Source organism: Strigops habroptila, chromosome 7 (genome assembly GCF_004027225.2).
Source record: "Strigops habroptila isolate Jane chromosome 7, bStrHab1.2.pri, whole genome shotgun sequence".
Taxonomy (NCBI): Eukaryota; Metazoa; Chordata; class Aves; order Psittaciformes; family Psittacidae; genus Strigops; species Strigops habroptila.
In genome coordinates this window covers 6,058,789-6,124,669 of record NC_044283.2, presented here as the reverse complement: position 1 = coordinate 6,124,669, position 65,881 = coordinate 6,058,789, and the positions used below count along the sequence as shown (strand labels likewise).

General features: G+C 45.3%; 3 protein-coding genes across 9 annotated transcripts; 1 reads left to right on the top strand and 2 right to left on the bottom strand.

Annotated features, from left to right (window-relative positions):
* The first annotated feature begins 5,309 nt into the window (after nucleotides 1–5,309).
* Nucleotides 5,310–33,229, top strand: RMND5A (required for meiotic nuclear division 5 homolog A). 7 transcript variants are annotated; one of them, XM_030491418.1, is made up of 10 exons: nucleotides 5,310–5,720; nucleotides 10,365–10,507; nucleotides 17,068–17,202; nucleotides 17,371–17,471; nucleotides 23,546–23,712; nucleotides 24,765–24,930; nucleotides 27,701–27,803; nucleotides 29,980–30,134; nucleotides 31,469–31,555; nucleotides 32,846–33,229. In XM_030491418.1, exons 1-9 carry the CDS (start codon nucleotides 5,579–5,581, stop codon nucleotides 31,530–31,532), a joined length of 1,176 nt encoding a protein of 391 aa, XP_030347278.1. In that variant the 5' UTR covers nucleotides 5,310–5,578; the 3' UTR covers nucleotides 31,533–31,555; nucleotides 32,846–33,229. The 7 variants fall into 7 exon arrangements, 5 of the variants coding, with proteins under 5 accessions (XP_030347278.1, XP_030347279.1, XP_030347277.1 ...); XM_030491419.1 differs by having other exon boundaries at nucleotides 31,469–31,578; XM_030491421.1 differs by adding an exon at nucleotides 7,095–7,157 and having other exon boundaries at nucleotides 5,656–5,720; nucleotides 31,469–33,229.
* A 7,678-nt stretch (nucleotides 33,230–40,907) lies between these two features.
* Nucleotides 40,908–47,819, bottom strand: CD8A (CD8a molecule). Its single transcript, XM_030492753.1, is given in 7 exon segments — nucleotides 40,908–40,962; nucleotides 43,344–43,374; nucleotides 45,474–45,590; nucleotides 46,139–46,228; nucleotides 46,708–47,064; nucleotides 47,596–47,698; nucleotides 47,700–47,819. Coding segments are annotated over 7 exon segments (816 nt in total). The 5' UTR covers nucleotides 47,763–47,819.
* Nucleotides 47,820–59,531: 11,712 nt separating this feature from the next.
* Nucleotides 59,532–65,306, bottom strand: CD8B (CD8b molecule). Its single transcript, XM_030492226.1, has 5 exons — nucleotides 65,210–65,306; nucleotides 62,240–62,590; nucleotides 60,326–60,421; nucleotides 59,821–59,910; nucleotides 59,532–59,709 (listed from the first exon to the last, which is right to left on the bottom strand). The coding sequence occupies exons 1-5, from the start codon at nucleotides 65,289–65,291 to the stop codon at nucleotides 59,669–59,671; spliced, it is 660 nt and encodes a 219-aa protein (XP_030348086.1). The 5' UTR covers nucleotides 65,292–65,306; the 3' UTR covers nucleotides 59,532–59,668.
* Nucleotides 65,307–65,881: the final 575 nt, after the last annotated feature.

Genomic DNA, 65,881 nt, shown 5'->3' with positions numbered 1-65,881 from the left:
GCTGCAACAATACAATTCAGTCTGCTGCAAAAAACACCCCCATGCGAAAATCAAGCTGCTGCTTTGAGACCCAGGCTCTCCTCGGAAGGAAACTCAACACTTCTTTTGTATGTTCAGTTATTTTAAGACTCCATCATTTGCATGAAAATTGCCAGCTCGTACAGAGGAGGACAGAAATAGCACAGCTTAATTCTAACAACACTGACAACCCCCAGAGCGTACACGCTGAACTCACTGTACTATTGCTTTGCAAAAAGGGCACATTAAGATTGACCCGCAGAAAGCATTTGAATGGTTGTGCTCCTCAGAGCCTCCAAAACACATTTCGGGGTTCTCAGGGTGCTGGAATGATTTAAAAAGGGGGAAACCCTCAAAACAACCCCAGGTTGAGCGTGTTTTGTCACACAGACGCCATGGCCTCCTCAAGAGGAAAGATCATGATGCTTTTCTTCAGCAAAGGGCTCTGTTTCTTGACAGGGGAAGAGTGGAGGGATGGCAGAAGTAGGTGCTCACAAACTGAGCCCTCACGGGCTGGTAAATGTTGTGTCTCACACTAGGAGTCAAGTAAAGCTTTATTCTTCAGCATTTTTACATGGAAGAGTGGAGACGTGAGCTGCAAAGCCTGTCTCTGCTGATGCAGCTTCATTGGGGGGGCGGCATGAGGAGGACGTGGAGCTGTTGGAGTGAGTCCAGAGGAGGCCACGGAGCTGCTGCGAGGGCTGGAGCAGCTCTGCTCTGGAGCCAGGCTGAGAGAGCTGGGCTGGGGCAGCCTGGAGAAGAGAAGGCGACTGAAGGGGAGACCTTAGAGCAGCTCCAGTGCCTAAAGGGGCTACAAGAAACCTGGAGAGAGGCTTTGGACAAGGACCTGTAGGGACAGGACAAGGGGAATGGCTTTAACCTGCCAGAGGGGAGATTGAGATGAGCTCTTGGGCAGAAGCTCTTCCCTGTGAGGGTGCTGAGGCGCTGGCACAGGGCGCCCAGAGAAGCTGTGGCTGCCCCATCCCTGGCAGTGTTCAAGGCCAGGTTGGACACAGGGGCTTGGAGCAACCTGCTCTAGTGGAAGGTGTCCCTGCCCGTGGCAGGGGGCTGGAGCTGGATGAGCTTTAAGCTCCCTTCCAACCCAAACCAGTCTGGGATTAAATGCAAAGGGATTTCAGCAGCTCAGGTGGGTTTGGGTGAGGGGTCCAGCTGGAACAGAACATACCAGAGGCACAGTCCAGTGAAGGAGCTCGCAGGAGCTGAAGTGCTGTTCCCTCCTTCAAAGCCGCTGCACTTGGGTAAACTCTTTGTTCACCAGAGCCAGGGCCCATCTCCCAAAGTGTTGATAAGATAAATCCTTTTTCCCATCAAAAGCACAAGAAGTTGTTTTGTTACTGCAGCTGCCAGAGCCAAGGGACTTCCACAACCCACACGGTTACCACCACCAGCCGTGAGGGCAGAGACAGGCTCTCCCAGCCCTCAAAGCACACACCAGGAACACAGTTAAAAATAACACAGTTATTTTCCAGCGGCTTTTTGAAGGCCCATTTCTTTTGTCAGAAATACAAGATTTCTCTACCTTTTGTTTCAAGTGGCAGCTTGAGTGTATGTGACGTGATGAGTGGGAGGAAGAGATGAGTGTTGGGCATTTGAAGAGGGACTTTGTGTATTTAACTTTGGTTTGAAAAGGTATTGTTGGGGTTGTTTCATGCTGGTTGGTTTGTTTTTCATGAGCACCGCAGAGCTCTCTGCCCCCGAGCACTGCGGTTCTCCTCTGTAGTTCTTTTCATAGAATCACAGAATGGTTTGGGTTGGAAAGGACCTTAAGATCATCCAGTTCCAACCCACGGGCAGGGGCACCTTCCACTAGAGCAGGTTGCTGCAAGCCCTGTTCAACCTGGCCTAAATTTGGGGGTGCCCTCGCTCCCTGCGGCAGGAAACACCCGCAACAATCACGAGTCTACGCTCAGAGCTAAACTATTTGTGACACCAGCTGCTGGGGAGGCTGTCACCAATATGTCATTTCCTAATGCTCCTGGGCTGAGTTAAATCAATTCTTCACATTCCCCAGTGGTAACTGATGATGAGTGCCCTGCAGGGATGGAGTTAATCAGCTGCCAAAACTCAAAACCCCACAGTCGTTTCCAGAAAGTAAAAATGATGCTTCAAACCAGGACTTGAAACCTGCCAGAAGAACCCAAAGCAAAGCAGCTGCCAATGCAGAAGCACCCGGGGAGCAAGGCAGAACAGGGGCAGGGCTGCAAATGAAGAGAGGGGATGGGTATGAGCAAGTGCTGGTGGTGAGGAGCTCACCAAAGGCTTGGCAGAGAGAACCCAAACTGATTTGGTTCTTCTTTGGCCCTCTCTGTCCTCCCCACCTTTACGTCCATGAGCTGATCCCACCAGAGAATGTTGTATGTTCTTTGTTGCTTTCCAGCTGCAACCCAGAACGTCCTTGACACGTCACCTGCAAACCATTTTTCAGGGGGTTTTAATTCTCTGGAAAATGAGGCTATCTTAACAGTGAATTACAATTCATTTGGGCTGAAGATAAAGATGACAAACGCTGGCATCTTTCAAGACCTCAGGGTTAACTCTGCCTAATGAACAACATTAACCAGTCATCACTCCCGTGCTCATAGAGCAAATATTACAAATGTGAAAAGAATGAAGAATATAAATTCCACCTGAAAGGAAAAACCCCTGAATCAGGGATTTGCTTTTGAACAATTTTGGCAGTAAGAATTTTTTACTCTGATTTATGAGAGAATGAAATCAAATCCTGAGGACTGGGACAGCATCTTCTCCTGTCAGGCAGCCAAATCTGAAGGCTCTGCTGCCTGTTGATAAATGGCAAGGATTCCCCCTCCTCCCCTGTCCTCTGTTAGGAGCAGTTCGGAATAGGGACAATAATCCAGTTCCCAGACTCCTAGGGGGAACATCCAGAAAGGTATTGTCACTTTGAACAGTGAAACCAAGGATTGAAAATCTCAATTCAATCCCTCCCCACATTCAAATATCATATCCTTCTTTTGGGACAGTTTATAGCACCGTATATCAACATCAATTTCAGGTTAAAGTACCTGAAACCTGGTTTTCCTAAAAGCCAGCCAGTGCAATTGATAGTTTATAGCATAGAGTCTCTTGATGTACTTCTTAAACAACAAGGGTGCATCTCAACACACTTGTGTGTGATATGAAACAGTGACATTAGCTGATATTACATAAACTTGTCATTATCTGCTATTACAGAAACCAACAAGCCTGTCTGAGAGTCTCCAAGCAAGCCAACAGCAGCCCAGATGCTGTTTTGTTGTATGCCAAGGAATTTTCAATCAGGACATGCTTCCTACTATCTACAAGTGGCCAAATGGAAGCAATTTAATACAGAGGTGTTCTTGTGCAATAGAATGACCAATATCTGACACCTCAGCTGAAGCTCCGGCTGTTGGGATGATCCAACAGTGATTCACTCGGCAGTTCAGGTTGGACAGGATCTCAGGAGGTTACGAATTCCAACCTCCTGCTTGACACAGGCTCAGCTGGGACACCAGAGCAGGTTGCTCAGGGCTTTCTGCAGTCTGCAGTGTTACCTGACAGTCAGCCCTTCCTCTCTTTCCTTGCCTACAAGCATGCAGTGGGCAAACAGCACAGAAACGTGCATCAGTCGAGGCCAAGCCAACCTACAGGAGCAGAATACATCAATTAAAGCTTGCAATATAACACACTTTTCCCCTAGGCACTTGGTATTTTCTTTTAAGAGTGACAAACTATTTGTTGTCCCCTGAAGAAGTAAGGCTCAGTTTAATGACTCCCAAAACTAAATACAGATGATGAGACCCTGCTTGAATGTGCCGAGATGACCAAAAAGCCCAATAGTGGTAAAGAATATAACAAGTTAAACCACTGTGCTAATGACCTAAGAAATGTGAAGGTTGTGCCCGTCTTTAAACATCATTTATGGTAACATAAAGAGCAAGAATACAAACAAAAGCAGCAGTTTGGGCCTGAATCTGACAGAAGAAAGGTGCCTTGTAACCACCTCCTGTGTTTTTACAATACAGATGCCTGGATTTTCTTGTCCTCTATGGGCACAGATGAAGCAGCATCGTCCCAGCCTCAGACCAAATGCTACTTTTCCAGACAGCTTTGTCCGGGTTTATGAGGAGCTTGGGTTGCACCATGCTACAGAAAACACAGAGTTGTATGTGCCTTGTGCTGCTGTTTCCATATACTGACACTGGAGTGTGTTAAACAAGTGGTGCTCGGGCTGAGACACTTCTTTTGAGCACAGTTTTACCAGACGCGTGTCAGATGCATGACTTCATTCTATAAGTCGACATAAAACTCAGGAGGAAGTTTAATGACCAAATTAACAACTTAATGACAGGCTGAACGGTGTTTCCGGCACGCCAGGCTTCTCAGTGCAGCCCTGACTGTCTGAAGCCGCTCTTCATGGAATCAGCTGGAAAAGACCTTTAAGATCATCAAGTCCAACATTACCCCAGCACTGCCAAGGCCACCACTAACCCATGGCACTGAGGGCTTTGTCTATATGGTGTGTGAACACTTGCAGGGCCAGTGACTCCAGCACTGCCCTGGGCAGCCTGTTCCAATGCCTGAGCAGCCTTTGGGGAAGAAATTGTTCCTCATCTCCATCTAAACCTCCCCTGGTGCAGCTTGAGGCCGCTTCCTCTTGCCCCATCCCTTGTTCCTTGGGAACAGAGACCAGCCCCCTCCTGGCTCCATCCTCCTGTCAGGCAGTTGTAGAGAGCGATAAGGTCCCCCCTGAGCCTTCTCTTCTCCAGACTAACCCCCCCCAGGTCCCTCAGCCGTTCCTCATCACACTTGTGCTCCAGGCCCTGCACCAGCTCCGGTGCCCTTCTCTGGCCCCGCTCCAGCACCTCAATGTCTCTCTTGCAGTGAGGGGCCCAGAACTAACACAGGATTCGAGGTGCAGCCTCACCAGTGCCCAGCACAGGGGGATGCTCGCTGCCCTGCCCCTGCTGCCATACCTGTTCCTCGCTATGTGCTTGTGACCGATCCCCCGCTGCCCCAGCGCCGCGCCATTTACCTCAGCGCCGCCCCTACCCCCTCAGGTCGCCATGGCAACAGCGCCCTCCCTCAGGACCCCGCTCTTAGCTGCCCGCCTTCCTGCCTACGCCGAGGCCCCTCAACGATCCCCTCTCTCCACCGCCTGCCCCATAGGCCACCGAACCGAAACAAACCCCAGCCCAGCCCCGCCTCGCTCCTCCCCGGTACCCGTAGCCCAGCCCCGGCTCGGTTCCGCTTCAAGGCGGAGCCCGCCCACCGCGGCCGTGACGGGGATATCGGTGAAGGTGTCCGCGGCGCTGCCTGAGCGGAGCGGCGCTGAGGTCCCCGCCTGCCCGCCGCGCTGCCTGCACACAACTGCCGCCGCCTGAGGAGACGGGGAAGTTGGGAGCGGGGTCGGGCCGAGCTGGGCCGCGCCGGCGGGACGGTGCTGGCGGAGGGCGGCGAGGGGGGCCCGGTGTCGGCGGCGGAGGAGGAAGGAGAAGAAGAGGAGGAGGAGGAAGAAGAAGCAGCAGCGGAGGAGCAGCGCGGCCCGGTGCCGGCCGCTATGGACCAGTGCGTGACGGTGGAGCGGGAGCTGGAGAAGGTGCTGCAGAAGTTCTCTGGTTACGGGCAGCTCTGCGAGCGCAGCCTGGAGGAGCTCATCCAGTACGCGGGAGGGCTGCGGCGGGAGATCCTCCAGACAGAGAGTACGTGGAGACAAACACCCCCCTTCCGTCCCCATCCCGTCCCCCCCTCCCTGCCCCTTCCCTTCCTGTGGGGTTCAGAGGCCCAAAACTTGGGGCCTGTGTGGGCTGGGACCCCCCCATCTCCTCCGGCGTTGGGGCTGAACAGCGCTCTCCCGCTCCTGGGGGGTTCCTGCCCCGGTTAGGGGGAGCGGGGAAGGTCTCTGTGCTTACGGGGGTGTCACCCCGCTGGAGTCGGAGCTGTGTGTGTCGTTCTGACAGGGAAGAGTTAAAGGCAGGAGCAGGTCTTGGCCCTCCCGGGCCTTCTGGGCTGAAGAGGAGGGTTTGTTCCTGATCAGCAGGTACGGCCTGAGCCAGGTCAGCCTGTTCGTACCCTTTGTGCCTTTAGGTTGAGTTACCAAGGTGTTAGTCACTCCCGAGGGAAACAGGCAGCAAGGCTGTCCTGCTTTCCTCTTTTCTCCTCTTAGTTAACTTATCTTTCCCTCTGAAGCCCCAGAGTTGTTTTGCTGTGGCTCGGGTTGGAAGTGTGTTGGGTAAAGCCACTGTTCAGCAGGAAGTAAACACGGCCTCCTGAGCCTCGTCTGTGTTTTACTGCTGATGTCGAGCACTTGCGCAGGCGGGCGAGGTGGCCAAAGTGCTCTCTGAACATGAGCCGTTTAAACCTTGCGAAAGCCCCGAGCTGGAGGTAGCGCGGTGTGTGTGTTGGTGGAGTGGGAGGGCACGCTGAGACAGCTGAAGAGATTGACCTAAAGCCGTGCAGGAAGCGAGGGATGGCTCAGGGATTAAAAATAGGAACTCCTGAGCCCAAGCTTGGGAGCAAACTGTGCTGTTTCACTGCTCTGGACAGTCTGCTTTTGTGTGGTTCAGGTGAAAATGTGTTTTCTGTGGTCCTGCACAAATACAGGTGCAAAGCTTGCTCACAAATGAGTGTATTCGGGAACACAAACATGAGTGTGTTAGCGCTGCTGTGTGTACACAGCAGTGTCCATAGAGAGCAACCACCAAGCTCCAGTTCTGAGGCATTTATTTGGGGTGAAATAATGTTTGATCGTTTTGGCATTGTTTTGAACTGTGTTTCCACAAATCATATTGTGCTGCTCACAGAGTCATTAGGGTTGGAAGGGACCTTTGGAGATCATCCACTCCAACCCTTTGAAGTGGTTTGGGCTTGTGAATTAAGGACAGTTGATAAAATGTGTGTTTTCACACACTGACACGCTGCGTGGTGTGACCCTCACACTGGTATTGACCTTTGTAGACTCTGACACTAAAGCTTTGTCTGTGGGAACAGATCCAGAGCTTTTACTCCCTTCGTAATAACATTAAAAGATTCCAGTGTGCAGTTGCCTCAGGGTCCTCTTTGAATTTTCCATCCAGGCTTGGATTAACAGTGTTTGGGTCTGTCCTGTGAGGGCCCTGGGTATACTTAGCACTTCCCAAACAAGTGGTGATGCTTCCCCAGCAGAACACATCCCAGATTGAGAGTTCTTTTAGTAAGTACTCCAGAATGAACCCAATATGTTATTAGTGCACCCTTGGACATCTGAGGACTCCGTTTAGTTTTGGCATCTGAGGGTAATCTGAATCATAGGTGGCAAAATTCTTAGTGTGTTTCTTTACCATGTCATTTATAGCTTTCTAATCAGAACAGGTATTTTTAGCTTTTATAGGCTGTATCCTGAATGTGTTTGAAACTTGATGGAAGTGGAAGCAGCCAGGCTGCTTAAAATGGAGCTCTGTAATTCAGGGCTGTGAACTGCACAAATATGCTTGTGTGTATCATTTTGAAGGAGGGGAAAAAAGGAAAAGAAAACCCTCAGTGCTGAAGAAGAAATTAATGCTGTAGGACAAGATGGGAGGGCAAAGATAGATGAACAGACCTGAAATAGGCAGTGGATATAAAAAGGAAGTGGGTGGAGAAAGAGAAACTTAGAAGCTGCTTCAACCTCTAAATTGATTTTTCTTTTCCCCGCTCGTGGAGTCTCTTAAATAAATGTCTTCAGTTGTGTTCATGTTAAAGGCCAAGCACAGAACAGCCCCGTGTGAAGGCCTGTGAATAGGAAGACAAAGTTTGCTTTTGTTCTCTCTTCCCTGAACAGATCTTGCCTCCTGGAGTAGCCAAGGCAGGAGTTGCATATTCCTGGATGGAATGAATGTGTCTGGCTGAGTAAACTTGGCTTTGGGCTTTACACTGTGCCTAGTGTCTGCTCACTAATATATATATACACACACTTTAATTCTGACTGTGTGTACACGATACAGGGGGATGCTCTCAGGCTGTAGTGTTCTGTGCACACTGAACTACCAGGGGGACACTGCAGGCTTTCTTCTGCTGATTTATTAGCAGTAGCTCGTGGTTTAGCTAAAGCTAAGATGGGTGCAGAGGGGAAACCTTTTCCTCTTCCAGCTCTGGTGGCTTTTCCTGTGTTGATATTTCCTTGCTTTACTGTGCTTGCTTCCTGCTATAATAAGTGTTGGGGCTCAGTAATTCACTTACTTGCTTGGAGTGAAAGCAGTTCTGCATGTCGGTTGTCTGGGTTTTTGCTCGATGGCTTTTCTTGCAGAAAGAAGGCTGTTAAGAGAGTGTATTTGAACCTCTCTGTTTACTGGGGAAGGAGTATTTCCATTTTGCTTGTTGTGTAATCTCTGACTGATCATTTTCTCTTGGCAGGAGTCAGGAGGCAGTTATTTAAGCTCCTTCACGTGGTTTGAAATGACTGTCATAAACATTAAACAACAACTGAGAAATAATGCTTATTCTTTAAATAATTTGAGGAGGTGAACTTGATGGGATGGTTGAGTGGATCTTGTGGGTTTAGTTCGGGATGCAGAGAGTCAAGTTGGTGAATGTGAAGAGAGCATTTCGGTGCTATTACTCCTCATTCATCCACTAGGAAGAATACAGAGCCCTATTAGCTGTTTGCTGGAAGGTGATCAGTAGCTTCATGGGACTGGATGGAGAAAAAGAGTTAAAACCTTTTATTTTGTAGTATTTCTTAAAAGCTCTGCCTGTTGCAAAGTGCTGTTAAAGCTTCCTCAGTCGTGGGGCTGAACAGGAGCTATTTGCTTTCCTAGCGAGGTTGTTTTGCTGTTGCTGTCAACAGGATTGAGAGTTGGGGTGCATAAAGGAAGATATATAGAATAAGTGGCTCATTAGTTATTACCTGCTCCCTGTGATTACAGCTTCTTTCTGGCTTTCCTCTGTTAAATGTAAGCTGTGTTTGTTTCTGTTCCTGGTTTCCCAGTCGTGCAGCAGCAATGGGATGCACCAGTGCTTTGCTTTCCACACAGTACCAGAAACCGGACTCTTAACATGCTGCTGAAACCAAAGGCATGTAAAATATAACATGAGATAAGAACAAACTTTATGGAGAACGTGGTTGCTTTTAAAGTCTTCCTTCTAAAGAGATATTTTGGGGATATTATTTTTTCACATGAAGGGTTTGGATCCGGAATGTTAGGGAAGTGTTTCTGGGCTGCTCTCCCACTTAAATGAGTCTTCCCGTGCAGTTGAAGGCTGCTAAGTCTGTGTCCCTAAAGGGAAAATTCTTCATGTAGAATGAACTTTTGAGGAAGGAGTGACCTTTATAGGTAAGACTGGAAAAGAGATTTTCCCTGTGTTTTGAAATCAAAAGCTGGAAGAAAGGACTCTGGAGTAAAGCACAGAAAAGTGTCTTTTATTCTCTGATTAAAACTATTGAGTGATGTTTAAATTGAGGCGTGAAGGATATAACCTGTTCAGTGTGGTGATGTGGTCAGGGGCGTTCAAACCTTTTGTATGGATTATTTTGGCTGCAGGATGAGTCATCCAGCATTGTCCCTTTTGGTTGGACAACAGCTTAAAAATGTCCCAGCTTCTGGAGAATAAATCTTGTAACAAGAATAGAGTGGGTCTGATGTTCACAGACAGGTCCTTTATGTGCTGCTTCTTATCCCTTGAGGGGAGTTGGAGGCTGGTTGGCTGTTCAGAGCTGTTTCCACAAGTCAGGAAGTGGAAGTTACAGAGCATCATGGAATGGTTTGGGTTGGAAGGGAGCCTAAAGCTCCTCCAGTTCCAACCCCCTGCCACAGGCAGGGACACCTTCCACTAGAGCAGGTTGCTCCAAGCCCCTGTGTCCAACCTGGCCTTGAACACTGCCAGGGATGGGGCAGCCACAGCTTCTCTGGCCACCCTGTGCCAGACAGAGTCTGATATAAGTGAGCAGTTTGCAGGGAAAGAAAGAACTAGGCCCTCATGGATCTGAATTTTGCTTCCACCTCAGGTTAAACAGGATGTATCTTGAGGGAACCATCTAAAAGGAAACAGATCCTGTAGTAGGTTCAGTAGCTTCTCGTTACATCCTGTGGGCTTGGTGGGTTATGGTGTTTCTTTGAGATGTGTTTATTAATCTACTGTGGCTGAGACACATGAGAACTTCACATTAATCTTTTAAGCTGTTGCTCTTGTTCAGTGTTATTGTGGCTGGGTTCCTAATTCCACAGGTATATCCTCCTTCATTTAAACCCATCTTGCATTGCAAATACTCCCTGGGTTACATTTCTTCATTTTAATACCATTTCTGGTCTTTATATGTTGTTGCTTATGAAGAGATTGAAAGTTATCATTTATTTGTAACAAAGTCACTAATTTTCTTCTCTTTTGTCTAGACCAAGATGGAGACTTGTCGGGGACAATTTCACTGGTTATGACACAGTGTTGTAAAAGAATAAAAGACACAGTTCAAAAACTGGCCTCTGATCATAAAGACATTCACAGCAGCGTATCCCGAGTTGGAAAAGCCATAGATAAGGTATTTATAGTGTGGTTTGGTTGTATTATTGCCTGTATTCTGTGCAAAATGTGGATTTATACTACAATGAGTCTTAATGAAATCTTCCTGCCAAGTGCTTGGGGCAGAGACAGGGCAGCGGGGGTACAGTACTTGCTTCCAGAACTCCTTGCATGCAGAGTATTCCTTCTGGGGCAGCTCAAATCTCTTGATTTCCAAGAGATCATTCCCTGTAGCTATTTGTAGACTTGGTATATGTTCTATCAGTTTAGCAAAATGTTTTCTTCAATATCTAAATCAGAAATACTGGGGGTGTTTTTGTATATGTGTATTATATTTCTAGTTACTTGTCAGTAGCAATAACTCAAACCTGGCCATTTGTTCCAGAAGGCAGTACAACAGCAGAGTTAAGACATTTCGTACCTATTTCAGGTGTGTTCTTAGGGCTTAATTTTCTAACACACAGTGTTCTTCATGTGAATAGTGTAGATTCAACTTCTCATGCTATCTGTGTCTGTGCCATAACAAACAAAAAGGTAGGGCAGCTTATCTTTGAAGCTTTGCATATGAAATACATGAATTCCAGGTTCAAGAATAACTGGAATCTGCATGTATTTACGGAGGTAGATATTAACAATTCTTTGAAATGATACTAAAACTTGGGGTTTTTTTTTTATGGTGGTAGATGTATGCTTTCAGGCTTTGCTTTTCTCCATCTGTGTGCAAGTTTTTCTTGTACTTATATGCAAGGAGTCTTGTACTTGCCTTTTTTGGGATAGTTTTATATCAGAACATGCTTATGTTGATAGGATCTAAACAGTTGGTTTGAGGTGCACCTTTTACTGAGGAAGACACTAGTACATGAGTCTCTTCATCCAGACAAAGATGCTTGCAGCATTACAGAATAGTCAGTTATCCTTTGAAACTCCCATTTAAACTCTGTTAGGAATGATAATCTGTTAAAGCATCATTTAATTGTGATGGTAAAACAAAGTGTGGTGTGCAGTGAAGACCCAAAGCACATCATGCTGCATTTTTGGGCAGAATGTCTGTGCAGCTGTTGGATTTTTGCTTGCATCTATGATTGACCATCATGGAGAGCTCCAACTTCCTCCTAACAGCTTTAATCCAAACGTCACTGTTAGCCAAAGCTTAAGGATGCATCTGTCTCTAATCCTTGCTGCTGTATCTAAACTAATTAACTAGAGTACAATTCCATCCTTATTATGGCTTCAGGCCTGAAAGAAATCTATGTAATCTTGTCCTAACTTTGAAATGTTCCTATTGTGCTCTAGCAAGTGGACTTTGTACAAATAAGCTTTCAGGTTTGGCTATACCTTTCTCATTTAAACACTCTGAAGTAGAACAGCCCTAGGTCATATAGAGGGGGTGAGAATATTCAATGGAAATGGGTGTTAATGTTTCTTAGAAGCCAAAGACAACTCTACTTGCAAGCTTAATAAAGTTTAGGCTTGAGTCTAATCTCCAAATAGCTATTTCACTTCTCATGTGCATAGTTTTTCCAGTGTTGTTTCTCTCCTGCTGTTTTACTTACTATTTCTATTTGGAAAAGGACAACTGTAAATAAAAGCATTGTTAAAATGTCAAGTGTGTGGCTTTGTAACACAGTAGGAAAGATACCAACAGTTTGCTTTCTGCCTGTTGAGTTCCAGGGAGGTGTTAAAAACCAAGCTCAGCTTGCTGTATTCCTTGTGCTCATTCCTCTGGATTTGCAGTCTTGCTTGGTGTCAGTGGTGTTCACGTGCAAAAACTGGGAAGCAGTGGGAACTTAATGCAAGTAATTTGAATTTTATTAGTTTTCCCTGACTGTAGCACCTTAAGGAAACTACTTTAAAACAGAGTCTTGGCTTGTTTGTCAGGTGAATGTGTGTAACGCTTAAATCCAGGCGGAATTTAATGCTTCCCTGGACAGGGACATCTTCCATATGTACTTCATGGGATTTCCCTGTGCTGCTGGAAAATGTGCTTGAAACCTGCCAGCAAAGTCTTTGTTGAAATCACCCTCCCCACATTCCTTCACCATAATGTACTTCAGCTTAAACCAACAGAAGTGGTTAAATGTAATTGATGTAGTGAGTTGATTCTCGACACGTTCTGGGCAAAATCCTGCTGCTTCCTGAATAAAGTGCTTGTTGGTGGTGCAGGAGATTGAATTCTCTCACATGTAAGTCCTCATTTATTTTATAGGCAGATTAACATCTCTAGAACACTGCTTATGGCCTTCCTGTGCTCAGGCACAGATAAATATCTCTCCTTACTTTACTGCCTGGTTGAGACTGGGAAACGTGGTGATATTGGTACCAACTTTATGTGATACATCCAAGTGACAGCCGTTGTTACATGTACAATCCACAAACTTCCTACATGACAAGCCTGGATTTCGAAAGAACTTGCTCTGTTATCTGCTCATGGCAAATTTCAGGTTAAATTCCCTTTTTGCAGGGGTGAGGCAGGGTTTATATAAAGTAAACTTTATTTTATATGTCTATATCTAAAGATATGTTTATATATGATATATAAAGTTTATTTTATATGTCTCAAGTTTATATATCTATATTTATATATCTATATCTAAAGTTTAGCCTGGTTGGTTTTTAACTTAGGTGGGACCTAGGTTTGTGTGCCTGCAGAGTTCAGTCTGAGAACACAAGCTTCTAAGTGTTTGAGAAATAAAGTTCAAATGTGGCATCAAATATGAACCATATTAAAGTCCGAAATGCCCAAACTTTGTTGCTTTTAAGTTATCAGTTCCTGGAAAACTCATCTAATAAACAAGACCTTTTGCTTTTACAGTAGTTGGATTCCATGCTTCTGCTCCGGGAAGGGTTACCCTTTCTTCCAAAGAGCATTTTGTCCTTTGAAAGGCAATGTTTGCATCCAGGTTTTTCTTTATTGTAGTAGCATTCCCTCTGCTTCCAGAACTCGGCATGTCACTGGTGTTCAGCAGGTTGCTAGCAGGTAGCTCACTCATCAGTCTCCCTGTAAATCACTCACTCTTCTGGAATAATTTGACTTTGTGTTTGATGGGGCTACTAAATGTTCTCCCTCTAGCAGCAATCTGACTAGTGCTTAAATGCTTTCATTCAGGAAAGCAAGTGGAGTAAATGGTAGTTCCTTGCACTTTTTATCCCTGAATTTTAAGTATTTTTAAAAGGCCACCGTTTTAATCCAGTTTTGTTTTGGGAAAACAAACCTTTACCTAAGTTAGCATTTGTTTCATGTAAAAACCTGTATACAAATAACTAAAAACCTTTACTGAACATCAGTTGTATGTTGCTGTGAAGAATGGTGTTAGTAAATACAGCTTTTGCAAGCTGAGCTGTATCTTAGGAACAAACAAATAGAACAGAGAAGGTAGACAAATGTATTTTAGTTGTATTTTGGGTCAGAATTCAGAAGAAGGGAGGAATGCACAAAATAATTGTGAAACTGAGGAATAAAACTGTCCTTAATCATCATCCTTCTTCATATTCTGTTAAGGAGGGTCATGAGAATGATCAGGGGCTGAAGCGCCTCCTGTATGGAGACAGGCTGAGAAAGTTGGGGCTGTTGAGTCTGAAGCAGAGAAGCTGCATGGAGACCTCAGAGCAGCTTCCAGTGTCTGAATGGATGCTGGAGAGGGACTCTTCATCAGGGACTGTAGCAATAGGACAAGGGGTGATGGGTTTAAACTTAAACAGGGGGAAGTTCAGGTTAGAGATAAGGAGGAAGTTCTTTACTGTGAGGGTGGTGAGGTACTGGAATGAGTTGCCCAAAGAACTGGTGAATGCTCCATCCCTGGCAGTGTTCAAGGCCAGGTTGGACAGAGCCTTGGGTGACATGGTCTAGTGTGAGGTGTCCCTGCCCATGGCAGGGGGTTGGAACTGGATGATCTTAAGGTCCTTTCCAAACCAAACCATTCTATGATTCTATGTTACTAATAACATGGAAGGTTGGATGTTGGTTAAAATGGTCCATCTTGTGTGTGTGCATCCTGAAGTCCTCCTCACATCCTAGCAATTATCTGGTAACGTACTTTCAATTGTATCAGTAGTGTAGTTAGCACATAATAGTCCACATTTTAGCCGTAGGCTCTTAGAGAAAGCTTTGTTTCTTGGGAATATCAACTGACGCTCTTCTAAGCTTAAAACCACACCAAAAAAAGGCACAAAATAACCTTTCTGGAGTTTGTAACTTAGGGAATTTATTTCAACTTGTGCAGTCTTATTAAACCTCACGTGCTGTCAGTTAGCATACTGTTAGCATTTAGAAAACAAAACTGAGAGCTGTGTAGTCACCAGCATATCGTGTGCGTGACAGTTATGAAATATGCAAGCTAAAGGCAAGCAGTAATTTGTTCTGACATGTGACAGTCACTGTAATATGAGCAGTCAGTTCTTGAAGCTTCCCAGGACCCAGAGGAGGGAGAGCTGTAGAATCTCGTATATTAAAGACCTTAGAAATGGTTAAAATCATAAGAAGTTACTGAAATGAGAACCTGGTCAAGGCTGGGTTGGTCAGAGAATGGCTGAGGGGGAGAATCAAAACTGAGGTCTTCAGGTTGTATGGTGTGACTTGAACCTACAGCACACCTGAGCTGATGTGGCTCACTGTTATCATCTGTTATGGGACTTAAAAGGTCTGATTTATGATGGGGTTTGGAAAAGGTTCTCAAAGCTCAGAGGTTTGTTTTTTCAGGACAGAATTTGGGGTTTGTGAAGGAACTGAGGTGAGTGGCTTTGCCACCTCTCCCCCTAAGCAATGAGAAGGATGTGAGGATGTTTCAGGTGTAGGTTCAGCTCTGATGGTTGGTAACTGCCCAGAAGAATGCAGTTTCTTCTTCTGGGATTATGTGTTAGTTAGGACTTGAAATTGCATGAAGAATAACTGAAAAGTCGATTATTTTCAGGTTACTGATGATCCTCACCCAGAACTGAAGTAATAAAAGCAACCTTGGGTGTTCTTAATACTGCCTCTGCTATTTCTTTCATGCATTGTCAGTGGATTTATGTTACCTGCTAGTGGTGTTTGGACAGTGATACCAGAATCAGCAATGGTGGCAAACCTTAAAGGCTTCAAAGGGTTAGCACAAATAACAACAGTGTTATTTAGTCTTCAGGGTGCTTAAGTTTCTTCAAGGTACAGCTTAAAGATGAGCAGCATGACAAGGAGCTTCCAGGTTAAGACCCCCAATTGAAGATGTTAAATGTGAGACCTGAGTCCATGGCAATAATTTAAATGCTCATCTTGCTCCACTATCTCCGAAGGACAGAAGACACTTTGCTAGCCTGAAGTAGATGTTTTACTGACAGTTTGGCTTGAAGGGGGTGGTGCTTTTGAAGCTACGTGTGCAGGATGATGCCCCTTTCTCATGATGCCACAGAGCAGCATCAAAGTGGATGTGAAGGTGGCTGATGAAGGAAATTAATAAGTGGCAAACAGAAGGCAGGTGCCATGTGAAGCTGAGGAGGAAGGTGGCTCATGCCAGCTTTGTGGTGTTTGCTCTGTGGGCTTTGGCAGGAGGAGGTGTTTGTGCTGGGTCAGTGTTCCTGCACTGGGCAGGACTGTCAGTTCTCACATTGCTGAAGCACTGCTGTTCTCACTGAACTTCTGATTTCTGAAGTTCCCTCTTGGAAGAGAGCCACAGTCGTCAGCTCAGGCAGCGAGTGACACGCTGACTTCTAGACAACATTTCTTTTACAAGAGATTTGGTTTAGGCAATGGGCGAAGATTTTCATTCCAATTAACCTGCTTGCCCTGATCATAAAACACGTTGGCAGCTTAACTCCTGGTTCATATCTTGCATTAGGGTAAGTGTTGCTCTCCTGCTGCCAAGAGGCACAGTGCCAAGCAGTGCCAAGTGTTACTGAAGAGTCACTGGGACAATATTTTTACCTATTCCTGGAATATGTCCATAGGCCACTGGCCTAAAAATACATGGCAGTAGGATCATCGGGGTTAGATCTGCTAAAGATCTCTCAGATCTTCAAAGCTCATCCTGTTGCCTGGATGCTGAGGTCTTCAGAGATTTGAATGTCGTTGTTGTTTGGGGGTGGGGAGAAGTGACATTTTCCTTTGCCAGCATTGTCTACCCCCCCAGCTGTGTAAAAGAATTCATGACTTAAAGCTTCTCCTTCTAATTTGGTGTGCTGTAGTGACAGTGATACACTGATAGTGCTATTTCCATTCTAGTGTAGGCGATTTTGTTTTCTGTTCCCTCTGCATTTTCAGTTTTCCCATATGGAAAAAGCCTTTTGCTGCAGATACTTCCTTCAAAAATGCATCACAGTCTGGAAACCCCGTTCTTAATTAACTACATTTCTAATTTGCTACACTTGTACTTTGTCAGTGTAATTCCTTATAGTGAATAAGATTCAGACTTGAAACGAGCAAAGCAAAGGATTTCTTCTTCTGTAAGCAGGAGATAATGAAGGAGCTGATAGGTTTCACTTGGAACAGGAGAGAATTGAGGGCTAACTGAGTAAAAGGCAGAGAAAGCACCAGGGTGGAGACATGTCCTGGATAATGAAATAATTCCCTGGGGTGTTTCAGCCCGTTAACTGTTGATTTGTGTGTTTCAGAACTTCGACTCCGACATCAGCAGCGTGGGGATAGATGGGTGCTGGCAGGCTGACAGCCAGCGGATCCTCAACGAGGTGATGGTGGAGCACTTCTTCAGGCAGGGCATGTTGGATGTAGCTGAGGAGCTTTGTCAGGTAACCAGCAGTGTGGATGTTGGATGTTATCAACGCTGGAAAATCATGCTTGGTGTGTTAGCGTCCTTATTTGAATGTTCCAGGTGGATATTTAAACTGTCAGGAAAAACAGCAGCTTAATCCCATTGGGTTCCGTGGTTTAACTAAAAACTGCCTCTGTTTTTGCAGGAATCCGGTCTATCAATAGATCAAAGCCAAAAAGAACCATTTGTGGAGTTAAATCGAATATTGGAAGCATTAAAAGTCAGAGTTTTGAGACCTGCACTAGAGTGAGTTTACTCAGATCTTTATTTTCTCCTTTTTTTTTTGAATGCTCTAACAAATCCTTAGTTTTTCACTTGAAACATTATCTTTTAGTATATTTTGGTGTGTCCCTGTTTGTCCTTGGAGAGTCTAGTTACTGAGTGAGCCCCTACCTTCATCCCCTCTGTGTCCCTCTCCATGGGCAGTGCTTAACTAAAGGCGTCTTTCTTAGGTGAAGGATTATCTTGAATCATTTACGATGCTGATTTAAGGCTTCAGGAGGACTCATGACTTGGAGGAACAGTTGTGTGCCATGATGGAACTTAGCTTATAGTGAATCATGAGTGAACCTTATATCAAAAGGTCCAATTATGAAGGATGTCAGGACTTGTTAAAGGTGTTGGGTACCACCGAGTCTTTGTGGCTTCACTTTGGGGTGAGCACAACTTGATTCGGGACCAAAGCTCTCACCTTTCCTCAAGTCACTCTCCCTTTCCAGATTAAGGGATCACAGGGTGGGAAGAGGGAATGAAAGGACAGGGGGGTGCTTTGCAGGCTGCTGTAGCCGGGTAGGTGCTGATGATGCTGGGTGAGATGAGAGCTGCTGCTGGGAGCCTGGGCTGATGGTGGGATCTGTTAATGAGATCTCTTCTGAACAAACCACTTCAGTTGATGCAAGTCAGTGGATAATGCTGAACCCTGAGATGAAAACCAAGTCTGGGAGTATCTGAGGTCTATCAGTCAGCCTTAGACCAGGATATTTTCTTGACCTTAGTAGACTTTACAACCATTAGACATGTAAGCTGGTGCTGAAAGTGACAGTGAGGAAGGAAAGGTGATGAAATGTCTCCTGGGCTACTGTTTGATGATTTATAGCAGTGGATACATAACTGTGCAGTATCATTCCAGAATTGCTTTTATTTTAAAAGGAAGAAAACCCCAAATAAACCCTCAGCTTGTTGTTTGTTTTCCATGTTGTGAGAGCTTTGGTAAGCTTGGGTTGGTCTTGTGAGTAAGGAAAAACCCAAAACCAACCCAAAAACCCAAAACAAAGAAAAAAACCCCCAAACCAAACCAGCTTTGAAGGGGCCTTTTAAAAACAGAAACCAAAATGTTTCATTCCAGAGCTTAACCTCATGTACTTAAGATCCCCCATTTCCATTATTCAGTTAAGCACATTTTCAGGTTAACATTTTCTTTTCCCTTTAACACGAACCAGCACAGGTATGTCAGTTCAGAGCTTATTGGCATCTAAACCAAGTGCAGAGATACTCTGATATTCAAACTGTGGTGTTCATAAACTAAATCCTGGATTATGCCTCTGGGTCATGCAAAGTTTGACCTAAATAGTCGGTCTTTGAATATAGTTACAAGCTCAGGTGGTTGATTGCTGTTGAATTAGCTGATTGAAGGGAAGCGGCACTGAAATGCCTCGTGTTACAGCTGAAACAGGCTTTACTGTCAGCTACACCATGTAGTTCTTGTGGTTTAAATAATAACATAGCTGTTGTGAAGGATCCTCTGAGGAACAGTAACTTGCTGTTATGGCCATTCACTTGAAGTCGCTAAATTCATTTAGCACCGGTTTGCCAGGCCTTATGCCTCACTTGTTGCTACTTAGTCGTGTCTTGTGGTTCCTGCAATGTGTTAAATGCTTTTCAAACAAAGCAGAAGGCATGGTCCTTCTTCAATGGAACTCTTGTGCCAAAGACAGCTGAATGGATAGAGAATAGGGTGTATTGTCAGCACAGTTTGTATGCTGGGCTCCTTCCCCCACCCCATCTCATTTCTGTTTCTAATGTTTATTGTGTTTTAAACTCCTCAGTGCTGAAGCTGCTTCTCTTTGCCTGCTGCTGGGCACAGAGGGTCCTTATCTATAGAATCATAGAGCATCATGGAATGGTTTGAGTTGGAAGGGAGCTTAAAGCTCATCCAGTTCCAACCCCCTGCCACGGGCAGGGACACCTTCCACTAGAGCAGGTTGCTCCAAGCCCCTGTGTCCAACCTGGCCTTGAACACTGCCAGGGATGGGGCAGCCACAGCTTCTCTGGGCATAGTGATGCTTATGTAAAATTGTGCAATTATGTAAAATTATAGTGATGCTTATGTAAAACCCATGGTTGTTAGTGAGGAGGACCAAAATGTGACAAAACTACGGTTTAGGTGGTAAGCAATGTTTTAAATGCCTGGTTATTCCACAGAACTGCTGATGCTCGTGAAGGTGTTTCTCTTACTGTTTCCCAGCAGACTGGGTGTTCAGGAGGAGGGATAGAAACTGCCCCTGGAGGGATGGCCTCTGGTATCGTGTTCTTAGGGCAAAAAGCTAATAAATGGCTAAAATTGTCATCGGTAAATACAGCTTCAGGAGTACATTAAAAGCAGTCCCAAAACGGCCTATTCTGGGGTAGCCTCGTGCCAGCGGTGGCGAAGCAGGAAGTGGTGTTACACAAGGATAATGAATGACAGGCTCATGAACCAGGAAGGGGAGTGTGGCAGGGTTCACCCATGCAGAAGGTTGGGATGAAAACAATAACCAGTCCCTCTGGCTCTGCCAGGGCTCAGCTTAACTCAGTGCTGGAAACCAAGCAAACATGGGTGGCTCCTGGTCACTGCCATCCAAAGGGAGGTGGCAGATTAATGGCTTTGTGAAAAGACTTTCAAAAGCCTCCCGTGGTGATAGAGAGAAGTTAGTATTCACTTGTATTCATATCTGACTTTGAGTTGCCCAGTCTGGCTCTGTACCCTAAGCTGAGTAATCTCTGTGCCTCTGCAGGATCCCATTAATTTCCAGTGGCTTTTCTCATTGTAATTTGGTGGTGGGGAGGGAAATCCATAGGTTCTTCCTGGGTGGATTCTGGCCCTTCTGAGCCCAAGTGGGTTTCCATGTGGAGGTCTGGTGGGAATGGCTTGCAGGTTCAAAGCTTTTGGCTGTATTCTCCTGAGGAAGAGATACTGTCTTCTCTTGTGTCTGGAAAGCAGCAAGGTGCACAGGTCCAGGAATTTTCTGGGACCTTTGGCATATGGTTTAAACTTAATTTAAGCTTTGCTAGACTTTGTGATTTTATTTTAACTAAATCCCACGTGGGAGCTAGAATCCCAGACTGGTTTGGGTTGAAGGGAGCTTAAAGCTCCTCCAGTTCCAACCCCCTGCCACGGGCAGGGACACCTTCCACTAGAGCAGGTTGCTCCAAGCCCCTGTGTCCAACCTGGCCTTGAACACTGCCAGGGATGGGGCAGCCACAGCTTCTCTGGGCACCCTGTGCCAGCGCCTCAGCACCCTCACAGGATACTGTAAACCTTAACAAATTCACATGTATTTGAGTCTCAGAAGTGAAACCACTCCGGGAGTGTTGGTTTGAGGGGAGGGAGGAAGATGGGGGTTGTGATTACCACTGATTTAATGGTGGTAGAGAGTACGTGGGTTGAATGTTTTAGACCTCACTTATTGGTTTTCTATCTTCCCATTGGCAACAGGAACAGCACATCCTAGACCCAACATCTCAGGCCTTGCTTCTGTGGCTGTTTGCTTCTGATACAAATCTGTGCTGCCACTCAAAGAGCTAAAAATGGAAATCCTGCCTAAAAGCTAATTTAGAAAAATAGACTTGATCTCAGCAAGATGAAGTGTCGTGTCATGTGGCTGCCAATATTGGCACAGAGAGGATGGATGCTGGTTTGATGCAATAGAGATTAATATCTCATTAATGGGGCTGTGGACTAGTCTTGCTGTTTAAAGATAATAGCTTTTTGTCTTTCAGCTCCTTATTGGTTTATGGGTTTTAACTCCAGTTCTCTGATGGGAACGAGCTTTATTGTCACTCTCTCCAGTTTAAACTGCAGACACTGATCACAACAACCAAGCCACCCGTGGTTAGTGAGTGTGTTCCTCCCTCCTGGTGGAGGTGACGGTGCTGGCAGGCTTCTGAGGCTGCTCATCTGAAACTCCTCGAGATGTAGGGCTTGTTCTTAGTTTAAAAGCTCCACTTTCCCCTCTTCCCTACTGAAAGGTAACTGCTGTCATGACAAAGCCTTTAATAGAGGCAGACTCCTGACCCTTTCACCACAACAAATTGAGTAGATACTTGCTCACTGACACTGCAGCTTAATGCACAATGCTAACTTACATTGAAAGGTTTCCCAGCACTCTTAAGAATGCTTAATTTTAGTGTTGGTTGAAAAGAACAGAAGCCTCCCATAGCCCTTCTCTTTCAGGAACAGAGATTACCTCACTTCCTTGCTGAAAAGTGAAAAGCTCTTTGCTTAATGGGGTCCCCACAGTGAAAATAGTAGAACTAATGAACACTAATGAGAAACAGATGTACTTGAAGAACATTGAAACTTAGTTCTTAAGAGAAAGATTGGATTGATTTAGGCCTGATTAAATTACATTAAGAAAACAACACAGAACAGCCCCCCCCTAAAAATAACACCCAAGAAAAGGATGGATAAAATCTAAATAATAACTTTTTGTGATATGCTTTGAAAATTCTGGCTCATTTTACTTGGTGTGTGCTTAAGAATTCTTCTGTGGTATTTGGGAGCCAAATAGTAGTGTTGTCATAGTGAATGAGACCCAGAAAGTGAGAAATAGTTTTATTGTCCAAGTTGAAAATAACACAGAAACCAAGTTTAAGTAGGGAAAAGTAGGATATTTAAACTGACTTTCTTTTCTTTGTGGCTCGGTTGATACGCTGGAGGGAGGGGATGCCACCCAGAGGGATCTTGACACGCTTGTGAGGTGGGCCGATGCCAACCTTATGGAGTTTAACCAAGCCAAGTGTAAGGTCCTGCACCTGGGTAGGGGCAATCCCAGGCACTGCTACAGGCTGGGCAGAGAAGAGATTCAGAGCAGCCCTGCAGAGAAGGACTTGGGGGTGTTGGTTGATGAGAAGCTTAACATGAGCCGGCTTCAGTGTGCGCTTGCAGCCCAGAAACCAACCGTATCCTGGGCTGCATCAAAAGGAGCGTGACCAGCAGGTCGAAGGAGGTGATCCTGCCCCTCTACTCTGCTCTTGTGAGACCTCACTTGGAGTACTGTGTATAGTTCTGGGGTCCTCAACATAAAAAGGACATGGAGCTGTTGGAGCGAGTCCAGAGGAGGGCCACAAAGATGATCAGGGGCTGGAGCACCTCCCGTATGGAGACAGGCTGAGAAAGTTGGGGCTGTTCAGCCTGGAGAAGAGAAGGCTGCGTGGAGACCTCAGAGCAGCTTCCAGTGTCTGAAGGGGGCTACAAGGATGCTGGGGAGGGACTCTTCATCAGGGACTGGAGTGACAGGACAAGGGGTGATGGGTTCAAACTTAAACAGGGGAAGTTCAGGTTAGATATAAGGAAGAAGTTCGTTACTGTGAGGGTGCTGAGGCGCTGGAATGGGTTGCCAAGGAGGTTGTGAATGCTCCATCCCTGGCAGTGTTCAAGGCCAGGTTGGACAGAGCCTTGGGTGACATGGTCTAGTGTGAGGTGTCCCTGCCCACGGCAGGGGGTTGGAACTAGATGATCTTAAGGTCCTTTCCAACCCAAACCATTCTATGATTCTTTTCCCCTCTCCAGGGCAACATATGCATGCATGGGAACATAGTGGCTTAGGTAAAGTGTTTGGTGAATGAGGAAGTTGGAAAAGGCTTGGTCAAGTTTCTTCAACATGCAGCTGAAGACTCTCTGTAAATATTTAGATTCAGAGTGGTTTGAATCCAAATACAGTAGATTCTAACTCTTTCTACTTGATATCATGCCTAATTCAGTCTTCCCTTCCAGCCAGTGAGTGTTGAATCCCAGACTGGTTTGGGTTGGAAGGGACATTAAAGCTCATCCAGTTCCAACTCCCTGCCACGGGCAGGGACACCTTCCACTAGAGCAGGTTGCTCCAAGCCCCTGTGTCCAACCTGGCCTTGAACACTGCCAGGGATGGGGCAGCCACAGCTTCTCTGGGCACCCTGTGCCAGCACCTCAGCACCCTCACAGGGAAGAGCTTCTGCCTAAGAGCTCATCTCAGTCTCCCCTCTGTCAGAAATAGATGGTTGCTAATTGTAATGATTTCATACCTTGTGGGCTGACAATTACTCCTGTGTCGTGTGTCATTGCACCTCTTCTTTTCTTTTAGGTGGGCCGTATCCAACAGAGAAATGCTCATGGCACAGAATAGTTCGTTGGAATTTAAACTACACAGATTGTATTTCATTAGTTTATTGATGGGTGGAACAGCAAATCAAAGAGAAGCCCTTCAGTATGCAAAAAACTTCCAGCCATTCGCCCTAAATCATCAGAAAGGTAAGGTTTTGCTCACATTAAGGGGATTTAAAGCACTTGGATCTGGCACCTCATAGGAAAATATAAGTCATGTTCCCAAAGTGTTTTACTCCATTTTGTATTTAACTTGTATAACTTGAATCCTTACAATTTTAATTAATTCCTCCTTTTTATTTTTTCCTTAAAAGAGGGCACAAAATTATATTTTCTGCACATTTGCTTGAATTTCAGGTTTGTGACTCTTTAAATAATACATACATTACATCCAGAATAGGCCTGCTGCCAGGGTGAAGTGTTAAAAATGCACAGAAATGTTCTTGGAATAGTCATCTGCTATTTTCTGCTGCGTGGGGTAATACAAAGAGAAATGAAACTTGAAAGATGGGGAATATGTAAGTGAAGTGAATCCTCTCCAGCTGAATCCAGTAAAGCTTAATTTTTTTGTGTACTGTGTGTGACAAAGCTTTACAATAAAGGTAAACCTGTTTGAAACAAGTAGTAGGCAGCACGTCGTGCTTGTGAGGGGAGACAGCTCCCCCCCAGTCTGTCCATAGTGGACTGGAGCTTTTGTAGCTGTGGACATCAGTCATTGTATTTTGTAGAGGTGAGGATGTTACTGATATTGAATCAGTTCTTGATTTGGTTTATATCATAGAATCATAGAATGGTTTGGGTTGGAAAGGACCTTAAGATCATCCAGTTCCAGCCCCCTGCCGTGGGCAGGGATGCCTCACCATGTCACACAAGGCTCTGTCCAACCTGCCCTTGAGCAATGCCACAGATAGAGCATTTACCACTCCTTTGAGCAACCCATTCCAGTGCCTCACCACCCTCACAGTAAAGAACTTCTTCCTTATATCCAACCTGAACTTCCCCTGTTTCAGTTTGAACCCATCACCCCTTGTCCTATTGCTACAGTCCCTAATGAAGAGCCCTCCCCAGCATCCTTGTAGCCCCCTTCAGATACTGAAAGGCTGCTTCCAATCTGCCTGGTTTCCATGTAACAGCTAAACCTGTAGCCACTTGCTTTTATTTGTAGTACAAACTAACTGAGTGTTCCTGGTCCCTGTTAGATATTCAGGTTTTGATGGGCAGCCTGGTGTACCTGCGGCAAGGAATAGAGAACTCTCCGTACGTTCATCTATTAGATGCCAACCAGTGGGCGGACATCTGTGACATCTTTACAAGAGATGCCTGTGCTCTTCTGGGTCTCTCAGTTGAATCACCTCTCAGTGTTAGGTATGCTGCTTTTCACTTGCTTTTAATATCGGGTACAAAGTGTTCTGGGGTTTATTTCTTGTTCAGGACAAAAGAAACGGCTTTTGAGGAGTAGTCTCATATTAAATCAAGTGTGTAGTTACATTTAGCTCTAGCAAGATCTGCAAAGATTAGAAATCAGATGTTCCCATGTGCTGGGCTTTATCCTGCACTGTCACAGCTCAAGAGGAAGCGTTCGTGGATGGAATTTGGCTTCTGTAGTTCAGACAGCAGTGTGAAAGATGAGGGTGGCAATCAGCCAGTTATTCCCACAGCAAATGTGTGAAAACTGTCCCTGCTGTTTAACTGCAAACCCCCCTAAAACTATGTCTGTGATTCTGTCAGCATTTGATCATCATGGTTTTAAATCCCCACATTCCCTTACCTGTTCTCCCTTTAGCAGAATGCTTAAGAGTTAGATTGTGATTTGAGCTGCTCAAATTCCCATATTGTTTGCTGGACCTCATTTGCAGAAAAGAAAGAGGCACTTCCAAGCTATGGAACTAATCTGACAAAATGCAGATCTCCAGGAGGCAGTTGGAAATGTGGAATAAACCCCCCAACCTAATCTCCTTCTCGCTTCTCTGAAAAGAAGAGATTAGCTGCTCTTTAGCCTTTGGATGTCAATTCCTGCAATACAGCAGCCTGATGCTCTCATTTTCATTTCAGACATTAAATAGAGAATAAATTACATGTATCTTTCTGGGCTGGATTTGGTATCAGCAGAAGCTTCACTACCTCTTCCTGGGGTTTTTGGGAGCTTTTGTTTTGGCTTTCTATGATTCTATATTAAATGTTTGCATCTTACTATTACTACTTATGTGCTTAGTTTAAAGCACTTAAATTGTCAGGCCTTCTGCTTCTTCTTTTTGCACCTCTGTCACGCAACAGAAGCGACAAAGGAAGCACTTTCAGGTTGTCTTTCCACAATAAACATTCCGAGTTTCAGTCTGAGGGTTTTATAGATACATAGAACTTCTGTCTCTGGCTTTTGGCTTTCATCTTTTTCCTGTTGCAGTCAAACTAACAGCGATGCTTTACATGTGAACTGCTCCTGCACTGATGCTGTAATGCAGTTTTCAGTGCAAATGGCCAAGAGAGTGTTGGTGAAGTGGAAAATCCCTGTTATTGATGTTGGGGTTGGTTGGACATTTGCTCTGGGTGTGAAATTGATTGCACTGAAATGTGTTTACTGCATAGGTGGTATCAATGCTCTCGTCATAAACAAGACTGCTCTAAATTGGTGTGACCTTTGAGTGCTGCAAACCCTTTAGAAATGAAACCAGCTTGAAGTGAAATCCCTCCTATAAAACATAAGAACATGAGTAGTGGTCACTTTTTCAAGGCTGATTGGTTTCTCCACTATTTATCCTAATCCTGCACAGGCCTCATGGGCTGATTTACTGTGTGGAGTCAGTGAGAAAACTCTTGTTACCCTAAGGTTCAGGGTCTTGATGGACTACAGGACACCAGTTGAATTTGCTTGAGTTGTTACACTCTTCAGGGGCTCTTTCAGAACCATTGCTCTGGACCCAGTGTTTCCCACAGAACCATTAAAGCAGTAACACTTCTATTTCTGCTATTTGGAAACAAATATCCCTACTCTGTAGCTATTTGGACAAATACTATTTGTCTAAGCTTTCCACAGGCTTAACACAACTTACACTCAGGGCTGAAATAACCACGAAGCAAAATGTAAGGATTAAAATGGGCAGTTGGAGGTGAGGGATGGGATCTTTACTATATTTTTAGCTTAGGCAAGACATCCATAGGTTTCAGGCACATCCCTCCCAAGTAAACTAGCAAGAATGTTCCTGCAGAAACATAAAGCCAAGTTTCTGGAGGGGCAGAGTGGAGGGGAAGGTCATGACTTCTGGAGACAATAAAACTTGCACAATAGGAAAAGAATCTGCCAAGGAAACGGAGCAGGCCAATACCAAGGACAAATCCTGTTTGTTACTTCTGATTTCCAGGCCTATAGTACTGTCATTAGGCTTAAATCCATCAAAACATGTGTTAATTTGTGGAAATTCAGTGTCACAGTGTCTTTTGTAACACAGTGAAGTATTTCAAAATCATGTGGTGAGGTCTGGTAATGGGTAAATCCCAGAGCAGCTGAACCATTGGGACACATGACTTTGGACACTTGTATACTGCCATTCCTGTCACAGACTGTGGTTTCCTTCCTTCACTTCCCTTCCTATATTTTTTCTAGATGTGCTTTCTTGGTTTAAGGGGAAGGTGGAAAGACACGTTTCTTTACATGGTAATTACATGTAATTAAAGGATTATGGGTTGTGTGTACGTGTGGGTACACATACTCTTCCTTAGTTGGGAGCAAGTATCTGCATAAACCAACATGATGTCTTCCTGTACAGCTCACAGTCAAAATAAGTGCCATAGAAAATCATAGGATCAACTGGGTTGGAAAAGACCTTCAAGATCATCAAGTCCAATCTTTACCTCAGGACTGTCAAATCCACCACTAAAATCAATTCATTATAAGTCTCAAAGCAGGGATTAACTCTTGTTTTCAGTCCAGAATGCTGACCCTAGTCCGAGAAGCAGGGTAACTGATAACCTGCCCCCAAAATCTTGCTGCTTGTACTTGAGAGGAGCTTAGAAGCACAGACAAGAACTGAACGTAGTAGTACAATAACACTCTTGTGTCTCAGTTGGCCTTTAAAGTAGAAATATAAAAAGTACTGGTTTCCTGGCAGGCTCCTTATGTTAACATCTCCTCTCTCTGCAGTTTTTCAGCAGGTTGTGTAGCATTACCAGCTCTAATTAATATCAAGGCAGTTATTGAACAAAGGCAGTGCACTGGTGTTTGGAATCAGAAGGATGAACTACCGGTGAGTTGATGCTGAGCTGTCCCAGCACAGGTTTCTAATGGCAAATGTTGTTTTCAGGGGGGTTTTCTTGTGCTGGGTATTAAGGGGTATTATACATGGTCACCACCTCCAGCAGCTCTGCATCCTGGGGCTTCATACTGTACAGAGACCTGGGCTCTGCATCCCAGGCTGATGGATGTACCTGCTGCCTTCCCCTTTGTAGCTGGAACCAGTATCTGAGCTGAGCCTGAATCGCAGACACGCACCCACACAGGACACTGATACAACCAGCTACACAGGCTGCCACAGACAAGGCACTGCCTTCAGCAGCACCCACATACAGGACTTGCATAAAACATAAGTATAGACAGCCAAGATCCCTTCCTCCCCTTTGGCTGCTAAAGATTGAAATTCACTGGTGAAAACACAAATGCACCACTCTAGATTCACAAGCAAATGCATGTTCATGGGCCCTCAAATACTGCCATGGCCCTTCTAGTGCTTTTTATACCCCTTTCTGGCCATTCCTCCCTAGTATCCTTCCCTTGCACTTTTGTCCTGCAGTTTGTATAGTTCTACTGACCCCCTTCCCTCTAAGACCCTTGGTTTGTGTTCTTGCCTGTTGCAAAGTCTGGGTTTGGTTGCTGTTTCTTGGTGGCCAACAAGGTTGTTTCTTGTTATTGTCTCTATTATGTTGATCTGTCAGGTTTGTGTCTCTGGGTATTGCTTTCTTGCTCCCCCTCTTCGCTTGTTATCCCCTTCCACATTGAAAAGATCTTTGATCAAATGACCTTTGATCAACATCTTCCACTTAGCCTTACACTGGTTGTGTGAGATGTTTCTTTATAACTGGAAATGAAATACATCCCACTGAGAAACATTAACTTCCTCTAGATAGCTTGAGCCCTGTCCACAGGTTGCTTTACGCTGGCTCTTCATCAGGCAGATAAGAGATGAGATGAAGGAATTAGTGCTACGTCTGGGGACACAGGAACTGAATTGGGATCCAATGTATTATGCTTCCAGCACAACTCATTTGTATCCGTTGAAATGAAGTTCAGTTGTTACAAAACCCCAGTTTCCCTTTATAGCTCTTACCAGGTGTGTGCAGCTCTCCAGTGGCCTGCTCCTGATTTGGAGAGAAAACCTATTTAGTGCAAACTGGGCATGAACTGAGTTAGCCTCTTTGATTGTAGCTGGAAGAGATTCATTTATAGTGTAAGTGCATGTGTGGAATTTCTCCCAGTGATGTTTTCTGTGACACTGAGAGCGTGACCTCCACTTGTGGCAGATTCCTGCCCTGCTCTCCAGACAGGAATGATCAGCTAGGGAGCATTTGGGAAAAGATTGCTGTCAGATGCAGATCAGTTACTAATACATACATGCCTCCTTGCATTTTCTAAACATAAAGGTTTCTAGCATGTACTGCTAAGGCAGAACGGGGATGGGAAGCCTTATTTTCATTGTACAGAGACACAGATTAAGTAGCATGAAAAGGTTATGTTAGATTTTGTTCAAGGTTAAACCTATCGGAACTGAGGACTGGTCACAGCCAGGATCTCCAGGTACAGAAGCTGTGATTTTTGCAGTTCTCAATCAATTCCTGAAGTCACAGACCTGTTGTTTGCTGTGAGATGTCCCTTTCTGAAATCATTTTGTCTTTGTCCTCTTGTCATTATGGCAAGAGTTATGCTGTACCTGTGGTGGCACTGAAAATAAGTGGTTCAGATACACTTCATTGTTGACATGACATATAGGTGTTGGGAGAGTCTTTCAAGAAGCTGTGTAACATTAACATGATCAATCCATGGATTTTTCTCTCTTATCCCCCCCACCTTAAATGAGCTCTATCGTCTAAAACACTGTGGAAATCACTGGCTAGAAAACACAGAAGGTCTTGTTGGGTGATCAGCTTGGTTTTCCTGCCAGGGCATAGATCTGCACTAAAATAGACACTTGTCCCTTGGTAGAATCCTCTGCTTTGTTGGGGATGGGGAGAAGCAACAGAAATCACCATTTTAAGATCACAATGAAGTGTATTTTTGGTTGGGAAATTGTCAGGCATCCACACAATGGGTTGTGCTGCCTTCACAGCTGAGTTGTGAAATCCGTTAAGTAAGGGCCATGTCCTAAAGGGATAATTGTCTGGAAATGTGGTTTTCCCCAAGATAAATTGTTATGTTAATTTCTTTCACAGATTGAAGTGGACCTTGGCAAAAAGTGCTGGTATCATTCAATATTTGCCTGTCCCATTCTTCGTCAGCAAACAACAGATAATAACCCACCTATGAAATTAGTCTGTGGTCATATTATATCAAGAGATGCTTTGAATAAAATGTTTAATGGCAGCAAGTAAGTACAATTCTTTTATTTCAAGCAACATATACAGACAAGGACAAATCTTAAGACTGGAGTACTGTGTTTTGGGAAAACTGAGTCCATCATTGCAACACTGGTGGAATTGTTAATCTTGGAGAATGACCTAAAAGCCAGATAAGCGAGGTTGATGCACTGGAAAAAAGCATAATAAACCCTCTGATGTTGTAGCAAGTGAGATTCTGTGAAGGAATGCAATGAGCACAGTCATTTTCCAAGTTGTAAGTACCATTGTGTTGTCTTAAACTCAAAATGGAGGCTTTTACACACGCAGGTTTTCATTGGGAGCAAGGTTAGTAGCATGTGAAATAGCCCTTAAAAGATAAAATGAAACCTCTGGGGAAATAAGGCTTTGTTATTGAACAGGTGGTTGAGTTATCACTGTGGAAATAATCCTTCTTAGATACCAGCCTACAGGTTTTTGGGAAGGAAGAAATGGGAGGGAGAGAGCTATACAGATTTCCTTGAGGAAGAACCAGTGGTGATTTGGATTGAAGACATGCAGGAGGCATTCTGCAGAGGCTGTCAGCTTCATTTAGAGCCAGAAGTTGTTGTGAAATCCAGCGTGCAAATAAGTGATGCTATGAATGAAAATGTCCAGTGATGTTTGCATTCTTTGCCCTGTTAGAAAAGCCTTTGAGGGTGACTTTAGCCATTCGAAGGCACTAAACTTGCTGCTGTCCCCAGTCACTCACCCCTGATGCTTTCATTGATCAGCTTTAGTGACAGCATTGCTCTGACAGTATTAACTCAGGCAGGGGGGAAGTGAAAAGCCCAAATTTAGAGATGGGGAATAATGGATCAATGCTAGAAGAAATATTGTAAGCAGATAGAATTGTATGAATGGAGAGCTCAGCAGGGAGGCCAGGCTGACCTCTTCAGTTGTAGCCTGCGGGAGCTGATCTAAGTGGGTTGTAAAATCACACAGCATTTAGGGAACCAGACAGTCAACCACTGCTCTGGATGCTGAGGAAGTCAAAGTGAAAGCTGGCAGCCTACTTAAAATGACTAAAATGCAACAGACGAATCCAGAAGTAGAAATAATGGATGAAGATTCATTTCTTGGTATTCAATAATTCAGGAGTTTGTGGGTGAAAGGTGAGAAAGTGCAATTAGAAGGAAAAGCATGATAAGGGCTCTCTCAGCTAAAGGTGACTTTTAGTGGGGCCAAGTAAATCTTTATGGCTTAAGAGTACATTTGCTTCGTGCTACAGGAGCAAAAGGGGAAGGACTATCACTGCAAACTCGATACATTTAATGCTTAGTTATCACCCATTGCCACAATTCTAACATGTTGTCTTTGTCCCCAGATTAAAATGCCCCTATTGTCCCATGGAACAGAGCCCCGGAGATGCCAAACAGATATTTTTCTGAAGAAAAGCTTCATTATGCAGTTTGTAAGTGACACTCTGGATTTCAGGTGCATTTCAGGAGAATTCAAACACACTTGTTCCCTTTTATGCAGCAGACTGAGGACTCCTATGTTTGTATAAGCTAATGCTACAGAAACTTTGCCAACATTTAGTAGATACATACCAAGTGGAAATGCTACAGAAATATTATTACCATAGGGCTTTACTATACTCTTGGTCTCCATACCTGATCAAGTTACTACACCAGCAGTTGTCATTCAATGCAGGTTTTTGTACTTAACTATATGGTGACTTTTTACTTTTTAAAAGCAGAAATTGATCCACCCCCCCCATGTGTTGACTATTTTTCCTGCTCTTATTCTGTCATTCTATTGGTAACTGTCACCTTAGGGAACATTCGTAGACAAAGCTTTTCTTTCCTGTAACGTGTACAGAATTCAAGGTAAATACTTCAGAAGAAAAAACCCAACCAAGTTTGATAAATTGAATAGTGGTTCTAAAACCAATTTGTATTTTTGGGGCTTACAAAGCTGTGATATATTCTTGAGTTTTTTTCTTTCAAACTTTTTTTTTTTTCAACTTTTACATAGACTTCAAAGTAAATGTGCATATATATAAAGTATATAAAATCTATAGCCCCCAGGGGCTACGTGGTAAAATCCATCACTAATTTATAAGGGTGATGCGTGGCTAAATTACTACTGGAGCAGAGAGGGAATAGGAAATCCTGTTCCTTTTGGTTTCATGGAGGAGGAGTGTTTGTGTAAGAGAACATTCAATAGATCCTGAAGTGGAAATGCTTTTAGTCGATGCCATTTGCTCTCTGGCCTTTGTAGTCATGTTCTTTGAACTTTGTATTCAGGATTAGGCTATAAATGTCATGTTGCTGTATAGTTTACTAGTCATTAGAGTGTACTATTTATAAACAGTTATCAAAACCAAATAAATTGTACAAGTATTCATTGTTAACGGGGGGAGAAGCATGTTCTGATGCAACCTACTGATCATGACTGCACTTGGCAGAACCGGGCCCTACGTCATATCTTAGGAGGTAGCAAGTTTTCTGTAGCTTGAGAACACTTTTGCTTCTAGCCTTGTTTTTGTAGTAGAATATTACTGCCATTGCCACTCTTTCTGCTAAATTTGTCATCTTGTTGACTAGCTAAATTTGTACTCATAACCCAGGCGTAGATCATGGCAGTTAAATCTTTTCTAGTGTGCATATCTTTGTATTTATTGCACTGTCCTACAGTAGGGCGAGCAGCCTTATGGCATGCAAAGCTACATGTGAAATTCTCTTTCTGTATTGTGTAGTTCAAAAAGCCAACCCCAGCTTATATGGTTGAGTCCTGACACACTGGTTGAATGCACTTAGCACAAGGCACTACAGAGAAGACCGTCTTTGATGAGAAATCTACACCTTTTGAATTTGGTTGTCACCTCACGTGAGAGACTGAGTTGGACTCTATCGGATCAGTGACAATGGACAACCCTAAAGAGACATTAAGAGGAGCAAGTCAAGGCACACAAATTTGAAACTTGAAATGTGTTTGATACATTTTGGGGGGGGGGGAAGAATCAATACAGGTGTGTGATTTTTCTGCAGAACTGAAATTGTATTCACACGAGGTTCCAAACAACCGCGTTACCAAGTGGTAAAAGCAACAATAAACGGGTGAGGAGATTATTTTCCATGTAGGTTTCCTAGTCGTGCTGAAATAGCTCTTAATCTTTTGAGTCAATTTGCTTAATGCTTTGGAGTTTTATGAAATGGCACATGAAGTATCTAAAAAAAAACCCAGTAATAACACACCTTCCCCCTGTCCCAAACCACCCTGAAGTGTAAGTGCTGCATCTCTTCCTCCATTACACTGCTGGTATTTTGGCATCGGTGCAAACACTGGTTAGTGATGATGGTGTCATTACTTAGAGTACTAGAATGGCACAGTTATTAAATGGCAATAGGGTACAAATCCAACTTACATATTAGAATGTTTTTAATACAGACTGGTCCTGTTTTCGTTTTTAAATAGTGCATGTTACAGAGCCATACCTAATTCAAACCCTCGGCTGTTTTCACCCACATAATTGCAACTCTTTTCCTTACTTAAATAATTGCTTGCAGTTTCGAAGCTCCACCGACAGATGATGCTAGCAGTTTGATGTAGGGTGCTTATGTGCTTCCAGCAGTGGGATATGGTTCTGGGTGTTTGTGAAACACATCTGTGTTTTCATTGTTACAACTATCCAGTTTGCCCTTTGAGGTGATGTAGGTTGTCCCCTACCACTGCCTGATACGCTTCTGGTAACTAGAGAAAGTTTGCAGGGAGAAAAGTGAATAGTACTCCAAGGTTTTCATGCTCAAACTATAGTTAGCACCTCATACACATACATGTTCTCTAACAGGGTTTGGAAATATCCATAGGAAAAAATAACTTGATTTTAAACCTGTATCTGAGGTCTGTCTCTATTACACTTTTGGACCAGATTGTGAAGCCTTTAACTTGTCTCTTTGTGCAGAAAGTGCCTTTTCAAGAGACTGCTTCATAATGGCAGTAAAGAGACTCTGCACATTTATATCTGTATCTAGATCACTGTGTCACTGCTGCATACTGCATTGGGCTTGCAGCTGCTAAACATGTCAGAACAGCAGCTCTGCAGCAACAAGTGCACCAGTAAGTGATGTAGGTGGGCCTTAAGCCAGGAATTTTTTCACTGCACTTACATAAAAGGTTTAGTTTAGCTTATGGGTGCTCCAGAAGTAATGGATGTTTATAAATACAGTTCCTGCAGGAGCAGCAGCAGCTCAGTAGTGTTAGTTCTGTGTCTGTTAATGCACTGAGTTTGAATTTTGTTGAATCTGTTGTATGCTCTTGGGGGGTTTCAAGTCTGACTCATGTTGCAAAACATAATGAAACCCTAAAAACAGATAGAAAGAAATGAAAAGAGTACCGAGCCTTTTTGATCTCAAAAGGTATTGCTGACTTCTGTAGTACTATGCCTGTCATCTACCACAGAGCTTGTATCTCATCTCCCATTAGTCCTCTTAATGATCGCCTGCTCTGTGAAGTACTTTTTAATTAGATAAAGCCTTTTCCTGCAGTGATTTCAGCACTACACGTTTCAGGTAGACGTGGCTGAACAGCCAATCTTCTCTCCTAAAAAGCAGCATTTCTCTCCTGAAACACTATTGATTTTTGCCTTCTCTCTGGAAGTCAACTTAATTAATGTGTGCAGAAGCTGCAGTATAAGCTGTGTGTTACAAGTAAGGAGTTAGAGCTTCTCATCCCTGTCAACTCAGACCTGTCTCCATCCTGTTGCTTTCATTCCTTCTTCGTAACATTTCACAGGATGGCTGCTGCTTGAATTTAAGGTTGCAGTTGTTTATGACTACTCAGAGCCGTCTCGCCAGGTTTAACACAGTAAGTTTGGGTTAGATTTTCCTTGCAAGGTTTGTTTGCCTACTGCAGGATACTGTTTTCCTTTCGGTGCTTATCACTGCAGAGGTTGATTTGTCTCTGGGTGAGGGGGAAAAATCATGCTCCTTAATCCATCCCAACTCTTGTACTTTTCCTTTTGTGAATAGGAGACTGCAGTGTAGGGAAAGGAAGAATGAAAAATGAGAGAGGGGCAGCAATGATCTGTAATGAGTAAAACTGTAGTGTTACTATTTTAATTCAAGCCCTAATATATATAAAAAGGAAGAGTGGTTTACAAAATGCGTACATGTGAGAGAAGAGTGACTGACAATTCCTTATGACTTCATGTTTGCATTAAGTTCACAGTCCTATAGGGAAATATGGAAACTGGAGTTGTTTACAGCCTACTATAAGCTCTTAGTGAATCCTGCTGGGCCTGTATGCAGCAACTGGTGTTTTCAGATCATACTGACTTGTAGCCGTTGTTACAGGACAGCTGTATCTGTGTGTTCACATGCAAAAGCCCTGGTAGTGCTGTCCAGTTCCTACTCCACTTTAGAATAAAGAATTTGTCACATTCTAAAGGGTTATTTTGAAGGTAGCCAAACAGCACAAGTTCCAGCATAGGCTGGAGCAGAGACTCAGGGCTGAAGCTGGTGTGTGCTGTGACCTGCACTGGAGTGAGCAAAGCTTACCTGAACTCAGCCTTTGAAATGGATATCCCCTTTTCTCCAGCATCATTCATCTGCCTCAGGTTTATTTTCAGACTTAGTGACACTGCTCTTGGTTTCTTCTTCTTACCAAGCGTCACGTTATCACTGCGGGTTTTCCTTTACTTTGGCTAAAGAAACAAAGGGATGGGGAAGATGCAAATAATGTCTCAGTTCAAGTCTTTAGCATCATCCATGAGACATTTTCATGTGGGGGGAGGAACTAAATATACAAACACAGCTATTTTGTCTGACATTTTTTCCCCTCCTTCTCACAACAGAAAGTAAATTCCAGTATTTTCCAAGGTTTCTAAAGTACACAGGAGGCTTTCAGTAACGTGGAGCACAAGCAGATGTGGTAGGTCTCCCATGACAAAAATCATATGTATTTGATTTGCTCAGCACTGCTCAGGATGGGAATCCGATGATGGATAGGTCATGCTGACCCTGCATGTCACATAGATTTGATTTCAGATGAATTAGAAGAAGAAACCTAGTTACAGGAAGGCCATATTTCACTGTCTGGTTACTGTTCTTCCAGAGATTACTGTGATTGTATAATTTTTTCCTCACCTTACTCTGCTTTTCTGACCTGAATGCTGCAGAAACAGCAGCCAGGGGATGGATTCTCACCACCATTAGTCCAAGGAGTCTGGGTTGAGCTCAGCTGCCTTCACTGTGCCCGCTCATCTGTCAAAATACAGACTTGGGCAAAGTGCCTTTAACTGACCCTTCCAGTTACTGGATCTTCTGCGCTCATTTTGGCTGTATTAGTTATTTGGAGCTTACTTAACTCATCAAAATGTTCTGTCACTCGAAGTGTTTCAGGGTAGAAGCAGGTATCTAACAAGGCTAACAAATTCCATGTTGTGAGGGCATCTAATGCCTCCCTCAGCTTCACAGGGCTTTCAGTGACTATCTGGTACCCTTTATTAGTTGAGGTTATGCTTAAATTGTAAATCAGCTCCTGCTCTTTCCAATACTAAGTATTAACTCCAAGGTTTTTGCCTTTAAGTCCATCAGCTTCTGAGAGTTTTGAGCTACTCCGGTGCTGTTTTCAACTCTGAATTGGGTAAGTGTCAGCCTCCGAACAAATCTATTCCTTCCACTTCTCTTTGAAAGTCATTCTATATCTCAGACTCCTGTTGGTCTCATATTAACCCGTAACAGCTTAGAGCCTTTGCCTCTGCACCCAGTGCAGTTGCCTCACTGTGTAACCTAAAACTTCCTCTCCATACTCTTAGCAAAAAGCTGTCAGATCTCTTTGGAGAAACAAGCACCCTTGAGGCTACTCTAAACTCCAGCTCAGCCAGTCCTCCTCTTGTAGTCGGTGCAAGCAGCAGGCCAGGCTTCTTGCCCAGACATTGCTGCTCAGCCACAAACCCAGCCAGTTTGCTCTGAACTTCCTTGGTGTGCTAGAAGCATCTACGTGCCTTCTCGCTTGGTGCTGTGTTAGTCATTCACCTCTGCAGCACGGCTGGAGCTGCTTTTGGCTCTTTCCCTTCTCACTGCTGCATTGGTATTTGCATCTGGTTAGTAAGGTTTTAATGCAAAAGATGTGGTTTGGGTTTTGCCTTTTACCTTTGGGGTGCAAAGGCAAATGTCTTGTGAAGAGAATCCACGTCTTGCTAAGCCGATTATAAAGAATATTGTTCCTCAGCTCTACATGTAAATGGAAAATTGACCTTTTTGAGCTGTAGGTTTAGGTCTGAGATGCCGTGCTGGCTGAACTGGAAGATGAATCAGTCATGGGACTGCGTGGAAGGAAGAGCTGGTGAAGGAAACTCAGTCTTGCTTTGGAGAGCTGTGCTGTGTCACCTCTGCTGTAGGCTTCCTTGGTGAAGTCAGGCTGGTGGTTTAAAGCAGACTTCTTATGGATGCCATGAGGTGTTCCTCGGTTTTGGGGTATTCAACATGAAACTCAGGGCGGTGACTAAAGAAGAGTAAGTGTTTATTGTGGTGCGTGCCCCAAGCTGCTGCTTCTGGTTCCCTCAGTCTTCTGACCTTCTGCAGAGGTGTTTTTGCTGGTTGTGTAACAAACGCTGAATCCCAGCAGTTCAGTCCAGCCTATTTGGTGTATTTCTAAAGCATATTTCAATTGCAGTGATTCACACATAGAAAAGCCCCTGTAAGAAGAGACAGATGAACAACTTTTACTCCTGGGTATCTTGAGACAGAGAGCAGTCCATGAACACGTAGTATCTCTCAAAGTCTGCAGGTGGAGAGCTGGATATGCTTTTAAAATGCATTCCTTAATAGGTTTATGCTCATGATATGTGGTACAGTGGTACAGAGGGATAGTATTTCTGCTGATACTTTATATGCAGTTTGCAGCCAAGCTTAATATGCAGTGTGGGTGATCCATCCCTTTGGTCGTCTAAGATCCAAGATCTATCCATCTAAGATCTTAGATCTAAGAACCAAAATCAGAGACTACTGAGATCTTTAAAGAGATCCATAGACACAAATGAAGATAAAGAACTGAAGATGCTGCCTGGCTGTTAGCATGTAAGAAGCTGAAAGCTGCTAATAGAGTTCAGTGAATAGTCCCATATTTTGAATAGCTTGATTTCCCCTTAAAAGCCCTTGTCACTTACAGCTGTGATGACACTGTCCAGATGTTGGCAGGCAGGAGAATTTGTACTGTGTCTCTTAACTGGGCTTTCTTTGTATGTGAAACACACCTTCTAAAAAGAGAATGTACTGTGTACAGGCAGTACTATTGCAATGAAAGTCCTTTCTTTGCAGTGCTGCAACTGCTGGGAGCTTGATAGAGTCATGAATTTATGAATGAAGGCTTGTTATTTGCAAAGATGAGATTTCATTTTCTGTTTCTTTTAAGGCATCTGGCTGTGCAAGCAGAGCTTGGACCAGCAGATAGTAGTTGCTGCAAGGGGTTGTATGATGGTCAGAAACACTTCACTAGGTTTCTGCTCAGTGCTTAACACTATACAGTTACTCTAATTCATTTTGCTAGAGAAAATGCATTTTAAGGGAAATGCTTCCCATGTATAATGTGTGGTCTCTTGTGGGGAAACAACAATAGGTGGGTGCAATGAGATCATTTCACCTTCTTCCCACAAAACCATTTAAAAGCAGTGGAGTGGGGTGGGAAGTTCACTATGGAAGTGTGGAGGTGAGCTCTTGGCAGAGGATTTAGGTCTGGGGGTTAGTACCAGATCAGGAGGAGCATTGCCCGACAGCCTGGGTTACAGGAAGGTGGCACCATGTAGACCAGAGCTCTAGTGTGATGTGAAAACTCAGTGTAAAGTGATTGAGAGCAGTGAGGAAAGAGAATGCTGCAAGCGAGGCAGTGATGTTCCTGCCTCTTGTAAACTGTTTTGCAGAAACACTTTGAGTTAAAGCTTTGTAAGTGGAAACTTTGAGCTCAAAGTAAGTCAAGAGACTCTTGACAAGCTAATAATAAACTTTATGCTTATAGGAGAGAGAGAAAAGCTATGCGCTGGTCATCTGCATGGCTAGAGCTGATGCTAGGATGAGATTGGACTGATTTAAGTAACTATAGCATATTAAAATGGGGCTAAAGTTTGCACCCAGTCTGCTTAGGAGCAGGTTGGTGAGTAGATCTGCTTCATGTTGTCACACTGCAGCTGCACACTGGTGAGGAGGGTGAGAACAATGGGGCAGAGTCTGGCACCACACGTGCAGCAAGACCCTCTCTTCTCCCCAGCTGAGCACCTGGGGCTTGAACGAGCTCACCCTTAATAGGTTAAATGGGTCTTAGTGTTTCTTAATGCCTGTGAACTCAGCCTTTGCAGTGTTAAAGCTTTTCTGATACTTCATACTGATGTAGATCCATGCAGTTGTCATTCAGTGCTTGCCTGCTGCTGTTTAAAACACTTACCCAGTCCCTCATTATTTTTTAATTAAGTATTCCAGGAAACTAAGTTTGGAAGAACTTTGTTTTCCTCTCGATTTCCCTCCTTCCCAGCTCGTTTGCAGAGGAGGAGACTAGCAAAGGGCTTCTTGCATTCTTTCCCACCAGCTTTTTATCAGCCCCTTGGCAAGAACACCTGAGAACCTCCAGAGCCTTTATCTCCCCCATCTTCATAGCAGCTCCCTGGGATGAGGGAGTGTTATGGGGCCCATCTTGCAGGTCCCTGGGAAGATACTTTAAATCATTTTAGGCTGTGGTAAGCTGGAAGCTGAACTCTGGCATCCTAAAGCTCAGGCTGGTGTATAAATCACAGGTTTTTCCCTTACCCAAAACTTCCTCGAACCCTCATTTATTATCTTCACAGAAGATTTTAGCTTTTCTGAGGCTGGGAAGCAAAGAAAGAAAGAAACATCATCGAGTCTGACTAGAAACAGTGTATTATTCCTTTTTTTTCTCAGTTCTTGATTTGCAAGTGTAGTAAAGAAATATTTACATCATACACAGAGCTGAAAAAACAGAACTCGTCGTAGTCAGTCAGCATGTCCCACATCAGGATGCTAAAAGTCCTGCTTTTAAATAAAGCAAGTGACAAAGAGGTTTTCTTCTTTTAACCACCCAGCCATTTCTTCCAGAAAGAAAAATCCCACCAGGATTCAGGCAAAACTCCTGCTGAAGTCAGCGGCATTGGGGCTCACAGCAGAACAAGGACAGCGAGAGAGGAAGCAGCAAACCTTAGCCCCTAGGACTGTATAAGCCTAAAAAGTAAAGTCATTTAATCCATATTTACCTTCTCAGTGCAGCCTGGTGTTATGTGAGGCATGTGGGGCATCCCTGCCCATGGCAGGGCATTGGAACTAGATGATCTTAAGGTCCTTTTCAACCCAAACCATTCTATGAGCTGAAACAGTCAAACTCGCAGGAGATACGTGGCACCACACAAAGAGGGTGTGTTACACGAGGGCGTTTATTTCTAACTCCTTTTGTAGCAAATTCAATTTGGAAAGAAATATCACATCCCCTTGGAACAAAGGTCCAGCAAATGTCCTTATTTCCTATCAGCTTCTCACTGATGCACATCAGGATTGACCTGTTTCTTTTGCCTGAGCTGCAGAGCTCCATCACAGGGAATTAGAGATGGTGTTTGCCTTTGGGAGTTAATTTGAAAGCCCCAGGTTGCGGAAGGAGCTGTGCTTTAGTGTGCAGTTCACAGAAGTGCCTGCTTGCTGCCCATGTGTGTCTGCTCCATCTTCTCTTCAACTTTGCCAAGGTAGAATGCATGAGAAGTAGCATTGTGGATAATGTCGGTGATGGGCTTTTGCGGTGACAGCTCCAGGAGATGATGCAGATGTTTACACATGTGGTCCTGGTGTGCCACGTTTCACATTGGGCTTCCCATTTGCAGGTCTAGAGAGAGGAAAAGGGTTTGATTTACTTTGATGTGAAAGGAGCAAGAAGGTAATCAATGTATGGCTGCTGCTGAGCTCCTCCAGCCTTGGGCTGCAGCCTGGCACCTCCAAGAGCAGGCTCTAAAGTGCTCCTAAATCCTCCTGCCTGGTGAACATTGCAACTGGTGACAGCCAATAGAAGGACTGTAAGTCCTCCTTATCCTATTTAATTAAGACAATTAATTGCTACACTAATTAAAAAGGGCTTTAAGTACACTTCTGACTTCTGCACAGTGTCCTCTCAGCAAGTCTTTCTCCACACTCAGAAGTGAATGGAGAAAGAAGAGCTCAGGGCTTTGCTTGGAGTTGGGGAAGCTGGTATCAATTCATAAGGACTTTAGCTTGTTGCAACCCAATTCCCTGCTGAGGAGTTTTAAGGGAGGGTTTCTGCACAACCAGTGTGCTCCCAAAATGATAGAAGTCACTGGGCTCCAGCAACTGATAGTTTTCTGCTGATTTAATGAGTTGGGGATTTGGCACCAGTTTGCACTGAAGATTAATTTGTGGTGGAAAATGAATCCTTCAGCTGCCAGCAAGAATCCCAGGCCAGCTCCTGAGGCACTCTTTAATTGAGTGAATTGCACGATTAACTTCCCAAGAGCTTCATTTCAATAAATGGGAACTGCTCGGAGCAGTGGGAATTTCCTCTCTAAATAAAAGCTTAAATCTGCTACAATTGCTTAAACCAGAACTCTGTCACTTTAGTGCTGCTGAAGCAAAGCTGGCCTTGATGAGGTGATTTCCTGAGGCACTTGGAACCCAACTGCCCCATCGGTGCAAAATTGAGCTCTGCAGAGTGGTTTTCCCCTTAGGGACAAAGCATCTTTGCACAGGGCTGGTAACAGGGGTTGAGATAAGTGAAGAATGCAAACATCATCCTCAAAGGGGCTGCAAGAACAGCTCTTTGTTATCATTTAGCCCTTGGAAAGCCAGGCAGGGATCTGAAGAGCTCTGGGTATGATAAATACCCGTCATAAACATGACAGGCTGTTCCCTTCCTCAGACAGGTAAAAGCAAACACAGGTCTGTGGGTGCAGCTGTGTTCTGATACAGATATAGGAAGATTGCACTAAAGGGCAAAGGTATTGCCACTCGGTGCCTCTTGCCTTGAACACTGTTGTTATTATTCCATATCAGACTATTGTATTATTATTCCAAACCATTCTGTGGTTATTCAGGCAGTGATTTCTGATAGGATTTGCCTTTCAAAAATGAAAGTTCTAGGGATCCATTTTCTGTTAATTCAGGGGAAGAGAGATTCTTTCTAAGTGTATGAATTTGGGCCACTAAACCCTTATTTCTTAGTATAACACCCATGGAGGTAAAACATGTATCCAATTTAAAAGATGCTTGATTTGCAAAGAATAAGGCCTCAGAGATGTGAACCAAACCTTCTTGCAACCCAGGTTTCCCAAGCGTGAGCCCAGCACTGGCCTGGCCAGAGCAGGAGCAGGGATTTTGGTGCTGGAGCACTCCCTTGCCACCAGCCCTGGGTTGGGTGCACTTGGCACTTGTAAAACTGCAGATGTGGTTCTGTGCAGAGCAGGGGGTCGATGTGCAGGAGCAAAATGTGAATTCCTCATGAGCAAAAGGGTTTGTTTTCTTCCAAACTGGCAAATTGCAATTCTTATTCTGATGGTGTTTCCCTGGTGACTCAGGGTGATTGGGGGAGGCAGGAGGGAAAGCATGAAGAAAGGGTTCCTGTCTGCCCTAGGAAATGGGTTAACTTTAAAGCTATGCAGATCTGCACTGCTGTCATCTAGGAAAGTCATCTAAGGCTGCATCAGCCCCTCTGCTACTGGTTGTAAATGCCTGTTGGGGAAATAGAGTCACATAAGCCATGGTGATGTTGGTCCAAAATTGTGCAGAGGGGGATTTGGGTTGCAAAAACTTGTACTAATCCATGGGCACAGCCTGAAGGTCCAGTGATGATTCTGAATGAACAGTGTGGGGAGGGGAAGGGGTGAAATACAGTCACCCCAGGCTCAGGTTGGAGGCACATAGGAGCACATCGTGCACTGGGAGCACATGAATGTGGTTCATGACAAGCATCAAGTGATGTACAAAGTCTGTGGGCTGCCACAAACACCTCACGTCTTTCTGTTTAGTATCTACTGCAGTGTCAGTGCTCAGTGATTTGAATTGCTTAATATTAAAATCAGGCATTGGGAGAATAGAATCTTACCTTTCTTTTTTGCCCTTAACTCACTACACATTCCCCTCCCATCCATCGTATATCGGATGAAGAATGTTTAGGTTGGTTTTTGGCACCTGCCTGCTTTATCCCTTGCGGGTGAGATGCTGCCAAGTTTCAAACATCCACCCCTGTCACTTACTAACCTTTTACATCGGCATCTTCGTCTCCTGGTTTCTAAAATAAAGAAGAAAATGTGTCAGTTCAAAGACACCAAATCGCAGCTCAGCAGAGAAACACTGCAGTGAGGTAGGGCTGGCATTCCCCAGCAGCTTGCTGTCTTTAAGACATATAAAGATGGATAAACCCAGCTTATTTTGGAGGAAATCCATGCAAGGAAGCAGTGCTGCAGCTCACATTTCCCAGAGTATCTTAATGGCTCAGGTTTTCACATGAGTCACAGCAGCAGCAGCAGACTGGCGACACTGACAGTGAGTTAGATTCACTTGCTGTCTCTAGCAACTTTGGCATGTTGCCGAAAAGCCATTGGCAGCAATTAATTCGTAGTGGGAATGATGCCAGCTCTTTCCCGTTTTAGGATCTAGGTGGTTACTTTGGGATGTATTCAGCAAAATACAATGCCTGGACATTCATTTTAGTATAAGGGAAATATTTGCCCTTGAGGGCTTGGGCTGCAGAAATGAACAGCAGCTCATGGCTTTTCACTGAGCATTCACATCAGCATTAAAAGGCAGAAATAAATCACTGAGTGGTGTTTGTAGGTTAACTGGGGAACCCTGGTGAGTTCAGAGGGAATTGACACCAACGCTGGGAACTCTGCTGCAGCATCAGCCATTTCCCTCAAGAAGAATGATGTTCTGCTGTGGCTCATCAATGTTTTTTCCTGCATTCCTTCCTGTTGCTGCAGGACAGGGTGTTGGGTAGTTTGCAGGGCAATGGGATGCTGGAAAACTGATTTTCAGCCTTCCAATACCTAAAGGGGCTACAAGAAAGCTGGAGAGGGCTTTGGACAAGGGCCTGTAGGGACAGGACAAGGGGGAATGGCTTTAACCTGCCAGAGGGCAGATTGAGATGAGCTCTTAGGCAGAAGTTCTTCCCTGTGAGGGTGCTGAGGCGCTGGCACAGGGTGCCCAGAGAAGCTGTGGCTGCCCCATCCCTGGCAGTGTTCAAGGCCAGGTTGGACACAGGGGCTTGGAGCAACCTGCTCTAGTGGAAGGTGTCCCTGCCCGTGGCAGGGGGTTGGAACTGGATGAGCTTTAAGGCCCCTTCCAACCCAAACCAGTCTGGGATTCTATGCTTTTTCAAACTGTCTCTGCCAGTAAATTCATCTCACATCAGCTCCAGGTTGTGGGATCAGTGAGGATCCAGTTGGGTTACAGTGGCTTTCCAGGCAAACAAGCTGAGCTTGTTTAATGGTATCAGTGCAACTTCTGGGGGTATTGCAGAGCTGAACTGATTTCAGTGAGCATTAAATTGATTTAAATACATTTGCACTCACTGCTCGCTCAGGGTAGTTAAAGATGAAATTTCACTAAAGGACTTTTACCTGCCCAGAGATTTTGTGTTACTGCTTTAACCAGGGCAGCCTCTGAACCTGTGTAATTAAGTTGCTTGTTTGGTTACAGCTCAAGCTGCTGGTGGGGCATTTGAATTCACAAGCTGTGTGCCAGAGCGTGTTTATTCTGTCAAAGCATTTCAGGTTCTGGTACTTTTACCCTCTGATACACCCGTTTAAAGATGGTAGAGCCAATACAGTTTGATAGAGTTTTCTCTACTTACAATCTATTTTTCTTCCTTAAAAGTCTTTTCTAACCTAAATCATAGAATCACAGAATGGTTTGGGTTGGAAAGGACCTTAAGATCATCCATTTCCAGTCCCCTGCCATGGGCAGGGACACCTCACACTAGACCATGTCACCCAAGGCTCTGTCCAACCTGGCCTTGAACACTGCCAGGGATGGAGCATTTACCACTTCTTTGGGCAACCTGTTCCAGTGCCTCAGCACCCTCACAGTAAAGAACTTCTTCCTTATATCTAACCTGAACTTCCCCTCTTTCAGTTTGAACCCATCACCCCTTGCCCTATCACTACAGTCCCTATGATTCTATGGTTCTAAGTTGATAATTATTTCTCAGCCTAAGCCTACTGATGAGGACAATACAATGATTTTAGCAGTGGTCCTTCTCTTGGGTTGACTGTCCTGGTTATCTGGTGCCTGTGTAAAGGGGATAGTTGAAAAATCTCTTCCCCTGAAGGCCAGGGCTGCAGTTTCAGGCTAGAGGGGTATCTGCAGCGGGTTATGGGTGTCTCTTACGTTGGCACAGGATGACGGTGATTGCCAGGGCGATGAGAAGCAGGAAGCAGGCGGCTGTCAAGGGAACCCAGATGAAGATGTCACATAAGAAATCCAGCTCTTTCTCCTTGCTGGTCTCTGCAGGAATAGAGAAGAGGGAAGGTCCACCACGTGCTGGTGGAGCCAGGGGACCTGGCTGGTGTTCAGCAAGGCTGGTGGTGAAGCCAGGGTTCCCCCTGGTGCACTAGTGATCTCCGCGAGTGCATCAGTTCCTGCTGATCATTTACATCAGCATTAAAAGGCAGAAACAAACTATTGAGTGGTGTTTGTAAGTTAACTGGGGAATCCTGGTGACTTCAGAGGGAATTGGCACAGCATTTCCCTGGGGACTTGAGGGAGGACACGTAGCCAAAGGTGTTCCTCTATCCCCTGCTGAGTCTAAACCCATCCCCAACCCTCCTTCTGCCTCTTCCCAGTGTGCCCAGGCATGAGACACACTCATGCTTCTTATATCATTCTTCACCTTTCCCACATGGAATGAAACACTGGAGTTTAATCCTTCCAACTCTTGCTAAAGCTCCAAGGTTTTTCACACTCCCCACATCCCAGAATGCCTCCAGGATCCCCCTCGGTATCAGTGGACCAGAGCCCAGCTCTTCCCCTCTCCCTTCACATAGCGGGACTACCTGTATCTGTGGTCTTCAGGCAGGGGTCCCTTTTGGTGATGCCACGCTGGATGGTGGGTGCTGGGGTGGTGTGTGCCACTGTGGTGGTAACTGTAAGTGAAAATGGATGGATACAGCATGTAGAATACAGTAAATAGCTCCCTCCTGCCCTTGTGCTCTCCCACCCCTGCCAGGGCATGGCTGCTCCTGCACAGGGCTCAGGTCCGAGGGGACCTCATAGAGCCCATGTTGGGTTGTGACTCCCCCAAAACCCAGTGAGGAGCTGCAGGCTCTTTATTTGTTGCTCTCTATTGGTGATGGACTTTGCTTTAGTCTTATCCCTTAAGAGCCATGAATGGGATGGAGAAGCGGGGACGGGGAGAGGTGATGCTGTGTTTGCTCCATCACCTTTGCCTTTGGCCACGAGAAGGCAAGCAGGGAGCCTCTGGGTGCACTGGTTAAGAAATGCCTTGAGCAAGCAAGCACGGACAATGGGGTTTGGGGCAGAGGTGACTGATTGCAAAAGGCAGGGCAGGAGGTGCTGGGCATTTTGGCAGAGCTAAGCGAGGTTGGGTGGAGGTGTTGCTGACCTGGGAAGAAGACAGGCTGGCCAGAGCTGAAGTACAGCACTTGGTTGATGTTTATGAGGCAGAAATAGTTCCCCTCATCCTGTGGCATGAAAGACTTCACTACCAACCAGTAGAACATGCTGTCTTTCCCCGCCTCAAAGCGTTTGGATGTCCTCGTATTCCCCGCAAAGGTGGTCCGGGAAAGGGAAGAGATGAAGACGATGAAGCGAAGGGTCCCAGCCTTGTCCTGGTGGACCCAGTATACGCCACTGTCCTCGTTGCTGCTCTCACACCGCAGATCCAGTCGCTGTCCCATCTGGGGCTGTGTGGCGCTGCGAATCTTCATCTCATACCTCTGGCCATGGATCCCAGGGCAGCCTGTGGGCGAGGAATTGTGAGAATCACACAGGAAGAGCCATGTCCCCTCCGGACAAACCTCATTGCCTGTCCATGGGGTGTGAAGTCAAATGCAAAGGGAGGACCATGATGACTTGAAGGTTCTGTTGGAGTCCTTGCTGGGATTGTGCATGGAGGGTGCTCAGCGATCAACCACCCGGGCTTTAAAGGTGGGTGCTGCTCTTCAGCTGCCTTCTCAGGGATGTTACCCCTTCCCAGCTTATCCAAAGTGACTCCTTAAAAACACTGACTGCTAAACCCCCTTTTTCCCATTCCCCCTCCCCTCCAGAACCACATATCCAACTGGGCTCCCTTTCCAGCAAGTGTGATGCTGCAGCCACCCATCCAGCTGTGCCGCCTTCACAATTACTGAGCAAACCTCAAAGTCACCCTTTTTGGTTTGCTTTTTATGTTCCCTTTAACCATTTAGCCCAATTTCCTGGACTTGATGACAGGGATTTACTTGCCCGTCCCGGTGAAGGTGACGCACAACCCCATAGTGTCCATACTCACAGAGCCCCAGAGTGAGCAGCAGGAGCAGCGCAGGAGCCCCGGCCATCTTCTCCTTTGGGACGGTGCAGCGGAGCAGAGATGATCTTTCTCGCTTTGCTTGGGTAGGCTGCATTGCTCTTTGGGGAGGATGTGATGTCACCAGGACCCTCTTGGGCGATGTTCAGCATCTGCAGCAAAATGAGGAGAAAATAGGATTCCTGAAGAAATCCAGTTCTAATCCAGAGGTTGGGTTCATTTATCACTCTCAGTTCTTAATGGTGCCGCAAGGATTTTGCCTCAATGACTTCCCTAGAGATCTAGATTGATGATGCTCATGCTTGAGGTAGGATCAGCTCCTGCAGCTTGCTGTCCCCCAGCCTTCTGGGGGCTCACAGCAGCTCCAGCTCCACACAAGTGATGGACAAGCCCAATACTTTGGCTGCAGGCCGCAGGTTGCAGGGATTCTGCTGCCTTCGCTTGTGCGCACCCAAAGGGTCTCATGTGGATGGCAAAGCACACCCTGTTTCACTACAACACGCGTGTTTCATGGCACGTATCCATACGTGTTGTTTATCCCCAAGCACACGTGTTGCTGCCCTGCAGCTGAGCTCTTCAGGTGCTGGCTTGTTCTCTTTGCAATCCCTTTTTGCAGTTGCTCTGCAGAAGGCGCTTAGCGCAAGGCAGGTGGTCTGTGATGTGAAACCCATCAAGAAAGCCCCAGGGTTGTGTTTTTGGCATCTCGTGGTTTTCTTCTCGAACCACAGGGTCTTCCGCCCTGCCAACAAACCCCAGCGTGCTCACACGGAGAGGGCCCTTGCTGCTGCCTCCAGGTGACCACTCGCACGTGGGTATGGGTGATGCTTCCTGGAGCTTTGCACACACACTAGCAAGGCTGGTGGGCTGGTGTGTTGTAGATATTCTTCTTACTGGCATTTCTTGGCTTTCCTGTTGGTTGTTTTTCTCTTGGAGGTGTTTTTCTATGACTCCATTGCAAAGAAATCCCCCTTTTCCCTGAGTATGTCAGAAATAGGGTGCTGCTGATGCTGATGCCATTGCTATTGTGGTTGCTGCGTAGAGATGAGTGAAGGAAAACAGTTTAGGAGCTGGCTTTATTCCATGGGGCATCAAAGCATGTTGGTGAGTGAGGAAAGCTGCTGTTAGGCCCTGCTGAGATGTGTGAAATTCATCCTGAGGCTGTGAGACTTGTGATGTCTGCCTGAAATAGAGCAGGTTTTGGCAAATGAAAGAGAAAATAGGTTTCATCAGTTAAATGGCATTACAAGGATCTGGATCTCATAATCCCATGAAGAAAATGTCAGACTTCAGCTATATGTCACCTCTTAGCACTCCAGCCATCTCCAGATGAGACATCAAGTGATGATACTTGCATAGGCTCGTCCTGGTTTTGGTGGGCTACTCATTCTCCTTATCCTAAGTAGAATTCATCCTCCCTTTATAATGGAATAAGCTACTTTTGGGAATTGTCTGTCTCCATAGGCTGATGGAGGAATACAGACAAGGAACTGAAACCACAGGCTTGCCTTGTAGATGACTGCAATGGATTCTCATGTTTTCTGAGATGCAGAAGTGAGCTGGTTCCTGCTGGTTCCATTGGGATTGTTGTGTGGGGGCCTCCCGACTTCCATCACTGTTACAACTCAGTGACAGCAAATGGAATTCCAGAAGCATTTTCAAAAGTACCACCTCCTGAGACCAAAGTAGGAAAATTCCTGAAACCCATTTTTCAGTATGGTTCGAATGGAAGTGAGTGTGCTGGCAAAAGAGGATGGTTTAGATGTTTGTCAGGACTATGTTCTCACTCTGTAAGGTGTGGATGCTTAACAATGCTATATAGTGTGTATCCTCAGAGATATAGTGATGGATGTGCTATACATCTAAAGGATCATCCAGAAAGGGCTGTTGCCTTTTAGTAGGGACATCTTACTTCCCTCTTGCCTCTGATTAACATTAAATTAACATTATGAATCAGTCCAGGGTAACAAACTGGAGCCCAGAGATTCCTCTCCTGGGTGTAGAGGTGTCCTTGATCTTGGTCCTTGTGGCTCACAGGTTGAGCTGGTTTCCATTCAAGGCCACCTTTTCCTTTGTTACATTCAGACTCTGTGTCACCATTCTTTTTCTCTTCATACACATATTTGCTGAATCACTTTGTGACTCACCACTACACGAATGATACCACCAGCCCCCGTTTCTTGTGACTCTTGCCCATTGTGCTGGGCAAGGGTGACGTTGGGAGTCACAGGAGATGGCTTCAGGGGGAGCTATTCCCTTCTGCTGCCTGCAATAAGCTGCTCATGAATATATCCTTTAAAGGCAAGACAAAAGCTTCTTGTCAGCAGAGAGATACAGCTGCAAGGGGCTGTCACACATCTCTTTTCAGCATGGACACTCTTTGTTGGCCAGAGGGGACCAGGCAAGTGTAGCTCCAATGGAGACGTCTGTGTGTGATCAGACAAAGCCAGCCCTTTCCTGTCCCCTCATCTCGTGTCTCCCTAGTAATAAATGAGCTGGGGCAGGGACCATTTCATTCTGGCTTCTGTATTTAGGTATCGCTCAGCATGAAGCTGTTTCTATTTCACAGAGTAACAAATAAGGAAAGCTAAACCAGATGCAACTGTTTGATTATGGAAAGCTCCAGGCACAAGCAGGACCTCCAGGAAAAGCTCTCATTTAAAACTAACACTTGTATAAAGAATTTACGTCAGTATATGTAAGTTTTATAGTGATGACCTACTCCAAAAGTGGAAGGAGGAAGTGGCCAACCGAATTAGTTAAGGAATATCTTCCTGGTTTGATGTTTTGTCCTCTAGATGACATTTTGCACTGGACTTGTCATTGTTAGGCTGAAGGCCTAAGTCAAACCAGTGAAACACCAGCATTAACAACATGTGTTATTAGTAATTTCTGTTGTAGTGCCACAGGTATGACAAAGAAAGAAGAAGAAACTCAGACAACCAATTGCTTCTGCATCATACAAAAGGCGTCAGGGGACCAGAGAGGCTGGTTAGCCAGCAGAAGGTAATTTCTTTTTCTTCTCCCAAATCTAGCAGTAAGTTTCATTTTACTCATAGCCAGGGTTGCAGGGCTCTGATTGCTGCTGAACTCCAACCTAAGTTGCTTTTGACCGAGGTTTATCTTTATATACTAAGAGCAGCCTTGGGCTGTATTTAATAAATGCCAAATAATTAAGCAGAAGGGGACAGAAGCAAGGAGAAAAGAGACAAAATCATGCAGGGAAGAGACTGACTAACAAGGGTGTGCCTTTTTTGAATGGAGCTTGGCAGGAGGTGAGTTTGGGATTCACTTTCTCTGTGCTTGCTTGCATCCATTGGACATAGAAGACAGGGAAATGGGGGGGAGCTTGGGGAATCAGAGCTGAAGGAGATGCAGAGTTTCACATGTGGTTGATTTCTCAGTCATTTCATGTAAGTATCTCAGTGACTTTTTCATGGTGGTAAGAAACTCTTCAGCTTCTGAGCATCAGTAATACCAGGCATCACACGGATCCTTCAGAATTCCATGACCGGCAGCAGGAACACGTCTCAGGTTATGGGAATTACACTGTCATCAATGGTTGGTAGACACAAAAGGAGCATCAAGATGACCATCTTCTATGAGATCCCTTGTTCTATTGTCCGTGGTATCTCCTTGTAGTGCTTCAGGAGGGCTTCCCATTGCGAAGTAATGATGCAGCGTTGCTGATGATGAGCAGACACTGTTCAATCCCTGCAAGTGATCAGTGATGGTCACCCAGGGAGTGACACAAGACTGTGTGTGCTTCAGCACTGCTGATTCTTCCTCTCGGTACCCTTTGAACGATCTCCTTCATGAGGAGCAATGGAAAGTTTTAATGAAGAGTTCACGATTTAGTTCCAAATCACAAAATCTTGTTTCAAACAGAGGGGAAAAAGAATCTTGAGACTATAACATACAACTTTTCCGGTGTGAAATGAAGCTGTGGTTTATGAGCAACTTGCTGCCCCCCTCTTTGCAAAGCTGCACCACTAAAGGGGTTTGTAGAATGTCAAGTGCAACTGTCACACACCAGATGCTATCTTTCCACTGTAGCTGTGTGTTTCCAACTCAGCGGTCAATACTGCCTTCTCTTCTGGGTACTCTGACATACCTCAATACATACAGTGTGCAAACCACAAACACTCTTGTGCCTTTGTCTCTCCGTGGTGTAGACCTTTAACCTGGTCACTGGGTTGGAAATCTCCATAATCTCCATGCTTTGGTACCTCAGCTTTGAGTTTGATAAAGGAAGACCTGAATGTGTTATGAGTTTTCCTTGCACGGAGTAAGGAAAATAATTCTATAAACTGCAGAAGGACCTTTCTGAAACTGGAGTAGGTGAATGTGAAGTGATGCATGCAAGGAAAAACAGCCTTGGCTTTGTTATAAACTAAGGAGTAATGTCTGTTCCACTGCTGCTCTGGCTCTTTTCCCCCTGCATCAAGATGACTTGGAACATATATTTTAATAACAAAAGTGTCATTTGCAGCTTGTTGCTCAAGGTAGGAATATACAATCCCAGCCCCAGGAATATTCTGTCTCAATTTCTTTGAATAGGCGGATAGGATATATCCCAACTTGAATTTTGCATTCGGTGCTGATGTTAAGGCATAATGTTGTGAAGCCCTTGAGCTGGGTGTTAGCACAGCCCAGCATCTCTCCTTGCTAACCAGCTAGTTTACCTTGTGCTTATGCTGGACAGTGATTGCACCTTGAGCTTTGCTGAGGAACAGCAGAGGTTCTGCCCGTGACCCTGCTGCAGAGCCCCCAGCAGCATCTCCTCCCGTGGTGGTACCCGAAGAGATGTCAGATGTGGTGGGACTCAGTGTGGTTTCTGCCACAGGCCATGCTGCAGTGTGGAAGATCAGTGCATACCCATCATCTCTGATGATGCCCTGCCTGTCTCTGAAGGCATCTGCCCAATACCTGGGTTTTGTGTTGCATTTCATGCTGCCTGCATGGCCTCAGCTCTCTGCACTGGGAGGGAACAACAGGATATGTGGTGGGCAAGATCACACACGTAGCTCTGGGGACAGAGATGACTCTTAAGCCACAGCCCTCCTCCCTGCCCAGCCTCACGGAGGGAGGTTGATGTACCCCGTATTTTGGTACCCAGCCTCTGACTGGATGTTTTAACAACAAGCAGAGAAGAAAAGCAGGAAAACCAATGTGGCTTGCACCTTGGGTAGGGTAAGGCTTGCTCCATCATGCCTGTAGGGTGGAGGAAGATGTGGGATGGGATGGGGCATTGGGCTGACTGCAGCAGGCAGGATGCTGGTGGTTGGCACCAGCTTGTGGGCTCAGTGCTTTGGTTTGGGGGCACCCGTTTCTCCCCATGCTCTACATGGGGAAATCAGGCAAATTTTTCGTGTTCCCTGGCAAAGCTCAAGCTCTGGAAAAGGTCAATGCTGCAAAACTTTGCCTGCAGACACCCAAGATTTCTGCAGGATTGGGTTTTCTGCTGCATGATGCAGAGGCTCAGTCTGGTTTGGGCAAGATGAAATTTAGCTCCTACTCATTGCCCAGCTTGTTGTCCTGCCCTCTGTGTTCTGGGGCATGTACAGTCACATAAATAGCCAAGAAGACATCCTCATGTAGAGGAGACAAGCTCATGGGTGCCTGCACTCGCCCAAGGGCTCCTGACCACTCCAAGGGCTTTTTGGAGAGGATGGAGAGGGCTTTGAAGCAGGTTTCCTTCTCATACTGACTTTCAGCTGCTTTCTGTGAGTGACTTGTCTTAGGGTTTTTTTTGGGTTTTTACATTAAATGGACTAAAATTGGTTGTGTGAGATCCCCATTGCAGCAGCACGTAGATATGTTGTACCTGGCAGAGAAAAAAGTTCCATGCTGGTGCCATCATTGGGATTTTTTGGAGTGTTTCACAACTGGTTTTGCTTTATTAACTACATCAGAAAGTGCAAATAGTAATAGTGATATTTCCCTGCTTAAAGGAGTGATGCAGCCCCCTTCATACTCTTGTTTATCTTAAAGGCTAGATGAGAAGTTGAACTTCAGCAGGGGAGGAATATTAAACCTCCTGTTGCAAAGCAAGCACAGGAAGAGCTTTGTTTCATGTGGAAGAACCCCTAGAGTATAAACTCAAAGTAAGCTTTCCCATAGCAAGGTGGTAGAGAAGCAAAATACATACTTTACACACACTGGTGTTTAACTTGGTCTGATATGTGTTCCAGGTAAATTAATGCTGGAATAACAAATATCTGTATGTAATTCCAGAGAAGCTGCAGATCTTGTCCTGAGTGCACGCAATATACAAATACTGATATACACAAGTATTTTTCATTCCAGCAAATAATATTTAATTTAATAATGAGAAATAATATTCAATAAAATTTGAAATAACATGAAAGAAACAATTTCTGGTTTATACAGAGCAGAAGTTTAATATGTTACTATTTGTGATCTATTGGATGAAATGCAATGAGGTTCAGGGATATATGGGCAAGAAGTACTTATGCTGCCTGAAGGTAGTTTTTTGTTCCCCAGTGGGTGTTTTTTCTATAGGTATCTGTCAATCTATGTAACTGTCAACATATATGTAGTAACACGTATATAGTTACATATATTATGTAATACATAACACAAGATATAAAATAATATATAATATGGTTATTCATAATATATTTAAATGTAATATAATATATGTTATAACCATTTTAATATATTATATACTATATTCAACTGTAACATCTAGTATATAAGTGATAATAATATATCGTTAGAAAATGGTTGATATAAATAGCTGTCAATCTATATGATGCAATGTTTCTATATTTAAGGTTCCTGTAAATTGCTTGGTAGCTCAAATAGCAGAGTACCCCGTGTACTCTGGTGTGTGCTGTGGGTGCAGGAGGGTTTTTGTGTGTTGGATCCTTCTGAAAGATGGGGAAGAGACTTGCCCGTGCCCCTGCTCATGTGTGGCGTGTGTCTCTGTCTGTGTGTTACAGGGATTCAGGAGAAGCAAGTAAAAATTGGGCTTTTTTGGCAGCTTCTGGGACATAGCTGGTTTTATATGGTGGAAGAAAAAGACATTTAGAAATTCCCATTTAATAGGTCTGAGCTGGATGTCCTGCTGTGAATCCATTTTTCCTGCCAGGAGGATGTGTTCAATAAGCAGCTATTGTGCACGGGGCTGTTCTGGCCAAGGAGAAATCAGAAGGAATTTAAACAGTACCCATGGATATAGGCTGGAAGAGCGGTGTAACAAAAGCCTTATGGAGTTCAACAAGGACAAGTGCCAGGTCTTGCACTGAGGTAAACCCAATCCCGGAGTGCAGCACAGGCTGGGATCTGCCCTGGGAGCAGCTCTATGGAAAGGGACCTGGGGGTCCTGGTGGACACCAGCTCAGTGTGAGTGAACACTGTGTGGCTGCTGCAGAGAAATCCAATGGGATGCTGGGGAACATCAACAAGGGCAGCACCAGCAGAGATAAAGATGTGATTATCCCACTTTACTCAGTGCTCATCAGCCACAGCTGGAATGCTGTGTTCAGTTTTGGTCCCCACTGTACAAAAAAGCTGTGGACAGGCTGGAGAGGGTCCAGAGAAGGGCCACAAAGATGACCCAAGGACTGGGAAACCGTGTGAAAGGCTGAGAGAGCTGGGACTGTTCAGCCTGGAGAAAAGAAGGCTCAGGGGGGACCTTGTCACCATGTTCCAGTGTTTAAAGGTTGGCTACAAAGATGGAGACTCTCTTTTTACAAGGAGTCACATGGAAAAGACAAAAGGTAATGAGCACAAGTTATTCCTGCAGAGGTTCTGACTGGACACAAGAGGAAAATTATTCACAATGAGAATGATCAGCCATTGGAATAATCTCCCCAGGGAAGTGGTGACTCCCCAACACTTAAGATTCGGCTGGACAGGATGCTGGGACATCTGATCTAGGTCATGCTTTGCCTAGAAAGGTTGGACCAGATGATCCTTGAGGACCTTTCCAACCTGGGATTCCATGATTCTGTGATTCTGTGATACGTATCTCCTTTCCCTTTGTGTGGATTTCAGTTCGATCATTTAATAGAGATGTTACTCCCCCTTTCTCCATTAGTGAACCCAACTCAGCTGTGTTTATGACTCTGCAAAATGGCTTTTTATATATTTAGGAGCTATAAAATCAGATACAACTTTTGCTTTCATGTCCCTACCTTGTTTTCAATAGAATGTTTCCAACTGATTTGATTTACTTGTTTGTATTATAAAAACACAGATCATCCACTTGAAAATGGCTGGAAATCTTAAAAGAATAAATAATAATTGAGCACAGCCAATATTAGATCAGCAACGGAGATGTTCTGGAAAGAGTGAGAGTTATTTAAAATCCATTTACAGAAGCTTCCCAGAAACATGAAGACTATTTACTGCAATGTCTGAAATACCTGTATTTCTGCTCTGCTCTCTTTCCTTTGAATATCTTAGTGCTTTCAATATATGCATGCACTGTCACTGAGAGAATAACTGTAGTAAATGCTATATATTCTGTATAGAACACATGCAGAATATGTTCTATATAGAGTATAGAATATATGTAGAATATAAATATAGACTCTAAACCAGTAAGACAGTAAAACAATAATAACAACAGATTATTGCAACATGTAATTTCGACCTCTTTTTCAATTCTTTGCCCAGCGATTCACGGGGGTGGGTATACAATAGATAATGTTTTGTACTAAAGGTCTGGAAAAACCTCCTTGTCCCATTCAAAACCCTTTTGTCTTTGTTCAGTTTTTTGTGGCATCTCCTTTAGTCATTTAAGATGACAGCAATTATCTACTGCTGGTGTGAGGGTTTGGGTTATGCATAAAATCCCAATGTTTTCCTTTCTAGGTACGGATGTTCCCTGCTGCGGGGAGGAGGGTGACAGTGGGGGACAGGAGGAGGCTGAGCCATCCTCAGAAGGAAACAAGGAATAAATCAGGGGCTCTCATTTGCCATGACACTGTGGCTGGGTGACACTGTGATGGGCAGTTCTGTTACCTGTATCTCTCCCTCCATGGATCCAGGCACCAACCCATTAGCAGAGATGCACAGAAATCTCATCCCATTATTTTCCATGATGGAAACTTTTCCCCCATGTGCCAGAAGTCAGCATCCCTGACCCTTGGCTGGTATCACCATCATGCTCTCAGCACAATGATGAGATAGGAAGGAAAACCAAAGTAGCTGCAGGTATCAGGGGACCAGGGTCATTTTCTTAGACATAAAAGCATCTTTTTATTAGTGTTTCTGTTACTTATATGTGCTTATATGTACTCTGGGATAAGAGTCTATGAAATGGGAAGTGATTTTTTCCACCGGCTCTCACAGTTGTGAAACTGCTGCTAAAATCTCTCTGAGGTTTAATGTCTTAAAACACCCTATTGATGGTGATAGAAATTACTACAATTTATTTTATCATTCCCATTGGTAAACTACCCTGTATCAACAGGACTGGTGACATCCTTGACTGTTGCTGTCCTCTCCCGTTTTGACTGCACACAGATGATGTGGAGTTTGGGGGTTTTTAGGGTTTTTTCTTTCAAATTACAAAGGAACAACAAAATCAGATTGGGGAATTTGGACATTGAGCAAACTCTTCCTGCCTATTACAGTTATTTCTGGATGGGCAAAGAGCCAAGGGGTAAATCCCCATCCTTTGAATGGGTGTTACTGGATTTGGGAGGCTGAAGTCTATCAAGGCAAGGCAGTGCTGTCCTGGGGGTTTGGTGAGGGTTGGACCCTCTGGGGATGGCCTGAGCATGGGGATGGAGGGAGAAGAAGTGGACCAGGCAGGGTTATCCCTGAGGCTGCTCATGTCCCCGTGAGAGAGGAGGATTGGGCTGTCACAGCCAGCCTTCTGCTGCCCAGACCTGGCCCTGGCTGCTTGGCCATGGGAGGGCATCTCCTGTGCTGGCCAAGAGGTGAAGCAGGAATGGACATTAAGGTCAGGATGCCTCAAACATGAGAAATAGAGCTGGAATGTCAAAAGCAGCTGCAGACAGAGGGAAAACCCTGGTTTTGAAAGAATAAACCTTTGCCCATGGGGAGTTCCAAAGGGGTTTCCTCATAGCTGTCCTGTACAAAATACATATCATAAAAATCATACATATCATAAAAAACAGCTCCTGGAGTGAAGTTCTGTGCACTGAGTACTTGCAGGGTAGAACAATGGTGGGTTTAGTTCATTCGAGCTTTCACAGAGGCTAAAATATGCTATTGGTATGATGTCTCAGAGCAGAGATGCTCCAGGACCCCTTCCTGCAGCATCCCTGTGGGATGGGGTCTGAAGTGTCCTGAGAGCCTGGTGAGCATCACAGCCTGGGAAGCTGGCTCAGCGTGGTCCACTGATGGCTTTATCACTGCATCACTGGGGGGAAACATCCATCAAAGGAGCTGGACTTGAGACCAAGCCCTCCAGAAAAACCTATATTAAGGTGGAGAGCAGCAGCTCCCTGCAGCTGGGAGGGGAAGGAAGGAGGCCAGAGGGATGCTGCTGTGCCACTGTGATGCTTTATACCCCCACAAGCTCTTCCCATGCCTGTGTTTGCCCTAGCCCTGGGGCTTCTGGAGCCACATCAGCCCTTGGCTTGTGGGCAGCTGTAAGGACACATGCAGTGTGCAGGACAGGAGATCCCTGCTGCTTCCCCAGCAGTAAAGAGAAGCTGCTGGCTTTCCCACCCACACTGTGCAACCTTCCCCCTTGCGCTCACTGTAGCTGATGCAGCCTTGCACTGGTGCCTGCGGCTGAGCAGAGGTGTGGGGCTGCGGGTGCATCTGAGAGCAAGTGCTCACTCCCTGCGCTCAGCAAGATGCTGAATTTCCAGCCCCAAGTCAGCCTTGCAGACCCGAGCAGTGGCTGAGCCTTGTTAACATCCCTGGGGGGACCTACCCTGCTTCTGGCATCACTTGGGGCTGAGCATCCATGGGCATTGCTTGGTGCTCAGCATACACGGGCATCACTCAGGGCTCAGCACACACGGGTGTCGCTCTGCGTTTAGCACACATGGGTATCACTCAGGGCTCAGCACACATGGGCATCACTCAGGGTTCACACACATGGGCATCACTAAGGGCTCAGCAGACATGGGGGTTGCTTGGGGCTCAGCACACACGGGTATCACTCAGGGCTCAGCACACATGGGTGTTGCTTGGGACTCAGCACACATGAGTATTGCTCAGAGCTCACACACATGGATATTGCTTGGGGCCCAGCACAATCAGGGCTCAGCACAATCAGGGCTCAGCACACACGGGCATCACTCAGCACAGTCCTCACTGGCTGTGCCAAGCTGCTGGGCTCAGGGCCAGCCCCTGGCTCCCTTTGTTTGTTCCCAGAGGTGCTGTTGGCCTTCAGGCTGTGCCAGGTGCATGGCCTTGCACACATCGCTTTGTCTGGCTCTCCTCTCCCACTCCTGGCTGTTTGCAGTCTCCCATGGGAGAAGACTCCCTCCCAGACCTGCTCCCCTCAGAGCCTTTGCTCTGCTTTAACTCTTGCTTGGGCAGAGGCCATGGTTTCTTGCTCACTGTGCAACCATGTCCCTCACCGAGCAGGGCCACAAGACTCCAGCTTATAGAGCAAAATGGTTGAGAGATATATTCCCTGTTGCTAACAAACATGCCTGTACAGGGCCTTTACAAGCTGTGCAGAGACCTGCCCCTGCATCTGCTGGTTGCTCTCAAATCGTTCATTACCAAAGTCTTATCAACCAGTGTTAGCAGGAGCAAACCAAAATCAGCTTCATGCTGTCCTATAGATAAACACAGAGGAAAGCCAAGGGGCTCACAGCATCTTTCCAGCCCACCTGAATCCCTTCGGTACACCAGCTCTGGTGTTTGCCCTGCTCAGTGCCCATTGAGAAGTGCTCATCACACTGCAGAACCCAGCCTGGTCCTTTTGCCAGATGTTGTGTCAAGGAAAACTGTTAAAGTCATGGTCTGCTGCAGGGAATAAATGTCTGTCTTGCAGCACAAGCACATCTGTCGCCTGTAACATCCTTCCTGAGTCACGTCCAGGCGGGGGGGTCTGTAGCTTCTCTCTGCCTGCCCGAGGAGCCGGTGGGATTTACTGCCTGTGGATGCGATGCCACAGCCTCCGCTTCATACCTGGGGAGAGATGGTATCACTCAGCCCCAGAACCCTCTTCCAGCTCCCCATCCTGCTCCTGGGCTGTCCCAGGGCCTGACACCCCTTGTTGTCCCCCCACAGGATGCTTACGATGGAAGCGATGGGCAACGGGGACCAGGCTCAGCAGGAGGACCAGGACGGTGGTGGCCAGCGGGACCCAGACCAGGGGGCTGCAGGCACCTGGAGAGCAGGAGAGGACTCATCATCATCAGCTTTGGGGGATGGAGTGTGGGGCGGGAAAGGGAGAAAAGCAAGGCAGGTCCTCAGAGGAGGTGTGGGAGGACATGACCATCACCCTGGGGTATCCTTTAGAGAATGCATTACACCTGAAGACATTGCAGAGAACTTAGAAATGAGTCGTGATAACCTAAACTGAAACACATCCTGGCCCCTAAACCCTTGTATATCCCAGGGAACCACTCCTAAAGGCAAAGGTCAGCTCCATTCAGAGCAGTGAGTTTAGGCAGACCCAGATTCCCACCCCTACAGGGTAACATTATGATTGTCCCCACCCCAGGACAAACTGCATCTGAACCCTGGGGACCCTCAGGAGCTCAGCACACCCCTTTTGCACTGAGCAGACCCGGTACCATACCTTTCCTGATGGGAGATTTGCTTTTGGTCACACACCGCAGGGGCTTTTTGGAGAGGGGTGCCTGAGTGGTCTTTGGAGGCAGAGACAAAACATCAACTGGTGGATAAGGAGGAGAAGAGGATGGTCAGTGTGGCACCGAGTGCAGCGGGCATCTTAAAACAGCAGGCAAGAAGGGCTGGAGATTTGGGCTTTTAAAACTAGCCCCATCCAGCGACCCTGCAAAGGGCTGGAGGGGACATGAGCTCAACCTGAACCTCCGCGTGGCCACAGAAGTTACCAAGAGCTTGTAAAAGCATCAATAAAACAAAGTACCAGGCAAAGCGGGGCCGGAGGCTGAGGCAGAGAAGAAGAAAACTTCCCTGAGTTACACTTAGTGCCACGCATCACCCCATCAGTGCTGCACAAAACCCTGGGCAGCAGATTTCAGCAGCACTGGGAGGTTTTAAGGGATCTCTGGGTCTTTTCTGTACTCAGATTCCTCTAATCTTCGCTTAAAATTGGATTATTTCTGTCGTGATAAAACGAGGGCAGGATTTATTATGGTGCATCTGAATTACAATGGAGCACATTCACCTCTTTGTAAAGCTGGTCAGGAAAATATCCCAGTAATACTAAACTAAGATATCCCAGTAAAATTAAATTAAAATGTCAAATGTTGAATTAAACCTTACTGCGCAAACTGCACTTATCCAAAATTTTGAGTGATTCAAAGCTATCTTTTTCTGTTTTAGGGCTGAAATTCCTACAGAAACCACAGTTCTTTTACATGGGAAGATGAGACATCGGGTGCCTGGGATTTATCTGCACAACTTTTCCCTTACATTATAATAGACTTAAAGAAAAGGAACTTAAAAACAATCTGTTTTATCAGGAGTACTAAAAGGAGAAAAAGAAAATACCCAGCAAAGCCTGATCCTCCCAGAGCACCTGCTGTTGTTTGGGTTTTAATTAGAGTGTCCTTGATCGTGCTGAGTTTCAACCCTGTTTTTCACGCTCTGCTTTGCACAGAGATACGAGCCCAGTTGAAGAAAAACAGTTCTCCTTTGTCTGAAACGGGCTTTTCTTTGATCCAGCAAGAATCCAAATGAGGTTTCTCAGACATCTCAAGGTGCAGGGTATATTTGCAACAAAAACAACCCAGAAAGTTTGGGACCCTGGGGCTGCTTTAGAGTCAGCGGCTGCGGCTGCAACTTGGTTAAGTTAGTTATTTGTCTCCCTAAAAGCCTGCAAAGAAAAGGCTGAATCCTCCTTCAGACACATTAGGTTTTATACATTTTATACTCCTGCACTGTGGTCAAAGGGAAAATGGGCTGAAAAGAGCTGCTGCCTGCCCCAAGGTCTGTAAAAAGCATCACTATCCCCCCATGCTGCCTGAAGACAGCTCTGATTTATGGTCAGAGTTCCCCAGTAACAGTGGCTTTAAGGAATAAACCCCATTTCAATCCTTTATGTGAAGGACAGGTTTGAAACCTGCAGCCAGACCCACCCCAGAGATGCGAGGGGATGATGTCCTCAGGCCTTGATGCTGCTCTTGTCACTTGGATGGGTGGGAAAGACCCAGGGTCAACATCCAGCTTCTCATCCGAAGTACCACAGGGGATGAGAAAAGCACAGGACATGGGGATATCGGGGGATGAGGGTTTTCCCGTGAGAATCCTAAAACACTAGGACAAACACAGTGCTCAAGGCATGACCACAGCAGAGCAATTGCTGGTGGCAAAAAGACTATGACATGCAGCTGACCTGAAATTTAACTATTATTATCTGTATTTTCTGCCTTATCCAGTCTCATTCAGATAAACCCTAGAGCCCCATCCTTGCACCTCAAGATTGGAAAGGGTCCACTAACACACATCACCCCTTGCCCTTGCTCATCACAGTGGTACATTTTGGAACCCCAGGGGTGACACTTACCCACAGTGAGCCGTGTCCCAGTGCCCAGGAGGAGCTGGGAGGACTGGGAGATGGAGCAGTAGTAGATCCCATTGTCCGAGGCATTCAGGTGGCTGATGTGCAGGCTGTAGGAGGTGCGGGAGCTCGTCCCATGGACACTGAACTTCTCCTGGCTGATGTTTGTGCCATACGTGGCTTTGCCCAACGGGCTGAAAAACATCAAGAACTCGAAGTTTTGCTTCTCCTGGCTCCAGCGGTACCAGTACACCCCAGCATGCTCCCTCTGCAGCTCACACAGCAGTTCTGTTTCATTGCCAGCTTGGGCTACGATACGCTCTGGAGTCTGGGTTAAAAGGACATTTGCACAGAAACCTAAGAGAAAAGGAACAGGAATGAGTAGTTGTTATTTGCTTCTCATTATTTTTCTTCCATGCTAAGAACAGATTTTCTCTGTGGGCTTAATAACATCAAGTGGTTACAGACCAGGGCATCATACGACTGAGAAACGGGAGCATCTTTATCAGGATGCTACCATATTCTTTCAGAGGCCTTTTTGGGTTTCCCAGCTATTTTTTGGTCAAGCCTAGTTAAACAGGTAGTATAACTATAGTTAGACAGATAGTATACCTATACTTAAACAGATAGTATACCCCCTCAACACTCATCAAGGGAAGAGGCTTAGTGGCAGGCAGAGGGATTTTAAGGTGTCCTCAGACTGTATGTGCAGGGCAGAGCATCCGCACCTACTCCTATGGATGCCCCTCTCCCCTTCTTGTCTCTTTCATTTTCAGAGAGGATTCATCTCTCTTTCTACAAATTCTCTTTGAGCCTTTTAACTTATTATTTGCCACATTTTTGTTCTAACAGATGCAACACCGATAAACTTCATCTCTGGTGCAGAAAAAGACCACAAATCATGCAAAACACCTCAAAATGAGCCGATTTGATGTTAGTTTTCAGATGACATTAGTTTCATATGAATTTCAGGAGCTGGGGTGGGAGGGAAGGGGAATGAGGGGTGGGGGGGGGTTGAAAGCTTGGCTTTGGCATCGCATTGCCCTGTTTGGGTTTCGAAGCTCCTTTGGATATTATCTGAGTTGTGTTTGGCCCAGGCAGATGTGAGCGGTGTCTGTGTGCGAGCCAGGATGTGTCCTTGTGGAAAGGATAACAGTGGCTTGTGATCCTTTCTGTTAAGCAAACAGTCCTACAAAGCTGCAGATACTCCGAGACTGGGTGAAAAACAGCCCTCTGAAGATACGGATGCTCCCGCTTCCCCCGCCTGTTTCCCAGACGTGTTCTAAGGCTGTGCAAAAAGCTCAATAAAATACATTTTGGAGCCTTTTTAACCTTAAAATGTCCCTATTCCTTCAAAACCCCAGAGCTGCTTCCAGTAGTCGTTGCAAACAGCCTCATGTAGCCCTGCAGACACAGGTTTGCATGACCACAAGAACACCTGAAGCCATCCCTGTGGCGCATGGGCCTGATGTCCTCTGTGTCCCCAGTGGGGACAGGCAGAGAAGAGGGCTCTGGCGACTTACACAGGTCCAGAGCCTTCCTCTGTCCTCACATTGATGACCCCATCACTGTTGGTGCACTGCTGAGATGAGCAGGCTTCAGCCCTAATATTGCAATGCCGAATTCAGGCAGCATTGATGCAGCTGCAGCATTTCACCACATCCTTTGGTTCTGTGACAATATAAACGTCTCCTTATAATTAAAATACATAATATTCAGGTTTTGGAGTGTAATCCTGCCAAACTTTGCTCTGGCAAACACCTGGATGAGAAGGGATCCTGGAAGATGCTCAGCTCTGAGTCAATGGTCAAGCTCCAGTGGGGTGAGCTGGGACAGAGCCAGAGCAGAAAAGCTCCATCCTCTGCCTCATCCCCCAAAACCTCCCGCTTCCCTTTCCCAGTGTATATTCTGTCAGTAGACCACAGGGAATTGGGGTGGGATGGCTTTGTTTCCACATGCTTGGCTACACCAACCTGCAGCAGCTTGAAAATGATCCCTTTTCCCTTCGCATGTGCAGAACAAACTAATTTATTGGGGTTTTCTCAGCGGGGAAACCTGTATAGATCTATAGGCTATTACTACCTGAATATAGGTGCCTCAGGCTGTTTGCTGCCAGATCAGCTGTGTTGTGCTGTAGCTGGATGACCATCACACAACGTGAACAAACACCCTGAGGTCCTTACAGCTTCTAGCGAGGGTGCTGGGCAGCAGTGGGCCCTTGTTGGGCAGCATTTTGGGGGACCAACTCGAGCTGCCACTCGAATATACACATTAAACATGTGTTTCAAGCTCTCAACACTTTCCATGTAAGAACTGATGGCACAAATTGTCCCTTAAAGCACAATTCTACTTTGCCGTTACACCAACTATATATTCAATTCAGACCTCCTGCAACCCGTCTGCAATAAGCAGAAGGCAGCATGGTTTTATTACACACCCATTCCAGCCTGGCCCTTGGGAAACGTTCAATCTTTGGGTAGATTTAGAGGAAAATTTGATGGGATGTTTATTTCTTTGCATTACAGTGGCAGCGTAGATAGGTGCTGCTTTAACTTCTCCATCAGCAGCTTCCCACAGTCCATCTGCACTAAGAGAGTGCAGGAAAAACAAATTCTGTGGTGTCTATACCATTATATATTGTACTTAGATTAGTGTAGAGTAGAGTAGGGTAGAGTAGAGTAGAGTAGAATAGAGTAGAGTAGAGAAGAGAATAGATTACTTTGATTGAAAGAGACCTGCAATGGTCATTGAGTCCAACTGCCTGACCACTTCAGGACTGACCAGAAACTAAAGGATGTTATCAGAGCATTGTCTAAAATTATGCAATGATAGGTAATAATATTCTGTAATCTATCCTATATTTAAACTTCCATCATCCAGATGCTGTGTAAAATCCCACATGCTAAAGCAGGATGGAGGAGAGGCTCCGGCATGATTTTAGATGCCCTTAACCCTTAAGAGATGCATCCCTCTTACCTGGGATCTGGAGGCAGATGCAGAAATGGAGCCACAACCGGGCCATGGTGGTGGAGCCAGTGATGGAGGGGTTTTGTGCCATCTCCCCTCTCCACGCAGGGTGCCCTCGTAGTGGTAGGGCTGGCTTTACCCAAGAGGTTCTTCCTCGTCTTGGTGCAGATGTCTCACCAAAAGCCACCAAAGAGCACCTGCAGCAGCACCCAGCTTCAGCCTGGCCCCCGCTTCTGCGCCAAGCCCCACATCCAGCTGTGCATCAGGGCAGCAGCCCCATGTGCTTCTCCATCACCGCAGGGGATGCCCCAAAACCCTCTTTGGGAATAAAACCAAGGAGAACTCACTGAATTTTAATTATGATTTCTTCGTATTTCATCACGTCATTTCCCCTCCTTTAAATCTAGCTCTGCGCAATTAAAAAATGACAAGTGTAGGAGCTTAGCGTTAAAAATAAAGGTAGGAAGGGCTGAATTTTGGCTGTTTTCTCCTCTATTAAAATCAAAAAGCACTCAAAACAAGGAAAAGATGTGATTTGAGCTGTGCAGTTGTTTTCTTCAGCAGAATCTTTAGCGCAAGGTGTTTTTCTATGGGCCTGGGGAATGTTGAACACCAAAGTATCGCACCATAAAGGCAGAGGCACGAGGCTTTAAAGCCAAAAGCAAGAAACCTCAAACAAGT

Excerpts from the sequence above, each read along its gene's own strand:
- RMND5A (XM_030491418.1), top strand. The coding sequence starts at position 5,579 with ATGGACCAGTGCGTGACGGTGGAGCGGGAGCTGGAGAAGGTGCTGCAG. Across the intron at positions 24,931-27,700 it reads GAATCACCTCTCAGTGTTAG|TTTTTCAGCAGGTTGTGTAG; the intron begins GTATGCTGCTTT and ends CTCTCTCTGCAG. Across the intron at positions 27,804-29,979 it reads ATCAGAAGGATGAACTACCG|ATTGAAGTGGACCTTGGCAA; the intron begins GTGAGTTGATGC and ends TTTCTTTCACAG.
- CD8B (XM_030492226.1), bottom strand. The coding sequence starts at position 65,291 with ATGGCACAAAACCCCTCCATCACTGGCTCCACCACCATGGCCCGGTTG. Across the intron at positions 62,591-65,209 it reads CATCTGCCTCCAGATCCCAG|GTTTCTGTGCAAATGTCCTT; the intron begins GTAAGAGGGATG and ends CTTTTCTCTTAG. Across the intron at positions 60,422-62,239 it reads TGGGACACGGCTCACTGTGG|TTGATGTTTTGTCTCTGCCT; the intron begins GTAAGTGTCACC and ends CTTATCCACCAG.